The sequence below is a fragment of the Lupinus angustifolius genome, chromosome LG05 (genome assembly GCF_001865875.1).
Source record: "Lupinus angustifolius cultivar Tanjil chromosome LG05, LupAngTanjil_v1.0, whole genome shotgun sequence".
NCBI classification, from domain to species: Eukaryota; Viridiplantae; Streptophyta; class Magnoliopsida; order Fabales; family Fabaceae; genus Lupinus; species Lupinus angustifolius.
In genome coordinates, this window is record NC_032013.1 from 9,002,882 (window position 1) to 9,074,970 (window position 72,089).

Genomic DNA, 72,089 nt, shown 5'->3' on the forward strand with positions numbered 1-72,089 from the left:
AAAAATGGTCACAGTTCCTAAGTATTATGCTTTAATAGTGACATTATTAGGAAGTTTAACATAAATGGTTTTGATGGTCTTATAATTTGTGAAGTTTGATAAGTTGTTAGTAACATGATCTGTAGCTCCATTATCTAGGATCCAAGTTTGATTAGATAGAGCATTACCTAATGTGTAGCCAAGCTCTGCATCAGTGGGCTCATGGCTAATTTGGTTGATCATATGGTCATGGTTAATGCTTAATTGAGCATGTTCTGTGTGGCTTGTCCTTACTGAATTCTCTACATGCTCAACGTTATCTTGATTGTCCTTGTGTTCCTAATCCACTGATTGTAAGTTGTTGACTGCATTAGTTCCCTTTGCTTTGAACTTGAAATTTGGAGGGAAGCCATGTTTAAAATAGCAAGTCTCTGTGGTATGGCCTTCTTTACCACAAAACGTGTACAATTTGTTGTTAGGAGCACTATAGTTTCTTAAATTGTATCCTGCATTTGTTTGGAATCTCCTACCACCTCCTCTGTTATTGTAGTTAGCCTCAGTTCTCATGTTGTTTCTGTTGAATTGTGGCTTCCATGGTTGTGTAGATGTGACATTGTTTAATATAGCCTTGTGTTGCCCAGTCTTCACTCCTTCTTGCTGCCTTTCTTGTTGAATAAACAAGGAATACACCTTGTTGATGAGGGGAAGTGGTTCCCTCAAAAGAATCTGAGTCTTTATTGTGTTATATTCATCATTGAGCCCTTTTAGGACACATATCACATACTCAGAATCTCTATAACCTCTGATAATCTTCACAAAGTCACAAGTGCATTTATTGGTGCAAGTGCAAGTAGGCATGGGTCTCAAAGAGTCAAGTTCTTCCCAAATAATCTTGACATCAGTGAAATAAGTGGAAACATTTCCCTCCCTTTGTTTAATAAAGTGTAGTTCTTGAAGTAAATCTGAGGTCTTGAAGTAATCACCCTTTGAAAATCTTTCTTTGAGGTCTTGCCAGAGCTCTTGCGAGTTGTCTATGTACATTATGCTCTGTGCTATTTGTGGGCTTAAAGATCTTGTGATCCATGAGATAACCATGGTATTGCATCTCTCCCACGCATCAAATATATCATCTGTCTCTTGTGGAGTCCTTATCACCCCACTAACAAATTTGAATTTGTTCTTTGATGAGAGTGCTCTCCTCATTGCTCTACTCCAGCTATGATAGTTCGTGTCATTCAGTGGTGGTGAAACCAACACTACTCCTGGGCTCTCTCCAGGATGAAGGTAGTAAGGACTGCCAGGATTCTATGATGTATTAATGTCTTGTTGTGAATGTTGGGTTTGATTTGATTCTGCTTCCATTTTGTTAGTTGTAGCAGGGAATGGATGTGGTTACTTGAACTTTACAAAGATCAAGAATGATGGTGAAGCAGAGCTCTCAATTTGAGAGCCCTGATACCATATTATTTTTGTAAAAGAGGATAGAGGAACAAGAAGAATGTAAAAGGAATGTAAATCTTTATTGATTGACTATAATTGCACCATGATGTTCTTTATATACACGGTGCCTTGTTGACCAAGCAATGAAAACTAACTTAACAAACTTTCCTAACAAACTAGAAGGCACATGCTTTAATTAAATAAGCATGTGTTAAACGTGAATTAAGGAACTCTATTACATCCATCATTCATGACCTAAGAAAAGGAAAATGAACTTGCAAATAATGGCCTGGTCCATCGAGCCAAGGCTGTTCTGTTTTCAGCATCAAGCCAAACAAAACTGATGCATCTGCCCAATAATTCTAGTGCATCCTGTCCAAGCAAGACTGGTGCATCCTGCCCATCCTGTCCAGGCAAGACTAGTGCATCCTGCCAAGGTAGGACTGGTGCATCTGGCCAAGTTTGGTGCATCTGGCCAAGTTTGGTGCATAATCTGCAACAAATAAAACAACTAAAAGCAGTAAGTGTTCATATGAAAAATAGAGTAGTTTAGAGGAGTGAAATGATGTAATTTAATACTTATAAAATAAGTATCCTAGAAAAAGTTAAACAAAAGGCTAAGTTTCATTTCCCGGAGAATCTAGAGCGCATTAGGCGCTGACCATGGCTTTGGAATTTATTAACCAATGTAATATCATATTATTGTTACATTAATCAGCATGTAAACAAAGAAGAAGGGGGAATAAAGAAAAGAAGGATTAAGCATAGGATTGTGAGCATAATTGGAACATACAATACGCCATAAATGCGATGTTATAGTAATGTTTATTTAGTCATAGGGACATGAGAATAGTATAAGAACAAAGGGAGAGAATAAAGCAATAGCCTATCACCTAGTCCTAGACAATGTTACACCCATAAGTCACGTGAGGGAAGCCATGTTGACGCCGAGGAATATGGTATTGGCAAATTGGCATAATGGTGGGAATACATGTTTAGTTTATCAATTCAAGAGGTTAAAGAGAGGACATTTTATAATTCAAGAGGGTATTTCATAACTCTCTCCTCGCTCTCAACAAATATCACCCCTTCCCCAAAAATGGAACATTTGATAGTATGATACTAGTATATACACTTTTATAAATTTGAACTAGGATTCACATACATGTCTTGCGTCTCTATTTGATAAATTCAAAGGACAAATCTTATACTAGTTGATAGGTTAGGATTTTTGAAATTAAAATAAAAGTATAACCTTTATTTTTCTCTCTATGTTTTTTACATAATAATGTGAATAATGACTTGAAAAGATTCATTCCATATCTGTGTAATTGTTAAACAAGAATGTTATATGATTGTAGAGGTAAAAAATAAATGGAATATAACAATTGCATAGACAAACAACATTTCCATACCCCAATGACCATGTCATATAGTTTCTACAAACCTCACAAACAAACAATGAATATTAAATAAATGTAAAAAAGTGCGATAACTTATGTTGGTGATTGTTTGAATTTGGACGTTATTAAGTAATTGACGAGGTAAATAATAAAAGTAGTATTGAATGAAGTATATATATTCATATCGTATAATGCCCATAAGTGGGTAGATCGTTGATGTAAAAATAAACTAATAAAAGTTGGAGCTTGATGATTCCAAATATCCAGCGGAACATATTAATTGGAAAACATCAAATCAACGGGATGTTATTGATACAGTGATTTAAGGATTCGCTAGATCATGGTAATCAAAATATCAAAGGTAATTCCTGAGAGGTAGACATATACCCCAAAAAGATTAATTTCTTATTCAAAAAGTAAGAAGATACCCTTGATAATTTAAGAAAAAATAATCAAAAAAACCTCAAAACTTTGGCATTTGATACAAATTTACCCTTCCCAAATAATACTCATGTCTTTAACATTAAATGCAAATTTACCTTTACAATCTTTTTAAGTCTCAGTCAAGCCCCTTCTAATTTCAATCCTTTTATTTTCTTGCCATTTATTACATTTCAGTTCTTTTAATTTCAGACCTTTTTTTAAATTACCGGACAATCTTTTACTTTTTGTCCAAGTTCTTCATTTTCAAATCCACAAAAACATTTATTGAACAAAATTACTTTAGAAACTTGTCATAACCCATACAATTTCAAAATTTATGTGAAAAACTTGTTTCAAAATTAATCACCATTCGTGTAAGCTGGATTTCTAGTGATACTTGGAGATGGGATCTTGACGGATCAAGTGACTATGTGGTGAAAATATCTTACTTGGCTGAGATGAATGAACATCAATCTTCCTTAGGTATTGTGCTAAAAAATTGTTGGATTAATTGTTTGCCTTCAAATGTTTGTTGTTTTGTCTGGAAACTCTTAAGAGGTCGTCTCCCAACAAATGATGAACTTCTTAAGAGGAATATTATTGCGAGGGCGGAAGATATGGTTTGTATTTTTTGCAATAATCATATTGAAACTATTGACCACTTTTTTATATCTTGTGACTTTGTTGCAAGTGTTTGGAAAGGTTTTTACACTTGGCTTCAAGTTCCTATCACAATACCTTCAACAATTATGGATTTTTTCAAGCTTCATGATACTTTTAAAAGCGATACTTGTGTAAAGGTGTGGAGAATACTTTGGTTCGCATTGGTTTGGTCAGTGTGGATTATGAGAAATGAAGTTATCTTTCAGGAGAAGACTCCGACCTATGTGCATTTAATTGACTTGATTCAAACTAGATCGTGGATTTGGTTTATTTCTTTTATTTCTCATAAATCTTTGTCGTTTGCTAATTGGTGTATGGATCCTAATCTTTGTATAACGCTAAATGCGACTAAGTTGTGATTGTTTCCTTCTTGTATTGGGTGGGCACCCCTTGTGCTCCTTTAATACAATTTTTCTTTATAAAATAAAAGAACTTTTGTAATTTTTCACCGTCAACAACTTGTATGGCTTATTTACTATTTTTTTTAAGAATTTTATGATTAAAGTATAAAATTGTTTGATCAAGATATACAAAGTAAAAAGAAACAAGTTCAGGTATTAAAATACAAGTTAAGAAAGTTACATGATTAGAAATACTCACGTGTAGAAATAAGATATACATAGTGCTTGTTAGCTAATTGAATTTTGGAAGATTCATAATGTAGAGAGAAGTCTTCATAGCCGTATTCAAGTGTTTTTTCTTTTTATTTTATATCTTCCAAAATTTAGGTCACAAATAAACTCTTAAATTTATTTTGTGAATTGATTTTTAAAGGCAAATGAAAAGAAATGGAAAACTTAAGAAATTAAAGAATTAAGAACCATAAAATACACTTTAAGATACCTATTAAGTCTTTCCTTCCTTTTCCTTACAAAACTCAACACACATAGAATCATAACATTAGGGACATATTAAATATAAGACACATAATATTTCAATACGAAAAGGGAAAAAATATAAAGATATTTTTACCCTTATATATAAATGCAAAATTCATTAACCGTCTCTCTATTATTTAAGAGAATCATTTCCCTATGAATGTGTATCTCATAGCTATAGCTTTTTTTTTTGATGAATTCTCATAGCTATAGCTAACAGCACATACTGCTGATAAGGTTTAATGCCATATCTGCATGAAACAACATAGCAATGGGGGTTATGGTCATTTTAGAACAAGGATATTTTGGTTTGCTACTCAATCTTGGTTCATATATAATAAAATGGGAATATTCATTCCAATCAAAGAAATGCATTTTAAGAGATAAATCAGAGAATGGTAGCAAACAAAAAGGAGCAGAGGAATTTTAAAGGGTCGCAATCCATCAACGTAAACTACACTCTCAATTCCCTTTCAAATATTCCATTCAACAGGACCCATTTTGTTTTTTGCAAATCCCAACACTCCTGTTAACAAATACTCAAATTAAACCCTAATTTGATTATTAAAGAACCAACAAAAGGAAATGTTTTTTTTATCAAACTATTATATATTATTAATAACCCATTAGCTGATATATATCGGTTCCCAAAAAAAATCACTTATTTTTTATTTGATAAGTTGAAATAAAAGTATATTGCAAAAAAAAAAATATGATTAATGATATTAATTAAGATAAAATAATTTATGCAAGAGTATTTACACTATCAATACATCACTTAACATTCATATATTAATTATCAATGACATATAAATTATATAATAACCATCAATAGATATTAAATTCATTTAATTAAATGATAAAAACTTGTAGTATATATACATTGACATAAATACATAGGCGACCAAAATATCTCAAGACAAATGATAGTTTAGCAAAATCGTCTGCATATAAGAATTATTGTGAGTCTATCACACTTTATGTCATTTCATAAGCTAAAATTTGATAATTGATCTTAGCAAAATAAACCTAACCCTCAATTTGATTTCCAGATTTAAACTCTATACATTATCCTTGGATTAAGAATTGAGAGCTGCTCCAGAAAATCGAGACTTCTATCAAGTAATGGAGAGGATAATTCTTTTTTTCTTTAATTTTTAAAGATAAAATTGTAATCTTAATATAACTAATAAAGATATAAATATTATTTTATTTTATGTTTTCTTTGTTTTTTCACACCTTTAATGGAAAGGGATTTTACTCGAGAAAATCCATTGTTACTTACAATTACGGTTAAGTATTTTGTTAGTAATTTAATGAAGAAGAAAAATACGTACTATTATACAGATAAGGTAACAAAACTTTAGAACCCAAGGTTCTCATTCTCTCTCTCTCACCCTCTCTTTCTCAGTTTCTCTATGCATATATAGTATTTCTATGCACATATCCCTCAGTTTCCATATATAACTATTAACCCTTTTCACAAACTTATTGTTCAAACCACCATCCCCAAAAGAACTTTCATATTTTCTCTTTCTCTTCATTTTTTATATGTTTAATCTGATTAGTAACTTTTAGTTTCTGGATTCACTTCCTTTAAAAATTTCCCATATAGCTGTTCCTTGAACCCTAATGGGATCCTCCTAAAAGGGCTAGCTAGTTCTCTCAAAACCAATGCCAAAATCATAAGTCACTCATGATAATATAATCACTGCTAAAAGTCCTTATTTTTCATCTCTTTTTGAATTCATCATTTCATTCTCATCAATTCATAGCTATACCCTCACTTCTTCCTCCTAACTATTCTTATTACTATATTTGTTTCACTTCACCTCACCCTTTTTTGTTTCTCTTTCATATTTCTCTATTCCAAATGTTCACTAATTCTCACCAAGTTATGAGAACCTTAGCACCTTTGAAAGAACCAGACCTAACCTTAAACATAAGCCTACCCTTTATTTCAGATTCTCAACCCAAAGTGGGAAGCTATAATAAAACCCTTTACAATGATATGTGCTCAACTTCTGAGTCAGGTAGTAGTGGAAGTGATTTAAGCCATGAGAATAATAACAATAATAGCTTTTTCCAACTTGGTCATCATCATAGTGAACCCTCTCTGAGATTAGGCTTTGAAACCACATGTTTGAATTTAAAACCCCTTATTCCATTACAACAAGGAGTCTCAAGAAATTCCAACCACTATTTCCAACCACATTTTTATGGCAGAGATTTCAAACGAAATGTGAGAATTGTTCATGGTATGAAAAGGAATGTTAGAGCTCCTAGGATGAGATGGACCACCACCCTCCATGCCCATTTTGTTCATGCAGTTCAGCTACTTGGTGGCCATGAAAGTAATTTCATTGAACTATTTTAATTTCAGATTGTATATAATGCTATGATTCATTAAAAGTTATTCGTTTATATCATTTTCTTTTTATATTCCTTATACAACTTGACTTACAAAATTTCAAAGGAAAAGTTTGATGTCATCTCTCATGTTCAAATTTTGTTTTACAAGCATCATTTTCCTTATCCTATGTTTATCAAGTATCCTATTAATTAATTTGTGGGGGAAAAGGCATGGGTTACTAGGTTACATCATAATGGAGATCCTATGTGTTTTTATTGGTATAATAGACTAATTAAAATGTATCATTCAATTAAATAGAAAAGTCATAAAAACAACAGGTAATTTGTGTTCGGTTAGATAGCTAATTTTGGGTTGTCTTGTCATTGCAGGGGCAACTCCAAAATCTGTTTTAGAGTTGATGAATGTTAAGGATCTAACCCTAGCACATGTCAAGAGTCACTTGCAGGTGGGGTTACTATTCCCATTTCTCCATATTTGGAATAGTCTTTCACCTTAATGAGTGAAGTTCCATTTTCCCTTATATTTTCTAGCTAGACAAAAAGATAAAACAAGAAAAGAATAAGAAGCTAGAAAAAGAAAGTGAAGTGTATTCGTAGTCCTTTTTAAGTTGCCTCCACTAGTGGGGAAAGTAGAACAAGGAGTTGGGACGAAAGGGAATCTATTTTCTTTGTTGTCTCATATCTTATCTTATACATTGTTTCGTACCAATAAAAACATGTCATATCAATTAAAAAATTTAAACATTCATTATTATTAATATTTTTGCTTTATTATCATTGACTCGAGACAACATATAAGACAGGATCTGAAACAATAAATATCTATTACTATTTTTCTTCTTGAAGTGGGTAATCTTAGCCTTGTGGACTTTTCTTCTGATTTTAATTTATGTGGGATGTTCAAGCAGATGTATAGAACAGTGAAGAGCACTGTCAAAGGCACAGGTAATACAATTGTGTGTTCCTTCTCAAGGACCCCATTTTGTCTTTTATTATTATGGAAATTATGATAATTCTCGTTACTTTTACTCATATGCCTTCTTATGCTTATTTTTAATGGTTAATAACAAATTTCTTTAACAATAACAATAATAGATAATCAATTATTATAAAGGATATCAAGAAAAAGAGATCAGAGTTAATGATGTTATTAGTATAACAATTTTATACATACAAATTTATTAACTTTTATTGAAGAAAAAATGTGGGTCTAGGTAATTTCTCTTTCCTAGTTATTTTCCACTCAAATTATTTGTACACAATTATTGTAAAAATAACATTTTTCTTAAAATATTGTAACTCTTATCCTTATTATTCACTTTAACTTCCTTGAGATCTTTGGTGATTCGAGTGTAATAGAAACTTTATGATTTGCTCTATTAGTTGTTCCCCTTTCAAAACAAAAATTGGTTTTCATAGGATAGATCTAACTTCAAATCCTTATAACTATGAGAATGAATTATTTAGCTGGTGTCTGACAAAGAAAAAACAACGGTTCTCTACTGTTCAATGAAAAATGCAGGTCCTGGACAGATTACACATATGGGATTAAGCAGCACAAAGCAAGAGATTACCAATAATCTGCATAATGGAGTTTCAACTTGTGATGTGAGAACCAATTTACCACACCCTCTGGAAAAAATCCACAGGTAAATATTGCATTTATCTCTCTTTTATTGTCATATCTAAGTAAAACAATGTGAAAGAAAGTAATAATATTGAGTTATTGGTTTCATCAGAATTATTAAAGTTATGTTAATGTACTATCATGCACGTATATTCACAAAGCCTCGTGTTTGGTTTTAGATTTTGGCCAATGTTTCCTGTTTTTGGCTTTTTGCTGAACTTTTTTTATAGTGTCCGTACATTGATTTTGAGGAACAAATCTTAGGGCTCTTTATGGTTTATCATTAGTGAAAATATTACATTTGAAGATGTTCAAATGAATAAAAAATTAGTTTGTGGGTGGTCATTTTCTACGTGAGAACTCAATGATGCTTTTACTCATCCATTAGATATTAAATGCCTAATATCAACAAAAAGGTCTAGCTAGCATTTGGTGCAAATCTCAATGTGTCATCATGCAATTTTTGGTTATTGTAACTTTGTGTGATATAATCAAGGTATTCTCTCACCCTATGAAAAATAAACTGATATCTTTTGGGGTATATGATTATTCAAAGAATTAAATCTTTGATTTTTTGACTAGGAATACATTATAGTCTTACATTACTATATTAATGTTGTGTTGGTTATTGTAATTGATATAGTAAGCTCCAAAAGGTTATTTCATTTGATCTCTGGTTGGTGGGCTTTGGATAAATAGTCACAAAGACATAGATTGTATACATTGCAATATCAAATAAATTAAATAACCATTGACGAATCATAACTTTAAATCCAGAGTATAATATATTAATTATATTGTTGATTGGTTTAGCATATAAAATTTGTTTAGAGATGCATTATTTACTTGCAATTTTCCCTACACTGATTGTGGAACAGCAAATCGATCTCCTCTTTTCATTCTAGTAAAAAGGAATAAAAACAAGGGGTGTCCTCTTTCAACCATGCGATGAATAAATGGGAAATTCATGCAAGTAAATTCACTTCATTTTAATTGCTCTTCACCCCGGATCACCTTATCGGTTTGTTTGCAAATTAGACTTTGGAGGGAAATAAAAATTTAAGAGTAAAGCATTCATTTGCCCTCCAAAATATAACTCGCAAACAAACCCTAAATTAATGTTTAAAACCATGTTCAAGGTTTTCCCTAACCACAATTAGATTATCAACAACATTGGCTCCCCTCTCATGAGATGGATATTAGGTGCATTTATTTGGACTTTGGATTTGGAGTTTTTATCACTAGTATTTTTTTATCGGCAAATATTAGAATATTAGTTGTTGTGAGTGAGATTAAAATCTTCAACCTCCTTCACTTCACACATTCTTTTTAACCATCATACCACTTTATAACTTCTTTTTTTATTTTTTAAATTTCACTAACCTTTTTTTATCACCACTATTGAGTGCTAAAATTGGCTAACCATTTCATTTATTGCTTAATAATATGTTTGCCTTCTATGCTAATTTATTTCCATACTTTATTCACTCAGGACACAGTGGAAATCAACAATAGAGACAAATACAAACAATAGTAGACAAAACCTCGAAATGGGTTTGATATATTCTCATCTCATGGGAAATGAAACCATGGTAAGTTGGGACATAGAGGGTCACAAATTGGACCTAACATTTGGCTTATAGTTTTTGTTGCATGCATGTACTATATATAATTTTCTAAATGGTTAATGGCATTGGTGTGATAATATTTAAACAGATTCATGAGCAAAATTATGGAGCCTTGTCGAATTGCATGGAGGAGACATTGGATTGTAGCCCTTTGTCACGTTCTGAAGCGATTCTTGATTTAGAATTCAGCCTTGGAAGGTCCAATTGGGAAGCAGAAAAATGCTGAATCATCAAGAGAGTTAACTCTTATGAAGTGTTAAATAAATGCTAACAATTACTTTCCTAGCTTGTTATTAGAAGGGAAAATGGTTTGTGCACTAAAGAGGTAGGTTTTTCATCATTATAAAAATTATGTGTATGAATGACTGAGAATGTAAAAATCTTGATATAAGTGTACACCATTAAACTCTTTTTAAGATAGTAGTACTACCCCATGATATTGGAAAGAGATGAATTATTATTCCAAATGTGAATGATTTTGTTGGTACTATATAAAGTTCTTTGATACTCTCAAAAGGCATTTAATTTTTTTTGTTTGAATACTCATTGTGGTCTTTTTTTAATTTTTGAATGTATCATGATTGGTCAGAAAAACACTTAATTATTAATATTTTAATTTAAATATATTTTTTTCAATCAATCACATCAAGTAGTGCATGGAGTATTTGACATACTTTATAAAATAGAAGATGCCTTCCTACTAGTACTACCCCATGACATCGGAAAGAGATGGATTATTATTCCACATATGAATCATTTTTTTGGTACTATATGAAATTCTTTCATGCTCTCAAAGGCATTTAATTTTTGTTTGAATACTCATTTTAATCTTTATAAATTTTTGTGTGTATCATTTTGATCACTAAAAATGAAAAAAAAAATCAATTTAATACTCAAAATCATCAATGCGAGTCAAAATAATCCTAATTAGAAGTAATAAAAATGTTAAAATGATCATTTTGATATTTTTTGAACCATTTTTTATATTAGATTTTTTAGGAACTAAATTGCTATACACAAAAAATTTGAGGGATCAAAATAAGTCTTTCCTCTCAATTCATTTTTATTTTTTGAAAACCCAATTCCCTCCCTATCTTATTTACAAAATTGTCATATTAGTCTCATCTTGAACCCCACCCAATCTTCATCCACCTATCCATGATACCAGTGTCAGCACCCACCACCACTACTCTATTAACCATCTCTCAGGCTTCCTCGTTCCCAATCAACCCAAAAAAACTCAACATATTAGTTTTGTGGCATATACTCACCAATTAATAGGGGGTCATTGAATATTAAAACTCAAAGTGGAGCATGAAAGGTGGCCCCTATTTCAGTTTTGTCTGAAAAGAAAGATGGGAAAATGGGATAATGTTGTTTGCTTAAAAACATATGCTTGAGTCCAAAGAAGTTCAGGCATTGTCTTTGATGTTGTCATTTTGAGTGGAGGGTATAAAAGTTCAAAAGAAAGCAAAATGGCTCTTTCAGTCCATGGACCATGACTTATAGTTAAGCCAAAATAGGACCCATTTAGGAATGCTTTGTCTAGGTGGGTAAGTTTCGTGCCAGGCCATCATAACATCCTTTTTAAGTTTTCATCATATTTGGATCCAAGACACTTGTATATTGAAGCTAAAAAAAGGAATTATTTTTCACGAGGATCCACACCAGAATATACTGATATTTGATGTCTCATTTTCAACCTTGGTAGAATTTGTACATTAAGCTATCTTTTTATGTGTCTTGTGATGAAAACGTTGTTTGTTAGGCAAAGTATGTCATGTCACATCTCCCTAGATATTTCATTAAATAATTATATTTAGTTGTTCTTTATATATTAGTTAGGGTGGTAATATGGGCCAGCCCGACCTGGCTTGCCTTTGGCCCGTCATAATATGGGCTGGCCCGGTCCTTATAATTATAAGGGCTCAAAATGCCAGCCCGACCCATATTTAGTAGGGCTGGCAGGCCGGCGGGCTGACCCGTTTTTTTTTTCTTTTTAAAATTAAACAAGAATGTTATATGATTGTAGAGGTAAAAAATAAATGGAATATAACAATTGCATAGACAAACAACATTTCCATACCCCAATGACCATGTCATATAGTTTCTACAAACCTCACAAACAAACAATGAATATTAAATAAATGTAAAAAAGTGCGATAACTTATGTTGGTGATTGTTTGAATTTGGACGTTATTAAGTAATTGACGAGGTAAATAATAAAAGTAGTATTGAATGAAGTATATATATTCATATCGTATAATGCCCATAAGTGGGTAGATCGTTGATGTAAAAATAAACTAATAAAAGTTGGAGCTTGATGATTCCAAATATCCAGCGGAACATATTAATTGGAAAACATCAAATCAACGGGATGTTATTGATACAGTGATTTAAGGATTCGCTAGATCATGGTAATCAAAATATCAAAGGTAATTCCTGAGAGGTAGACATATACCCCAAAAAGATTAATTTCTTATTCAAAAAGTAAGAAGATACCCTTGATAATTTAAGAAAAAATAATCAAAAAAACCTCAAAACTTTGGCATTTGATACAAATTTACCCTTCCCAAATAATACTCATGTCTTTAACATTAAATGCAAATTTACCTTTACAATCTTTTTAAGTCTCAGTCAAGCCCCTTCTAATTTCAATCCTTTTATTTTCTTGCCATTTATTACATTTCAGTTCTTTTAATTTCAGACCTTTTTTTAAATTACCGGACAATCTTTTACTTTTTGTCCAAGTTCTTCATTTTCAAATCCACAAAAACATTTATTGAACAAAATTACTTTAGAAACTTGTCATAACCCATACAATTTCAAAATTTATGTGAAAAACTTGTTTCAAAATTAATCACCATTCGTGTAAGCTGGATTTCTAGTGATACTTGGAGATGGGATCTTGACGGATCAAGTGACTATGTGGTGAAAATATCTTACTTGGCTGAGATGAATGAACATCAATCTTCCTTAGGTATTGTGCTAAAAAATTGTTGGATTAATTGTTTGCCTTCAAATGTTTGTTGTTTTGTCTGGAAACTCTTAAGAGGTCGTCTCCCAACAAATGATGAACTTCTTAAGAGGAATATTATTGCGAGGGCGGAAGATATGGTTTGTATTTTTTGCAATAATCATATTGAAACTATTGACCACTTTTTTATATCTTGTGACTTTGTTGCAAGTGTTTGGAAAGGTTTTTACACTTGGCTTCAAGTTCCTATCACAATACCTTCAACAATTATGGATTTTTTCAAGCTTCATGATACTTTTAAAAGCGATACTTGTGTAAAGGTGTGGAGAATACTTTGGTTCGCATTGGTTTGGTCAGTGTGGATTATGAGAAATGAAGTTATCTTTCAGGAGAAGACTCCGACCTATGTGCATTTAATTGACTTGATTCAAACTAGATCGTGGATTTGGTTTATTTCTTTTATTTCTCATAAATCTTTGTCGTTTGCTAATTGGTGTATGGATCCTAATCTTTGTATAACGCTAAGTGCGACTAAGTTGTGATTGTTTCCTTCTTGTATTGGGTGGGCACCCCTTGTGCTCCTTTAATACAATTTTTCTTTATAAAATAAAAGAACTTTTGTAATTTTTCACCGTCAACAACTTGTATGGCTTATTTACTATTTTTTTTAAGAATTTTATGATTAAAGTATAAAATTGTTTGATCAAGATATACAAAGTAAAAAGAAACAAGTTCAGGTATTAAAATACAAGTTAAGAAAGTTACATGATTAGAAATACTCACGTGTAGAAATAAGATATACATAGTGCTTGTTAGCTAATTGAATTTTGGAAGATTCATAATGTAGAGAGAAGTCTTCATAGCCGTATTCAAGTGTTTTTTCTTTTTATTTTATATCTTCCAAAATTTAGGTCACAAATAAACTCTTAAATTTATTTTGTGAATTGATTTTTAAAGGCAAATGAAAAGAAATGGAAAACTTAAGAAATTAAAGAATTAAGAACCATAAAATACACTTTAAGATACCTATTAAGTCTTTCCTTCCTTTTCCTTACAAAACTCAACACACATAGAATCATAACATTAGGGACATATTAAATATAAGACACATAATATTTCAATACGAAAAGGGAAAAAATATAAAGATATTTTTACCCTTATATATAAATGCAAAATTCATTAACCGTCTCTCTATTATTTAAGAGAATCATTTCCCTATGAATGTGTATCTCATAGCTATAGCTTTTTTTTTTGATGAATTCTCATAGCTATAGCTAACAGCACATACTGCTGATAAGGTTTAATGCCATATCTGCATGAAACAACATAGCAATGGGGGTTATGGTCATTTTAGAACAAGGATATTTTGGTTTGCTACTCAATCTTGGTTCATATATAATAAAATGGGAATATTCATTCCAATCAAAGAAATGCATTTTAAGAGATAAATCAGAGAATGGTAGCAAACAAAAAGGAGCAGAGGAATTTTAAAGGGTCGCAATCCATCAACGTAAACTACACTCTCAATTCCCTTTCAAATATTCCATTCAACAGGACCCATTTTGTTTTTTGCAAATCCCAACACTCCTGTTAACAAATACTCAAATTAAACCCTAATTTGATTATTAAAGAACCAACAAAAGGAAATGTTTTTTTTATCAAACTATTATATATTATTAATAACCCATTAGCTGATATATATCGGTTCCCAAAAAAAATCACTTATTTTTTATTTGATAAGTTGAAATAAAAGTATATTGCAAAAAAAAAAATATGATTAATGATATTAATTAAGATAAAATAATTTATGCAAGAGTATTTACACTATCAATACATCACTTAACATTCATATATTAATTATCAATGACATATAAATTATATAATAACCATCAATAGATATTAAATTCATTTAATTAAATGATAAAAACTTGTAGTATATATACATTGACATAAATACATAGGCGACCAAAATATCTCAAGACAAATGATAGTTTAGCAAAATCGTCTGCATATAAGAATTATTGTGAGTCTATCACACTTTATGTCATTTCATAAGCTAAAATTTGATAATTGATCTTAGCAAAATAAACCTAACCCTCAATTTGATTTCCAGATTTAAACTCTATACATTATCCTTGGATTAAGAATTGAGAGCTGCTCCAGAAAATCGAGACTTCTATCAAGTAATGGAGAGGATAATTCTTTTTTTCTTTAATTTTTAAAGATAAAATTGTAATCTTAATATAACTAATAAAGATATAAATATTATTTTATTTTATGTTTTCTTTGTTTTTTCACACCTTTAATGGAAAGGGATTTTACTCGAGAAAATCCATTGTTACTTACAATTACGGTTAAGTATTTTGTTAGTAATTTAATGAAGAAGAAAAATACGTACTATTATACAGATAAGGTAACAAAACTTTAGAACCCAAGGTTCTCATTCTCTCTCTCTCACCCTCTCTTTCTCAGTTTCTCTATGCATATATAGTATTTCTATGCACATATCCCTCAGTTTCCATATATAACTATTAACCCTTTTCACAAACTTATTGTTCAAACCACCATCCCCAAAAGAACTTTCATATTTTCTCTTTCTCTTCATTTTTTATATGTTTAATCTGATTAGTAACTTTTAGTTTCTGGATTCACTTCCTTTAAAAATTTCCCATATAGCTGTTCCTTGAACCCTAATGGGATCCTCCTAAAAGGGCTAGCTAGTTCTCTCAAAACCAATGCCAAAATCATAAGTCACTCATGATAATATAATCACTGCTAAAAGTCCTTATTTTTCATCTCTTTTTGAATTCATCATTTCATTCTCATCAATTCATAGCTATACCCTCACTTCTTCCTCCTAACTATTCTTATTACTATATTTGTTTCACTTCACCTCACCCTTTTTTGTTTCTCTTTCATATTTCTCTATTCCAAATGTTCACTAATTCTCACCAAGTTATGAGAACCTTAGCACCTTTGAAAGAACCAGACCTAACCTTAAACATAAGCCTACCCTTTATTTCAGATTCTCAACCCAAAGTGGGAAGCTATAATAAAACCCTTTACAATGATATGTGCTCAACTTCTGAGTCAGGTAGTAGTGGAAGTGATTTAAGCCATGAGAATAATAACAATAATAGCTTTTTCCAACTTGGTCATCATCATAGTGAACCCTCTCTGAGATTAGGCTTTGAAACCACATGTTTGAATTTAAAACCCCTTATTCCATTACAACAAGGAGTCTCAAGAAATTCCAACCACTATTTCCAACCACATTTTTATGGCAGAGATTTCAAACGAAATGTGAGAATTGTTCATGGTATGAAAAGGAATGTTAGAGCTCCTAGGATGAGATGGACCACCACCCTCCATGCCCATTTTGTTCATGCAGTTCAGCTACTTGGTGGCCATGAAAGTAATTTCATTGAACTATTTTAATTTCAGATTGTATATAATGCTATGATTCATTAAAAGTTATTCGTTTATATCATTTTCTTTTTATATTCCTTATACAACTTGACTTACAAAATTTCAAAGGAAAAGTTTGATGTCATCTCTCATGTTCAAATTTTGTTTTACAAGCATCATTTTCCTTATCCTATGTTTATCAAGTATCCTATTAATTAATTTGTGGGGGAAAAGGCATGGGTTACTAGGTTACATCATAATGGAGATCCTATGTGTTTTTATTGGTATAATAGACTAATTAAAATGTATCATTCAATTAAATAGAAAAGTCATAAAAACAACAGGTAATTTGTGTTCGGTTAGATAGCTAATTTTGGGTTGTCTTGTCATTGCAGGGGCAACTCCAAAATCTGTTTTAGAGTTGATGAATGTTAAGGATCTAACCCTAGCACATGTCAAGAGTCACTTGCAGGTGGGGTTACTATTCCCATTTCTCCATATTTGGAATAGTCTTTCACCTTAATGAGTGAAGTTCCATTTTCCCTTATATTTTCTAGCTAGACAAAAAGATAAAACAAGAAAAGAATAAGAAGCTAGAAAAAGAAAGTGAAGTGTATTCGTAGTCCTTTTTAAGTTGCCTCCACTAGTGGGGAAAGTAGAACAAGGAGTTGGGACGAAAGGGAATCTATTTTCTTTGTTGTCTCATATCTTATCTTATACATTGTTTCGTACCAATAAAAACATGTCATATCAATTAAAAAATTTAAACATTCATTATTATTAATATTTTTGCTTTATTATCATTGACTCGAGACAACATATAAGACAGGATCTGAAACAATAAATATCTATTACTATTTTTCTTCTTGAAGTGGGTAATCTTAGCCTTGTGGACTTTTCTTCTGATTTTAATTTATGTGGGATGTTCAAGCAGATGTATAGAACAGTGAAGAGCACTGTCAAAGGCACAGGTAATACAATTGTGTGTTCCTTCTCAAGGACCCCATTTTGTCTTTTATTATTATGGAAATTATGATAATTCTCGTTACTTTTACTCATATGCCTTCTTATGCTTATTTTTAATGGTTAATAACAAATTTCTTTAACAATAACAATAATAGATAATCAATTATTATAAAGGATATCAAGAAAAAGAGATCAGAGTTAATGATGTTATTAGTATAACAATTTTATACATACAAATTTATTAACTTTTATTGAAGAAAAAATGTGGGTCTAGGTAATTTCTCTTTCCTAGTTATTTTCCACTCAAATTATTTGTACACAATTATTGTAAAAATAACATTTTTCTTAAAATATTGTAACTCTTATCCTTATTATTCACTTTAACTTCCTTGAGATCTTTGGTGATTCGAGTGTAATAGAAACTTTATGATTTGCTCTATTAGTTGTTCCCCTTTCAAAACAAAAATTGGTTTTCATAGGATAGATCTAACTTCAAATCCTTATAACTATGAGAATGAATTATTTAGCTGGTGTCTGACAAAGAAAAAACAACGGTTCTCTACTGTTCAATGAAAAATGCAGGTCCTGGACAGATTACACATATGGGATTAAGCAGCACAAAGCAAGAGATTACCAATAATCTGCATAATGGAGTTTCAACTTGTGATGTGAGAACCAATTTACCACACCCTCTGGAAAAAATCCACAGGTAAATATTGCATTTATCTCTCTTTTATTGTCATATCTAAGTAAAACAATGTGAAAGAAAGTAATAATATTGAGTTATTGGTTTCATCAGAATTATTAAAGTTATGTTAATGTACTATCATGCACGTATATTCACAAAGCCTCGTGTTTGGTTTTAGATTTTGGCCAATGTTTCCTGTTTTTGGCTTTTTGCTGAACTTTTTTTATAGTGTCCGTACATTGATTTTGAGGAACAAATCTTAGGGCTCTTTATGGTTTATCATTAGTGAAAATATTACATTTGAAGATGTTCAAATGAATAAAAAATTAGTTTGTGGGTGGTCATTTTCTACGTGAGAACTCAATGATGCTTTTACTCATCCATTAGATATTAAATGCCTAATATCAACAAAAAGGTCTAGCTAGCATTTGGTGCAAATCTCAATGTGTCATCATGCAATTTTTGGTTATTGTAACTTTGTGTGATATAATCAAGGTATTCTCTCACCCTATGAAAAATAAACTGATATCTTTTGGGGTATATGATTATTCAAAGAATTAAATCTTTGATTTTTTGACTAGGAATACATTATAGTCTTACATTACTATATTAATGTTGTGTTGGTTATTGTAATTGATATAGTAAGCTCCAAAAGGTTATTTCATTTGATCTCTGGTTGGTGGGCTTTGGATAAATAGTCACAAAGACATAGATTGTATACATTGCAATATCAAATAAATTAAATAACCATTGACGAATCATAACTTTAAATCCAGAGTATAATATATTAATTATATTGTTGATTGGTTTAGCATATAAAATTTGTTTAGAGATGCATTATTTACTTGCAATTTTCCCTACACTGATTGTGGAACAGCAAATCGATCTCCTCTTTTCATTCTAGTAAAAAGGAATAAAAACAAGGGGTAGTCCTCTTTCAACCATGCGATGAATAAATGGGAAATTCATGCAAGTAAATTCACTTCATTTTAATTGCTCTTCACCCCGGATCACCTTATCGGTTTGTTTGCAAATTAGACTTTGGAGGGAAATAAAAATTTAAGAGTAAAGCATTCATTTGCCCTCCAAAATATAACTCGCAAACAAACCCTAAATTAATGTTTAAAACCATGTTCAAGGTTTTCCCTAACCACAATTAGATTATCAACAACATTGGCTCCCCTCTCATGAGATGGATATTAGGTGCATTTATTTGGACTTTGGATTTGGAGTTTTTATCACTAGTATTTTTTTATCGGCAAATATTAGAATATTAGTTGTTGTGAGTGAGATTAAAATCTTCAACCTCCTTCACTTCACACATTCTTTTTAACCATCATACCACTTTATAACTTCTTTTTTTATTTTTTAAATTTCACTAACCTTTTTTTATCACCACTATTGAGTGCTAAAATTGGCTAACCATTTCATTTATTGCTTAATAATATGTTTGCCTTCTATGCTAATTTATTTCCATACTTTATTCACTCAGGACACAGTGGAAATCAACAATAGAGACAAATACAAACAATAGTAGACAAAACCTCGAAATGGGTTTGATATATTCTCATCTCATGGGAAATGAAACCATGGTAAGTTGGGACATAGAGGGTCACAAATTGGACCTAACATTTGGCTTATAGTTTTTGTTGCATGCATGTACTATATATAATTTTCTAAATGGTTAATGGCATTGGTGTGATAATATTTAAACAGATTCATGAGCAAAATTATGGAGCCTTGTCGAATTGCATGGAGGAGACATTGGATTGTAGCCCTTTGTCACGTTCTGAAGCGATTCTTGATTTAGAATTCAGCCTTGGAAGGTCCAATTGGGAAGCAGAAAAATGCTGAATCATCAAGAGAGTTAACTCTTATGAAGTGTTAAATAAATGCTAACAATTACTTTCCTAGCTTGTTATTAGAAGGGAAAATGGTTTGTGCACTAAAGAGGTAGGTTTTTCATCATTATAAAAATTATGTGTATGAATGACTGAGAATGTAAAAATCTTGATATAAGTGTACACCATTAAACTCTTTTTAAGATAGTAGTACTACCCCATGATATTGGAAAGAGATGAATTATTATTCCAAATGTGAATGATTTTGTTGGTACTATATAAAGTTCTTTGATACTCTCAAAAGGCATTTAATTTTTTTTGTTTGAATACTCATTGTGGTCTTTTTTTAATTTTTGAATGTATCATGATTGGTCAGAAAAACACTTAATTATTAATATTTTAATTTAAATATATTTTTTTCAATCAATCACATCAAGTAGTGCATGGAGTATTTGACATACTTTATAAAATAGAAGATGCCTTCCTACTAGTACTACCCCATGACATCGGAAAGAGATGGATTATTATTCCACATATGAATCATTTTTTTGGTACTATATGAAATTCTTTCATGCTCTCAAAGGCATTTAATTTTTGTTTGAATACTCATTTTAATCTTTATAAATTTTTGTGTGTATCATTTTGATCACTAAAAATGAAAAAAAAAATCAATTTAATACTCAAAATCATCAATGCGAGTCAAAATAATCCTAATTAGAAGTAATAAAAATGTTAAAATGATCATTTTGATATTTTTTGAACCATTTTTTATATTAGATTTTTTAGGAACTAAATTGCTATACACAAAAAATTTGAGGGATCAAAATAAGTCTTTCCTCTCAATTCATTTTTATTTTTTGAAAACCCAATTCCCTCCCTATCTTATTTACAAAATTGTCATATTAGTCTCATCTTGAACCCCACCCAATCTTCATCCACCTATCCATGATACCAGTGTCAGCACCCACCACCACTACTCTATTAACCATCTCTCAGGCTTCCTCGTTCCCAATCAACCCAAAAAAACTCAACATATTAGTTTTGTGGCATATACTCACCAATTAATAGGGGGTCATTGAATATTAAAACTCAAAGTGGAGCATGAAAGGTGGCCCCTATTTCAGTTTTGTCTGAAAAGAAAGATGGGAAAATGGGATAATGTTGTTTGCTTAAAAACATATGCTTGAGTCCAAAGAAGTTCAGGCATTGTCTTTGATGTTGTCATTTTGAGTGGAGGGTATAAAAGTTCAAAAGAAAGCAAAATGGCTCTTTCAGTCCATGGACCATGACTTATAGTTAAGCCAAAATAGGACCCATTTAGGAATGCTTTGTCTAGGTGGGTAAGTTTCGTGCCAGGCCATCATAACATCCTTTTTAAGTTTTCATCATATTTGGATCCAAGACACTTGTATATTGAAGCTAAAAAAAGGAATTATTTTTCACGAGGATCCACACCAGAATATACTGATATTTGATGTCTCATTTTCAACCTTGGTAGAATTTGTACATTAAGCTATCTTTTTATGTGTCTTGTGATGAAAACGTTGTTTGTTAGGCAAAGTATGTCATGTCACATCTCCCTAGATATTTCATTAAATAATTATATTTAGTTGTTCTTTATATATTAGTTAGGGTGGTAATATGGGCCAGCCCGACCTGGCTTGCCTTTGGCCCGTCATAATATGGGCTGGCCCGGTCCTTATAATTATAAGGGCTCAAAATGCCAGCCCGACCCATATTTAGTAGGGCTGGCAGGCCGGCGGGCTGACCCGTTTTTTTTTTCTTTTTAAAATTAGACAAAAATAAATAATTCAAACAATTCATAAATGTCTTTTAAAACAAAAAATCACAAACAAAAGACACAATCTCATAATAACATATTGCATTAGTACAAAACTTGTAAATTCTAAACAATAAACCACCATAGTCTTAAACTTTTAGATTCCTAGTTCACAATAAAGCTTATAATTTCTAAGTTTTAAAAAGTATATAAGAATCAAAACTATTATATTATAAATCAATCACAATAAAGTATATATATTACTCAATTTAATTTGAATTTGACTACATTAAAAATATAAATTGAAACATAATCGAATTCAATTAATTTTCCAAAAGGAATCAAAATCAGTAGTTTTGTTTGAGTTTCCAATTTTCCATTTCAATTAGTTAAAGGTTTAAATTTGATTCAAACACCCCTAACTGTTAGTGAAACTCCACCTTTATCTGATAATAAGTACAATAATTGGATAAGAGTGAAGATAATAGATAACTACATAAAGAGATATTAAATGTTCACTTTACAAAGAGAAAGAAGAATTATATGTTTAAGCATCCAAACATAAGTTAAAATTGTAAAAGTTTAATCTTAACTGCAATGAGCAACATGATAGACAAATGAACTAATCTTAATGTTGGCCCGTCGGGCCAGCCCGGCCCGACCCTCCATGGCCCGTCTAAAAAACGGGCTTCCAAAATGGGTTGAATACAGGCTTTTGGGCTAAAACCCTCAACCCGACCCGCTAAAAACACCTATCCAAACGGGCTGGCCCGTCGGGCCAAGCCCATTTTGCCATCCCTAATATTAGTAATGCATTGCTTAAGTGAATCTAATAATTCTACACAAGTGTATTAAATAAAAACCCTATAAATATTTTTATGGACGAGAGCATATCTGTTATCCTGAAAAGTATATTACTTCATATAATATTTGGTTTGATTGATTGAAAAGATTATAATTAAATTAAAAGTTGATAGTTAAGTGTTTTTCTGATCATTTACAACAAATAGTATATAAAATGACACAATTTGTGAAAGAGGATATGGTGAATTTGATGTTTAACTAATTATTGTTACTCTTAGTCATATAGAGTTTATTGGATTTAATCCATAATCCATGTAAATCTTGCAAGTCAAAATGTATTTTGCCAAAAATACATTTTACATTTCACGCCGGAGAATAAGATATCTTAAGAAGAATGTATTGTGACTTATTGTCACTACCCCACCTTCGTAGGCGCGACGAGAAATATGCAAATAAATACAATAGAATCGTCATCAATGGTTTTTGGAGCGAAAAGATGAAAAAACCAAAATTTGAAAACATGGTTGATTTGCTCAAAGATAGAAATCGAGTTCGGGAGTCGGTTACGGATGAGGAATGTGTTAGGCGCATCATGCCGTCCGTTATAAAAATGGTACCTAGATCAATTATGTGGATATTCGTTCAAAACATGAATTTTACTCTCACGTTATTACACAAAAAGAAAGACAACAAAAAAAGATTTATATTTTTGTGTGCCTGACAGGGGAATATTTGCTCATACGTATCTCTATCTGCAATAGAAATCAATGCTACTTAGTTCTTTTAGAAAATAGTTGATTATTCAACATATTTTTATTTTTATTTTTATTTTATTCATATAAAAAATAAAAAGGCAAGGTGGCGCGACAATGTACTAGTCATATAGTGTAGCCACATCACCTTGCTTAAACGACATAAAGTAGCGCGACAAAACACTAAGCCTATAGTGGAACCACTTCACGTCACTTTTAAAATTATTTGAAAATTTTATTTTTACAAGATAAAGATAACATGACAAGATACAAGGCCTATAGTGAGACCTTATCTCGTTTTAGACAACATGAAGTAGCACGACAAGACACTTGGCCTATAGTGAAACTACTTCATATTATTTTAAAAATATTTTTCTTTATTGCATTTACACGTTACCTTTAAACTTATTTGAAAATTTATTTTACAAGATAAGGTAACACGACAAGGTACTAGGCTTATAGTGAGGTTACCTTACTCATTTTAGACGACATGAAGTGACGCGACAAGGCACCCGGCCTATAATGACACCACTTCACATTGCTTTTTAAAAAAAAATACTTTTATTGCATTTATACATACATACATATATATATATATATATATATATTATTAACTAATTAGACAAAATAATAAATAGAAATAAACAAAACCAACGAACATTAATCAGGAAATAAAATAATTAAAATAATAAAAAATAAAACAAAATTTATTTAAATTTAAAGAATAAGAAATGAGTAAATAATAAAAGATTTAAGGGGGTTTAGGGTTACAAATTAATTTAGGGGTTATGTTTTAAAATCAATTTGGGGAGGTTTAACGTAAAATCAACTTGGGATTTAGGTTAAAACTAGATTGAGAATTAGGATTTTGGGGTAAAAATTAAATGGGGTTTAGGTTTAGGGTTTGAAATTGATTTGGGGTTTTAGAGTATAAATTGATTTAGGGTTTAAGCTAATATTGATTTGGGGGTTTAGGCTAAAATTGATTTGGGGTTTAGGTTAAAATTAATTTGGGGTTAGGTTATGGTTAAAAAGTTGGGGTTGGGGTGAATTAAATTGGGGGTTTAGGATTCACAACAAAATGAGATATTCAATAATGAAATTAGTTTTCAAACACAAGTACTTAACAGTACACATATTATAATAACAAAAACATAAAACAAATGAGAATAAAAGTACATCGTTAGTGTTTATGTAAAATGAAGAAGATGATATCATTATTTTAGTCTCTCATTTTTCTCCTTATCAACTATTTTTTTCTTTCAAAGAGTGCCTCATTCTCCCACTTTTTTAAATTTGCCTTTCCAGTTGATAACTAAGATTCCCTCCTTGGGTATAAGATTGCATCCTCCCTCTATTATTTTTTAAAATCTGAATTGTTTATAAAGGAGATAGGATTAGAGTTACATTCTTAACCTAATGGCCCAACCAACCTCAGTTGTCAGTCTTAAATTAATCTTTATTTACTCAAAACTTTATTATATTTTTTTGAAAAAATTAAATTGTCACAATAAAATTGAGTGTTTACACTTATGAATAATTATTTGCTTATATTATAAATTACACAACTCTTTTGTTTTATATATTAAACAGCATGTACAATGACTAGGATGGAATAACCGAAATTAAGTGCCGCTAGTTTCAAAATTGAAAAGGGCTACTATGGCATTTACAGTTACGTTGGATTATTACAGAAATGAGACAAAAGACTATTACAAATTATATAACCTTTTTATGACTTACAATATGAGATGCATGTTCTCAAGGGACCCCTCACAATTTGTTTGTGAGATAGATCTCGAAGAGAAATGAATTGAAACGAACGGTTTGAAAATCATCAATTATATATGATGCCTTTATTTTCTTTTCATTCATTTCAAAAACTCAACTCCAAATTGGATGTTTAATGTTTATATTCATGTAAAAGTAGTAACATTCAATGAGAGCAAAATATGTCGCAAAATTAAATGCTATGGTATGATAAATTATCTACACTTACTAGCATTTCAAAAGAAAAGATATTCATTCATCTATGCATTCAATGTGGTAGCAAAATGCTTATTTGGAATGATTAAAAACTACAATAAAGGATATAGTTCCATTGAATAATAAATAACATGAAGTACATACAGCAGTATAGAAGAAACATTATACCTCAAATAAGATGGGGAAAAATATATATATATACACATAGAAAAACATTTACATGGAAGCTAAAAGGTCTCTCATCTCAGCTACAGAAGGGATATTCTCAGTAGGGTAAATCTTAGCCACAAGTTGAGCAAAATTTTCGTACTTGTCAAGAAACTCTTTCTGCAATAATTTTGATGAAACAATGAAAATTAGTTCACTTGCATGCATTTTCTACTAAGTTTTACAATTTTTTATTCAGAATTAAAAGATTGTGTGTGCAGGCATTAGTACTTTTTTATTACCAAAAAACACTATTCCCTTCAGATCATATTTTAATTTAGAGTTCTAAACCACTTACAAATGAAAATTTTCAGTCCCAGCTATGGCTATGCTTGATGTATAACATTTAGGATAGAACTTGGTTACAATTAGTGCAAGTAGTGTTGTTTTCAACAAAAATATGTGTACCAAACAATTGTTACACGTGTCTTCATTGAAGAGCTCAAATGTTTGTAATGTTTTTAGAGTAAATACCCAGTTTGATCATTCAAAAATTGCATATCAATTTGATCCTTAAAGAAATTGAAAAATACAAAATGGACTCAAATATCAAATGTAAGTCAAATTGGTATTTTCAGCATTTTTATGACCACCAACAAAGACTATTTTGACTCACATCTTTGAGTGCTAAGTTAGACTTTTACTTTTTTCAGGGATCAAATTGGTACACGCTTAAAATTTTAAGGGTCAAAGTGGGTATTCACTGATGTTTTTATTGAAAAACAACACCACAATACATAAAAAAATTGTACCAAAGAAATTATATAACTCTTGCAGATTTCAATGAGTTGAATTTTGACCTAGCACTGTGTCAAACACTTTTTAAACTTATGTGATCCTATATTAAGAGTTTGACCTCTCAAGTTCTATTGGATGATACAGAGAAACAATTTCACTCACTATAAAAAATCCAATTCAATTGCATTTTACAAACATCTCAGTTTGGCCTTGGAAATGTTTACTAAAGTTTTGGTTCTTTCTTAGTGTGCAAAAGAGAGTATCTTTGTTGGCAAATTGGGATTAAGTACGGCTTACCTTGCATTTGTCCCATAAGGAGGGCAACAGTTCCTCTGAAGTCAAATTCTTCTGTAGTTTCTTATACATAGCAGCAATGGACTTGTCAACCTAAGTAGGAGTCCAAAGATATGATTCAAAGGGTAAGCATATATAACAATGAGAATGCTCTTTAAAGAATATAAGAATCAACCTTACCCCAGATAAACTGGATTTTAACATCTTCCGAAGATCCATTTTTGACAGACCAAGCTGGAAAGGAATCTGAAATTGATGCAAGACATCATAGAATTTTGTGATACTTCAAGTCAAATGTTCAGAATCAATGTAAAGTGTGACTATTTTTTATATCTTTTAGGTGTTTTGGTCATTTAAAGTTTAAAACTTCAAATCATGTAAACTTGCTTAGAGAATCTACTACACCTTTACTTTTCCATATTTTATGCCCATGATTCCCAAAAAGGACAAGTTCAGTTGATATCGGGTGCATTTGTGCTTTTTTATAACAAAACAAGTAAAGTACTTTTTAATGGAAAAAAAACATTTCTCAAATACTTTTAACTGTTTGGATAATATTCTTAAAATAAGTAGAATCTAAAAATAATCACTTTTTCTGTTTTTTAGAAGGAAGGATGAGCTATTTCCTAAGAAAAAAGTACTTTCTTGATATCTTAATTTTTACTCATCCACATGCACCATAATGTTGACGACCAAAGAAGAAAGGGTTAACACCTAATTAGATCCCAAATTGATGGGTTAGTGTGAGCTTATCCATGTGATTATGCACCCTTCAAAATATTAATAATTATATTCATATTTATATTATTAAATTTTATTATTAATATTATAAATTAAAAATAGAAATTCTATTCTAAATTAAAAAATTACAGAAAAAAACTTCTTAATAGCCGCCCTGTGAAATTCACATTAAAAAATGAAATAGTCGCTCTCCCTTAAGATCAGGAAGAACCCTTTTGGTAAACTCTCGTTTGCTTAATAAATAAGTTTCTACTCAAACATGAAAGGATGGAAAAAATACAATGCATTAGAATACAAGACGGGTAACAAAAGTTATAACATTTGGGTGCATCTATGATCTATGGAGGATTAGCTGGACAGAATTATACAAACTAACCTCTTCAGAAGCAACAGTGAACATCAAGTCTTCAATCCTTCTAGCAAACTGGAAAAGACGTTCAAATTGCTTTCCAAGGAAAAAAAGGTATATTGAGTTAGGTCCTACAGGCTAATTCAAGTGCAGCTGAGAACAGCATAGAAAATAGAAAATCAGTTACCCACATAATAGATAATCATGCTAATATGCCGTGTACAAGCTTGTTCATAGGCTTCACTGGCTTGATGATAAAACTTCGCTAAAGTGGGTACAACGTTGGCAAGGTCATACAAACTGAGTAAAATGCACCAAATAACAAGTAGAAAATGTAAGCTGTCATTATTTTTTAAATGAACTTCATAAACAGTGAAAAATTTAAACAGATTCCCCTTGATGGGGGTAAAGGGAAAACTTGCCTATTCTGAAAGGCAGCATAGTTTTCTAGTAGAAACATATCTGCATACTTCGGATCTGTTTGAGCAATTTTTTCCAAAGTTGCAAACATTATGCCAACCTGTCAAGCAAATTCCCACAACAAATAATAAATATCAATAATGGTTACACTGTAATATATATATATAAAGGACTTATGTCCACCAATGTGGAGTGCAGAGAAAAAGGTAATCGGTAAACATTTGAGATCCCTCATAATAACTATCAACAGAGTGTAGAAGAATTAAAACTATTAATACTTCATTTACCAAGAATAAGCAATATACACAGGCAGCCAAAAATAATAAAGATCCTTAGAATCACCTAATTGAAAGATGAACAAGGTTTACTGATTAAACAAACACTTCATTTTACAGAAAACTCACTGAGTGATAAGGCTCAATCCGGGGAGTTTGGTTGAAGTAAAATAACCAAACTTACCTATTATACCCTTGGGTAGTTAGGTAGTTAACTTTCTATAAATAGGAAGTTGTTAAGTGGAAGTTAGTTAGTTTTTTGGAGGGAAAATCACTGATTGTGGAATCAGTAACTAAGGGAGGGTCGTGGGATCCTTTACTCTCTGTTTTCTTCTATTCTTCACTCTATCATCAATAAAATTCTTGAATTAGAACCCTAGCAGAATCCAATTGATTCTGGTTAGGGGCATTTCCTTTACAATTTTATCTTTTCTTCTTTCTTAAGATACCAGTGTTTATCACTGGTATCAGAGCACCGCTTCTGGTGCCTGAGGGGAGTGAGGACCAATGTCGTTTCCGCCACAATTGCTAATGGTTTCTACAAGAAGTTTGTCACGAGAAGACGAGGATTGGGAAGGGATGAAAAAAGACAGGGATGAGCTTCGTATGCGTGTGGAGCTCAATGAGGCACATATGAAGAAAACTGAAGATTTGCTAGAAGCCATAGCTTCGAAATTAGGGATTACAAGTGAGAACCAGGTTCCAGAAAGGAGTAGTGAGAATGACGAAGAGGTAGAGAGCCATAAGCTACCCCTGAGCCACAATAAATGGAGGAAAATGGAGATTCCAATTTTTAGTGGTGATGATGCACATGGTTGGGTCCAGAAATTGGAGAGGTACTTTGCAATGAGAGCTATCACAGAAGAAGAGAGGATGCAGGCAACCATGGTTGCCCTAGATGGGAGAGCTCTTAGCTGGTTCCAGTGGTGGGAACGATGTAACCCCTCACCTACTTAGAGTAGTTTCAAAATTGCAGTGGTAAGGCGATTCCAACCCTCTATGATACAAAATCCTTTCGAACTTTTGTTATCTTTTAAACAAGAAGGTAGTGTGGAGGCATATGTAGAAGAATTTGAGAAGTATGCAGGGGCTTTACAGGATATTAATCAGGATTTTGTAAAGGGAATTTTCTTAAATGGGTTGAGGGAGGAAGTTAGGGTAGAAGTGAAGTTGTATGAATTGGGTACCCTAACTGAGATGATACAAAAGGCTATACTCATTGTACAAAAAAATATTGTAGTGAATAAGAGGCCTAGTGGGGGTTATGTGAGGTCTGGTACTTCATTCAAGAACTCTACTTATAACAGAGTGGTATCAGTGGATCCCTCAACTATGAGTAGTACCAGAAGAGAAGGGTCCTCAACAGGGAGTAGTGGGATTGGTAGTTCTAGGGGTGTTCAGGAGATTGATCAATCCAGAAGCAGAGGGGAGTATAGGAGGCTCACAAGTGTTGAGATGAGGGAGAAGAGGGAAAAAGGTCTCTGCTTCAGGTGTGATGAACCTTTTTCTAGAGATCACATATGCCATAAGAAACAACTCAGGATGCTCATCTTGGGTGAAGGGGAGGAATCTGAGGGGTAAATGGAGATGGGGCAGGAGCTTGATGTCTTTAATTCTTTACAATTCTCCCTTTATTCCATAGGGGGGTTCACCTCTACAAAGTCTTGGAAGATCAGAGGGACTCTAGGGGGTAGATCAGTGGTGGTAATGATTGACTGTGGAGCTTCACATAACTTCATAGCCAAGGAAGTGGTGGAAAGTATGGGGTTAGATGTGCAAGAGACTAAGGCTTACTTTATAGAAGTGGGGGATGGACACAGAGTGAGGTGTCAGGGGAGGTGTTCACAACTCAAATTGAGTCTACAGGGGCTTGAGGTGGTGCAGGATTTCTACCTGTTTGGGTTGAAGGGGGTGGATTTGGTGCTTGGCATTGAATGGCTAGCAGGGTTGGGAAGAGTCAGTGCAGACTTTGGGAAGATGGTGTTGAACATCAACAGAGCAGGATCTACTTTCACCCTGACAGGGGATCCTACCTTAACCAGGACAGAAGTATCCTTGGGAGCCTTCATGCAGGTTCTTATGGAAGAAGGGGAAGGCCTACTGATTCAGTGTGACACTCACCATCAGGTTCAGGATGAGGAGATGGTGCCTAGAGAATTGAAGCAGGTACTCCTCCGGTTTCAGAATGTCTTCAAAGATCCTCAAGGGCTTCCTCCCTCAAGGAGACATGGTCATGCCATTCACCTAAATGAGGGCACTGAGATACCTAATATTCGACCTTATAGGTGTCCACACTACCAGAAGACTGAAATTGAAAGGTTGGTAGCAGAAATGATGGGTGCAGGGGTAATCAGGCCCAGTATAAGTCCATATTCTAGCCATGTTATCTTAGTAAAAAAGAAGGATGGGGGTTGGAGGTTTTGTGTTGACTATAGGGCACTTAACAAGATTACTGTGCCCAATAAGTTCCCCATTCCCTTGATTGAAGAGCTGCTTGATGAACTAGGGGAGGCAAAGGTGTTTTCCAAACTGGACCTCAAGGCAGGGTACCACCAGATAAGAATGAAGGAAGCAGATGTAGAGAAGACTGCTTTTAGGACTCATGAAGGGCACTATGAGTTCTTGGTTATGCCCTTTGGGTTAACCAATGCCCCCTCTACTTTTCAGTCCATGATGAATGATATTTTGAGGCCTTATTTGAGGAGGTTTGCCCTGGTATTCTTTGATGATATCCTAGTCTACAGCCCAGATTTGAAGGCCCATAGCCATCACCTACAACTAGTGTTGACATTATTGGCAGAACATCATTTGAAGGCAAACCAGAAAAAGTGTAGCTTTGGGCAGACTAGAATTGAGTACCTAGGCATATTATCTCTGAGCAGGGGGTGTCTGCTGACTTATCTAAGGTAGAGGATATGGTGACTTGGCCTCAACCTACCAACCTCAAGGCCTTGAGAGGGTTCCTAGGGCTCACTAGTTACTATATGAAATTTGTCCAGAATTATGGTAGGATTGCTAAGCCACTAACTGAGTTGCTTAAGAAGGACTCATTCAAGTGGAATTCTAAAGCCACTGCTGCTTTTGAAGAGTTGAAGACAACTATGACTTCCCTACCTTGGCTAGTTGTTCCTGACTTTGATAAGGTGTTTATCATAGAAACAGATGCCTCCAACAAGGGGTTAGGGGCAGTCTTAATGCAGGAAGGAAGACCCCTAGCTTTTTGGAGTCAGGGTCTATCCTTAAGGGCTCAACAAAAATCTGTGTATGAGAGGGAGCTAATGGCCTTGGTACAAGCAATTCAGAAATGGAGGCACTATTTAGTAGGAAGACATTTCATCATAAAAACAGATCAGAAGGGCCTCAAGTTCCTGACTGAACAAAGGTTGTTTTATGATGAGCAATTCAAATGGGCAGCTAAATTGGTAGGGCTAGATTTTGAGATCCAATATAAACCAGGATGTGAGAATTCTGTGGCTGATGCCCTCTCTAGGAAGCTTATGTACTCTGCCATCTCCATTATCATTAGTGAGGAGGTAGACCTCTGGAATACAGAGTTGCAACAAGATTCAAGGTGGAAGAAGGTCATCCAAGAGTTGATCATCACTCCTACTGCACACCTTGACTTTGAGTTAAGGAAGGGAATCCTCTATTATAAGGGGAGGTTGGTCTTGTCAAGAAACTCCAACAGAATTCCTATCATAATGGCAGAATGTCATGATACTCCCATGGGTGGTCACTCTGGCCATTTCAGAACATACAAGAAGATTGCCAACTTCTTATATTGGGAGGGAATGAAGGCAAATATTAAGAGGTTTGTAGAGGATTGTGAGGTGTGTCAAAGAAGCAAGTACTCTACATTAGCTCCTGCAGGGCTCTTACAACCTATTCTTATACCTCAAGAAGTATGGAGGGATATCTCTATGGACTTCATAGGGGGCTACCTAAGATCAAAGGCAAGGATACTATTTTTGTAGTGGTTGACAGTTTATCCAAGTATGCTCATATGTTTGCTCTAGGTCATCCCTACTCAGCAAAGGATGTTGCTACCCTGTTTCTAAAAGAGGTGGTTAAGCTCCATGGTTTCCCTACTACTATCATTTCTAACAGAGATTCTGTGTTTCTCAGCCAATTCTGGAAGGAGATGTTCAAGGTTGCTGACACACAACTCAAGTTCAGTACCTCCTATCACCCTCAGAGTGATGGGCAGACTGAAGTGGTTAATGGGTGTTTGGAAACCTACCTCAGATGTTTTGTTGGCCCTAGACCTAAGCAGTGGTTAGAATGGCTATCATGGACAGAATTCAGGTTTAACTCCAATTATAATGGTTCAGCTGGGATGACACCTTTTAAAGCATTGTATGGCAGAGAGGCACCAACTTTACTGAAGGCATGGGCTATTCCCTCTAAGGTTGATGAGGTCAACAGGTTGATTATGCAGAGAGATGGGGTATTGGCAGAGCTAAAGGATAACTTGTTGAAGGCTCAGAACTTGATGAAGCAGCAGGCAGATAAGCATATAGAAGAGATGTGGTGTTTGAGTTGGGGGATTAGGTCTATCTCAAATTACAACCCTACAAGCTCAAATCTTTGGCCAAACGTCCTTATGCCAAGCTAGCCCCAAGATATTATGGTCCCTACCAAGTGATTGAGAAGGTGGGGGCAGTTGCTTATAAGTTGGCTTTACCCCCACAGGCCAGAATACATCCAGTATTCCGTATATCTTTGCTGAAGCAGGCCCTAAAGCCTCAACAACAACCTCAATCCCTACCTCCAATATTGAATGAAGAATTGGAATTAGAGGTAGTACCAGAGATCATTCTGGATCAGAGAATAGGGGCCCAAGGGAGGAGGGAGGTGCTAGTCCAATGGAAGGACCTTCCAGACCATGACTGCTCTTGGGAAGATACAGCTACCCTTCAAGCAAGATTTCCAGATTTTCAACTTGAGGACAAGTTGATTCTTTTAGGGGAGGGGATTGATAAGGCTCAATCCAGGCCAAGGGTTACAAATGTATACAAAAGGGGGGAAAGGGGAGTTTGGTTGAAGTAAAATAACCAAACTTACCTATTATACCCTTGGGTAGTTAGGTAGTTAACTTTCTATAAATAGGAAGTTGTTAAGGGGAAGTTAGTTAGTTTTTTGGAGGGAAAATCACTGATTGTGGAATCAGTAACTAAGGGAGGGTCGTGGGATCCTTTACTCTCTGTTTTCTTCTATTCTTCACTCTATCATCAATAAAATTCTTGAATTAGAACCCTAGCAGAATCCAATTGATTCTGGTTAGGGGCATTTCCTTTACAATTTTATCTTTTCTTCTTTCTTAAGATACCAGTGTTTATCAGTGAGAAATCTAAGTAAAGAACCTTTCTGCCCTATAAGATGGCATAGATACATGCTACACTGTATTTTCAAGAAAAAGATTACTCCTAAAATGATATATCACTGAATTATACTTGGTATCTATGAAAAATCTACTTAGAGAAAAAACTATACAATGAGTTATCCTCCTAATACAAAAAGAAACAAGGAACCCCCCTGCAAAAACATGAGTATACGCCTAAGTAGATGCAAGGACAATCGTCCTATCTTGAAGAATATTCGGGGGTAGAAACCACTGCCTGAACATTCTTACCATTCTCTCTAATTCAATCTACCACATGCCTGCAGAAAGGGCACAATTCCACAAAACAACCATGAACCATCTTTCTTCTCGCCCAACCCAAGCATGTGTAGAGAGAAAAAAATCAACAGTGATAGGGAATGAGAGAGTGGAGCTTTCAACTTATGTAAGACATCACACATTATCAGGAGACAGAGCCCCTTTGGCCCAGCTTATGTAAACCCTTCCACTTATTTTAATATTATCATCCTTGGAAAGTATGTGCTTGAGAGGAATCCTTAAGTAGAAATTTCTCAGCCAAATTGTATAAGAAATTATGAACTGGACACTTTTAAAGGAATCACTTACAAATTTAGTGTATGCTTGGTCAACCAAATCCCTAGATTGTCCCTGGATGTACTGCTCCATCCGAGTTGCAAGGGTTGCAAATCTGAAAAATGATTGCGTTTAACATCAACCATGAAGATAGACTTGAAGTTGAGATAAATCAAAGTGGGAAGTTTATTTGATAGAAAAAACCAAAGTAGAAAGTAAACAACAGAAGCTATAATTTCTACTCCACCAGCTTATATTTCAATTCATGAATAATGATCTTCAAGCAGCTAAAAACTCGATAACATGCTTAAGTTTAAATGTTTATGAAATTTGGAGCATAATATAAACAAGATAATTGGCTATAATTCACTCATCAGATAAAAATCACTTTTTAAAAGGAGTTATTTGCAAGTGCATCAACATTTACACTGGTGCCCTCTTCACCCCACTACTCTTGTGTTCATGCATATGTATACAATGATGACAACTTAAATTGTTGTAGTAAATTATCTAGGACCAACTTAAATTGGTCTAGTGGTGTAAGGCCCCACTAGATCCCCAGAAAGACCAAAAGGTCAAGAGTTCGATTCCTGGGAGCGAGACTTGTTGAGAGGGGCAACCACAAACCCCGAAAGGGATTAGTTCCTTTTACCCATAAGGTGAGGGGATACCCTTGGTAGTACCAAATTTTTTTATCTAAGACTACATGAGGTGTAGAGGTTATTAAGGTCTCATATAATGTATGTGTGTTTGAAAATCTTCAACATGAAGAAATTCAATCACATCCAGTCATAAATTTCAAATTCAATCAATCAAGTGGCATACAACTTCACTATCATTCTAAAAAAGAACTCACTATTTCTTTGGAGAAGAGGGAAAGGTAAACAACAAGAATCCACTTCACCTGGGAATGTAGGACAGGACACCCATTTGGCGAACATTGCGCTCATTTCTTTCAATTTGATGGCAAGCTTCATCAACAAACTGCAAAAAGATTACGAATTAAATGAATTGATTAGTGTCTCAATCTTAAAAGTGCATTTAGCAAATTGGTATTCTTCACAATGCTGACACTTACACGGCTGAACTGCCTAGATATCCTAGCCTCCAGGTCACCAAGCAAACGGCGTACAAATCCTGCTGCGTCAGCTTTCTGACCAGACAGATAGCGTTCTGTTATTCCATGCATTGATATGCAGCGTAAAGGATCAATCTTGTACGCCCAATCCACAACAGCATAAAAGTCTTCCTGGAATCATATAAAGCAGTTTGCAGTTGTAATATCTATGAAGATAATATACTAAATCACAGCCAGAAACTCATTCATAATTAACCAAATCATGAGGGGCAATATTTCGCTCAGTCCTGAAGATAAAATCAAATAGATTATATTAAGCTTATAAACAAATCAAATAAACTTGTGAACAGGGTAAGTGCATTCTAGTAGCTACTTCTTTTACTTAGCCCTGCTAAGGGATCGAGACTCAAGCCAAACAGGGATTCAACATGTTATCTTGGATTTGGATCATCTTGCGTAACATGACAGTAATGTCGGAGAGAAAAGGACACATAACAATAAACTCAAATCAAAACCAAAATACTATCTGTCTCTCTCCAACATTCTCATAACATAACATTGAGAGGACCCAAATTTCTTCATCCCACAAATATCTAAAGCAAAAAAAGTAGACTCAGTAATATAGGGCATGTTTTATGCATACTTGAATTCCGTCAAGCAAGTCCTGAAGTGATTCATTTAAAGCTGCAAGCTCTGCAGAAGTTTTACCTACAAAAATGAAAAGTCAAATTCCCGAAAAATGATTGCAACAAGGGAACCCAACTATAGTTGAAAGTACAGAAAGTCTATTTGCATAAAGTCGGCTATGTGTACCAGATTTGCTATCATTCTCATCAATGTCCATAATTCCCAAATCATCATCATTGTCATCATCATCGTATCCGATTTTGTTACCATTAACAATACCTCCAGGAGGAACAAGTGTAGGAACTTCAAAGCACATGAAGTGTGCAAAAAAAGAACTCTGCCATTTAAGCCATAAATTATAAATTTGAAAAATTAAAGACAAACTAGTTTTCAAAACTAATGAATCTCATAACTTCCACCTCATCCACCAGAAGTGGGATAAAAATTGTGAGCATCTTTGCATAAGCATCAGAGACTGTAGAAGTGTCAGTAGCATTTGCATTCTGGCCAGAACCTGTGGAACCTTCAAGCCAAACAGTTGGATTTCTGGATGCTTTAGTACTAGCACGAAGTTCATTTGCAAACTCACGGGCCTGTAAAGGATGAAACTTTAGATTCCATATGCCTACTGACACATTAAGAACAAGTAGAAGAATCATCTTATGAAAGACCAAATTGCGATCAAAACTTACTGATCTCCAGTTAAGGAAGACCAGAAGAGTGATTGTAAAGCAGGACATTAAAGTTGGAGGATCTCCTATTCAAGTGTCTTCAAAAAACTACTCCAGGTTATGTAAAATTGCATCCTTGCTCCCATTAGTTAACAATGATAGAGGTAAAAATCTTATTCTCAGCTGATAGCTCTTTCCAAAGATAGTCAGTGAGAAAATCTTTGACATTTTTCTTTGTAATACAATACAGGATTATTTCTTGGCATGAAGAAAACAAAAAATACACAAATATAACTTCAATTTCCCTTGCTCAATCCTGGTTACTACAAGTCTCTTATTTGACACAGAGCCAAGAGTCCAGAAAAATCCAACTTCTTCTGATACTCGCACACAAGGTAAGAATGCAATCCTAGTGTTTAACAAATCCTGGGTGGAAACAGGCTTGAGAGGGTTAAAAGATTATATGTACGCAGAGGCTAAAAGAAAATGCCAATTAGACAACACACAAGCTAAAAGAGAATCACACAACTTAATCCCCATGCTTGCATCCACAAACTGCTCATCTAAACTTCTGCCTGGTCAGACAAATCTTAAACTATTCACGTGCTACAACGTGAAACATTCCAACTAGCACAACTTTGGAAACTTTGATAGCCTGAAATGAGTTACCGTTTTATGTTTTTTCAATCAGAAGATGGTCAAGAAAGAAAATTTTGAAAAAAGGAATTCTATTCTCTCAGGAAAATTTAAAACCATCCTTGCCCTTGATTATATGTAATCACATTAATTAATAGTTTTTCACATGCTGAATGGTTGCTTTTCAGTTCATACCAAGATAAAAGAGCAAGTCATATCAAGACTTTAACTCCAGACAATTAAGAAACAAATGAAAGCAATATGATCCTTGACAGCAGTAATCACAGACCTCTCTACGAAGAAGCAAGTTTAGAGAACTGCAATAAGCTTTTCTCAATGGACCCAAGCAATTCTTGTCAAGACTCTGCATGTGGACAAGAAGAGAATTTATGGAGAGAACAAAGAAAACCACACAACAAGTATATGTATGCAAAACAAAAATTTGAGCAAGAAATTGTAAGCTGTACATAACCTTTAAATGCTGCAGAAGGCGCGCATATGTTCTGCACTTGTACCGCAGGTCAGCATGATCAGGCCTCTTCAACTGTCCCCGCTGTTTAGAGCAAGCAGGCAAAGTGATACCAAAAAATTCCAACCAAGGCCTTAACTTAAGGGGAACAATTGTACAAAAATGTAGGGAAAATACCTGAGAAAAGTAACTTTTATCACTTATCATGAAGTCCACCAAACTAGCAAAGTAATTTCTCAAGAATTCAGAAGCTCTCCTGACAAAGGTAGATTTTAGTTTTTCAAGTTCTGCACGCTTCTCTTTAACCTGTAGGAGAAAGCAGGAACCACCATAAAAAAAGAACACTTCCAAGTCTTGTACATATTTGACATATTGACAAAAGCCAGAGTACTCTCTCTTTGCTTTGTGATCCCAAATTCATGGTACCTCATACAGATTCTATCAAACCAATCAAAATGGTACAAACTAATGAATATAATAATACCTGTCATCTTAGAAAAAAATTTCTTAATGATTTTGTAATAAATGAAACAGGCATTCCATGTGCAACATGTAATTTTGTGCTCTTACTGGCTAAATCATTATCAACTTGCTAACAGATGATTTTTAATGAGAGAAAAGTAAAGAAGGGAACATACAGCTCTCATGTTTGCATATGCAGGGTCTAGATTAGGTGCTTCAATACCACGCAGGGCATTAGTCAACCACTCACATGCTTCTACATTTTGAAGCATTCGAGCTTCATCAAATGAACTCCCAGTCAAAGATGCCGCAAACTGAATATGACAAAAGATCATTAAGATAAGTACAGGTTAAGTTTATTGAGCTCAAACTAGGATAAATCCACCTATTGAAGGCATACCTCAGAAGGGACACGCAATCGCTCGACAAGCTTATCTAGCTCCTCGATCAGAGACTTGTTATTAACTGATTGCATTACCAACTTGTTATTACGGGTTTCTATCTGGACATCAGAGAAGTATAGAAATTAAATAAAGGGATCAATATTTTTAAGACATAACCTAGAGAAGCAAGCCAACCAAAACTGAAATATCCCACATAAAGCACATTGCAACTTTCATAGCACCCAGCTTTCCAAAGGTAACAACCAAATATAAATCTGTATAATTATAAACTCTGGAGGAAGATTTTAAAGAGGAAAAAAGAAACCTCTATTTTCTTATAATGTTGAGAAAATGAAAGCAGGGAATTTAGGAATGAGAGAAAACTATATATACAATAAGTGGAAAAAATAGCCCACGAGTCCATGGCAAATGCAAGAAAAAGAAAACAAGAAGTTTAGTAGTCATGCTGACATGGAACTTTTTACTTCTTACTATACTCTCACCATATTCTTTGACGCTACCCAAAGGTGCAATGAATTAACAGACCCGCCCAACATTGAACAAAGTTACTTAGTATTCTGTTCCAGATTAAACTGGAAGCTGGTCAGCAAAAAAAATGTTGGGTAACTGTTTCCTAGCTATCAAAAATATCAGGAAGGGGATGTTTTATTTCCATACTTTGGATTGGCTCTTACTACATACCTTCATTATTAGCCATTGCTCTTGGTAATCACTTGGGATGTTTATGCCAAGATACAATGAATATGAGCTATAAATATAATAGAAAAAACAAAACGAGTAATGCCAAAATGACTAACATCTTCGCTTTATAGGGGGGGGGGGGACAGAGGTTGGACTATTAAAATTAAAAATGTGCTAGACAAATGCATAAATTGGATTGCCATGACAAGGAAACGAAGAAAAATTTACAAATGAACCATGATTCCAGCAAAACTACAATTAAAACCACAAAGTAAAATGTGCCTAGGAAAATTATATTCCCATCTTGAAGGGTACAAGTCCTTACTGACTCAATATCCTCTCTCATGTGCCGGAGTTTCACATTAAATATGCCTAACCACTCATCCATGTCTTCCACACAAATTGTTGCTGATTCAAGCCCTTGCATCACCTGCAAGGCACAAATTAGTATGAGCCACTTGATAAAAAAAACATTGAAATAATTATAAATAACTAATCACAAGCATGGAGGTTTGTGAAATGGAGTTGGATTTTCTGATCCCTGTTGTTACCACAGCAGCTCTAAGTTTGAGGTGACAATACATAAGATACTGTTACAACTCAAAACATTAGCACAATTTGGATTTTGAAGCTTCAAGCAACCACAAAGTCAGGGAAAGTTGATCTCATACAAAAGTAGAGAGTCCAGGGTGTTAAAACCATAGTCACCTGATACGTGGTTCTCTTTGGTATGGGTGCGGGTACGTAGTATGAGGTATGTTACTCTGTCAAATACCGGTACGCTAAGGGTATATTCATTAGGGTTTCTATAACCATCTGCATAATCATTTCTAGTGCTGCTTCTTATTTGAATCAACATCATAGGAGAAATCAAAGTCAAAAAAATTTCTTACTTGTTCTAACTCAATCATGTAAGTGAGTGTACATTACCAATAATTCTTCTTTTCTTTTACTTAAGGTGTAAGTAAAAATCTGGTTCATTCCTTAAAAGGAACCAGTTCGAAAAAGAACCACGAATGGATACAAGAGAACCAATTCGCGGTTCGCTACCAAAACGAGAGAATTGTGTTTCAATGGTTTAAACAACTAAAAAATAATAGCTTAGACAACCTAAACGCTTAGTTCAGTCTGTCATTCGAGTCACACACCAGTAGAAAATTATTCAAATCACACACAAAAAGAAAATTAAGCTGTGATAAACACTGGTATCAAAAGAATTAGAGAAAGAAAGAATATGCAAAAGGAAATGCCCCTAACCAGAATCAATTTGATTCTGCTAGGGTTCTAGTAGAGAACTTTATTGAATTAGGAAGAAGAATAGAAGAATTAGGCATACAATGGATCCCACGATCCTCCCCTGTTCCTGATTCCACAATCAGTGAACTTTTCCCTCTCAAAAACTACTTAACTGCTTTTAACAGCTTCCTATTTATAGAAGCTAACTACCTAACTACCCAAGGGCATATTAGGTAAGTTTGGTTTATTTTATTTCAACCAAACTCCCCTTTTTCCCCTTTTATACACATTTGTCACCCTTGGCCTGGATTGAGCCTTATCAATACCCTCCCCTAAAAGAATCAACTTGTCCTCAAGTTGAAAATCTGGAAATCTTGCTTGAAGGATAGCAGTGTCTTCCCATGAGCAGTCCTGTTCTGGAAGATCTTTCCACTGGACTAGCACTTCCATCTTCCCTTGGGCCCCCAATCTCTGATCCAGAATGCTGTCTGGGATTACCTCTAATTCCAATTCTTCATTCAACATGGGGGGTAGGGGTTGAGGCTGTTGCTGAGGTTTCAAAGCTTGTTTAAGTAGGGATATGTGAAACACTGGATGGATCTTAGCCTGTGTGGGTAAAGCCAATTTATAGGCAACTGTCCCTACCTTCTCAATCACTTGGTAGGGACCATAGTATCGTGGAGCTAACTTGGCATAAGGACGCTTAGCCAAAGATTTGAGCTTGTAGGGCTGCAGCTTGAGATAGACCCAATCCCCCAACTCAAAAACCACATTTCTTCTATGCTTGTCTGCCTGCTGTTTCATTCTATTCTGGGCTTTCAACAAGTTATTCTTTAGTTCTGTCAACACCCCATCTCTGTGAATAACCAACCTGTTGACCTCTTCTACCTTAGATGGGATGGCCCCTGCCTTTAACAAAGTTGGTGCTTCCCTGCCATATAGTGCTCTAAAAGGTGTCATCCCTGCTGATCCATTATAGTTGGAATTAAACCAAAATTCTGCCCAAGACAACCATTCTACCCACTGTTTGGGTCTAGGTCCAACAAAACATCTGAGGTAAGTTTCCAAACACCTATTAACCACCTCAGTTTGCCCATCACTCTGTGGATGATAGGAGGTACTGAACCTGAGTTGTGTACCAGCAACCTTGAATATCTCCTTCCAGAATTGGCTAAGAAAAACAGAGTCTCTGTCTGAAATGATAGTAGTAGGGAAACCATGGAGCTTGACTACTTCCTTTAAGAATAGGGTGGCAACATCCCTGGCTGAGTAGGGGTGACCCAAGGCAAACATGTGGGCATACTTTGTCAATCTGTCAACCACTACAAAGATGGTGTCTTTACCCTTGACCCTAGGTAATCCACCTATGAAATCCATGGAGATATCACTCCAAACTTCTTGAGGTATAGGAATAGGTTGCAAGAGCCCAGCAGGAGCTAAGGTAGAGTATTTACTCCTCTGACACACCTCACACTCTTCTACAAACCTTTTGATGTCTGCCTTCATACCCTCCCAGAATAAGAAGTTGGCAATCTTCTTGTAAGTTCTGAAATGGCCAGAGTGCCCTCCCATGGGAGTATCATGGCATTCTGCCATAACAATAGGAATTCTGTTTGAATTTCTGGACAAAACTAACCTGCCCTTGTAGTAGAGGATCCCTTTTCTCAACTCAAAATCAGGATGTGAAGCAGGGGTGATGACCAGTTCCTGGATAATCTTCTTCCACTTTGCATCTTGTTGTAACTCAGTATTCCAGCCTTCTATTTCTTCACTGCTGATAATAGAGATGGCAGAGTACATCAGCTTCCTAGATAGGGCATCAGCCACAGAATTATCACACCCTGGCTTGTACTGGATCTCAAAATCTAAACCCACCAATTTAGCTGCCCATCTGAATTGCTCATCAGTAAATAACCTCTGCTCAGTTAGGAATTTGAGGCTTTGTTGGTCAGTTTTGATGATAAAGTGTCTTCCAACCAGGTAATGCCTCCACTTCTGAATAGCCTGAACCAATGCCATCAATTCCCTCTCATAGACAGACTTTTGTTGAGCCTTTAAGGATAGACCTTTGCTCCAAAAAGCTAAGGGCCTGCCTTCCTGCATCAAAACTGCCCCTAACCCCTTGCTGGAGGCATCTGTTTCTATGACAAACACCTTATTAAAGTCAGGCACAGCCAACCAAGGTAGGGAAATCATAGCCTTCTTCAACTCTTCAAAGGCAGTAGTGGCTTTAGAAGTCCACTGGAAAGAGTCCTTCTTGAGCAACTCAGTCAATGGCTTAGCAATTCTCCCATAGTTCTGCACAAACTTCCTATAGTAACCAGTAAGGCCTAAGAACCCTCTTAGTCCCTTGAGGTTAGTAGGTTGAGGCCAGGTTACCATATCTTCTACCTTGGACAAATCAGCAGACACCCCTTGTGCAGAAATAATATGTCCTAGGTACTCAATTCTAGATTGGCCAAAGCTACACTTCTTCTGATTTGCTTTTAGTTCATGCTCTGCCAGAAGAGCCAATACCAACTGTAGGTGATGACCATGTGATTCCAAATCTGAACTGTAGACCAGAATGTCATCAAAAAACACCAGGGCAAACTTCCTCAAGTAAGGTTTCAAAATTTCATTCATCATGGACTGAAAAGTAGAAGGAGCATTGGTTAGCCCAAAGGGCATAACCAAGAACTCATAGTGCCCCTCATGAGTTCTAAAAGCAGTTTTTTCTATATCAGTCTCCTTCATCCTTATTTGATGGTATCCTGCCTTGAGATCTAGTTTGGAAAATACCTTGGCACCTCCTAATTCATCAAGCAATTCTTCAATCAGAGGGATAGGAAATTTATTAGGTACAGTAATCCTGTTGAGGGCCCTATAGTCAATACAAAACCTCCAACCCCCATCCTTCTTCTTCACCAAGATAACAGGACTAGAAAATGGGCTTATACTGGGCCTAATTACCCCTGCAGCCATCATTTCAGCTACCAACCTTTCAATTTCAGCTTTTTGGTAGTGTGGACACCTATAAGGTCGAATATTAGGCACCTCAGTGCCCTCTTTTAGGTGAATGGCATGATCATGCCTTCTTGTAGGGGGAAGCCCTTGGGGATCCTGGAAGACATCTTGGAACTGTAGGAGTACCTGCTGCAACTCACTAGACACTCCCTCCTTATCCAGAGCCTGAAGGTGGGTGTCACATTGAATCATTAGACCCTCCCCTTCTTCCTTGAGAACCTGCATGAAGGCCCCCAATGATAGTTCTGTCCTGGTTAATGTAGGATCCCCTGTCAAGGTGAAAATGGACCCTGCCCTGCTGATATTCAACACCATCCTTCCAAAGTCAGCACTGATTCTCCCCAAACTTGCTAGCCACTCAATGCCTAGCACCAAATCCACCCCTTTTAACCCAAACAAGTAGAAGTCCTGCAAGACCTCTAGCCCTTGTAGATCCAGTTTGAGTTGTGAGCATTTTCCTTGGCACTTCACCCTATGCCCATCCCCTACCTCTACTGAGTAAGCCTTAGTTTCCTGCACCTGTAGCCTTAAATTTTCAACTACCTCCTTGGCTATAAAGTTGTGGGATGCCCCACAATCAATCATCACCACCACTGCTTTACCCTTTAAGGTCCCCTTAATCTTCCAAGACTTTGTAGAAGTGAACCCCCCAATGGAATAAAGAGATAACTGCAAAGAGTTAAAGGCTTCAAGCTCTGACCCTTCTTCCACCTCTCCCTCAGATTCCTCTCCTTCACCCAGGATGAGCATTCTGAGTTGCTTCTTCTGACATATGTGATCCCTAGAAAAAGGTTCGTCACACCTGAAACAGAGGCCTTTTTCTCTCTTCTCCTTCATCTCCCCACTAGTAAGCCTCCTATACTCTCCCCTGCTTCTGGTTGGATCAACTTCCTGGACACCCCTGTAACTGCTAACCCCACTACTCCCTGTTGAGGACCCTTCCCTTCTAGTACTGCTCATGTTAGAAGGCTCTACTGATACCACCTTATTATAAGCAGAGTTCCTGAAAGAAGTTCCAGACCTCATAAACCCCCCTGCAGGCCTCTTATTCACAACTGTATTTTTTTGTTCAATAAGAATGGCTTTTTGTATCATCTCAGTTAGGGTACCTAGCTCATACAACTTCACTTCTACCCTAATTTCTTCCCTCAACCCATTTAGAAAAACCCCCTTTACAAAATCTTGATTAATATCCATTAAAGCCCCCGCATACTTCTCAAATTCTTCTACATACAACTCCACACTACCTTCCTGCTTTAAAGATAACAACAACTCAAAAGGGTTTTGTATCATTGAGGGTTGGAATCGCCTTACCACTGCAATTTTGAAACAGCTCCACGTAGGTGAGGGGTTACACCTTTCCCACCACTGGAACCAACTAAGAGCTCTCCCCTCCAAGGCCACCATAGTTGCCTGCATCCTTTCAGCTTCTGTGATGGCTCTCATTGTGAAATACCTCTCCAATTTCTGGACCCAGCCATGCGCATCATCCCCATTGAAAATGGGGATCTCCAATTTCCTCCACTTATCGTGGCCCAAGGGCAGTTTATGGCTCTCTGCCTCCTCATCGTTCTCACTGCTTCTTTCTGGATTCTGGTTGTCACTCATAATTCCCAATTTCGAAGCTATAGCTTCAAGTAGATCTTCAGTCTTCTTCATGCGTGCCTCATTGAACTCCACACGCATACGCAGCTCCTCTCTGTCTTTTTTCATCCCCTCCCAATCCTCGTCTTCTCGTGGCATGCTTCTGGTGGATACCATTGGCAATTGCAGCGGATTCGTTTGGTGGTTCACACTCCCCTCAGGCACCAGAAACGGTGCTCTGATACCAGTGATAAACACTGGTATCAAAAGAATTAGAGAAAGAAAGAATATGCAAAAGGAAATGCCCCTAACCAGAGTCAATTTGATTCTGCTAGGGTTCTAGTAGAGAACTTTATTGAATTAGGAAGAAGAATAGAAGAATTAGGCATACAATGGATCCCACGATCCTCCCCTGTTCCTGATTCCACAATCAGTGAACTTTTCCCTCTCAAAAACTACTTAACTGCTTTTAACAGCTTCCTATTTATAGAAGCTAACTACCTAACTACCCAAGGGCATATTAGGTAAGTTTGGTTTATTTTATTTCAACCAAACTCCCCTTTTTCCCCTTTTATACACATTTGTCACCCTTGGCCTGGATTGAGCCTTATCAAGCTGACATTGAAGACGTGAGTCAAGGGGGCAGTTAACAAAATCATACAGAAAACGAGAAGGCAATATCAGCCCAAGAAAAGCTCAAAGAATAGCAATACCTCATCCATCAAAGGTTCACTTTCTAAAATGGCATGCACATTTGCTGCTTCTAGAGCCTGAAGCTCTCTCTTCAACCTTTCCGAGAATGCCTCTGCTTCACCAACACCCATGACATAACTGCACATTCCAAAAACTTAGCAGTGCATATTTGCATGTGAAAAAAGATGTTGCTTAACAAAACTGACTTGTGCATGTGTCCAACTGACATAATTATTTTCATTAGAAGCTTTTCAAATACATTATAACCATTGTGTTAGTAAATAACCAAAAATCTATTAGGTGAAACCTGTGAAAGCACATGAATGGTTTTACATTCATACACCCCTCAATCAAGGGGAACACATCTTCTATCCCACAGAGTGTACCACTTCATGTGCCACTTAATGTGATTGGTCAGAAAAATAATTAATTATTTAACTTTTAACTTCAATGTATTTTTTTCAACAAATCACAGCAAGTGACACATAGAGTGAAACACTTTGTAGTACAGCATATGTGCTCCCTCAATCAAGAGTACAAACTTAACTTTTATTTAGAAGAATGGAGTCAACAAGGATTCAACTCCATGTCACTTGGGTGTGGAGGATTTGATACAATTCAAATGACCAACTATAAGATATTAGATGAAGGCACGTGAATGGTATTATTTTCAAAATTGTTCAAGACTTTCTACTAATTTATGAACTTCGCATCAATATTTGATGAAAGTTTATAGTTTTTGCTTATTTTAAAAAAAATAAGCTTAATATTGCAGTACAAGTATGTTTGACAAACTACCTAGATTATAAACTCAACTTATTTTTGTGGGAAAAAGTCAAAAATTGAAGCTCCTCTACCATGAGTTATTTATTTTAAAGCTGACTTATTTTTCTATTGAAATGTCAATTCCAATTTTACCCTTAATTTCAAAGTTATCTCCCTTCTCATTTACTCTTCCACGAAACTACATATTAAAAATATGTCATGTTGTGTCATATTTTTAAATATTAATATTGGTTTTTATATTGTCTTTTATTTTATTTTTTTAGACTTCATCATGAAGGAATAAAAATTAAAAAATTATATATATATATATATAAGTTAAATATTTTAAAAAATATGTAAAAAATAACCAAAATAGTCAAACATAAACAAATAACCTCAAACTCTTTCTGTAACTTACTCAGTAAAAAAATAATTTTTTTACCTTGCTCAAATAAAACAAATTAACTTATATTCAGTTTTCAGCTAAGATACTCAAACATAAATATAATTCCACAGCTTATAAACTAAAAGTAAAAACATAGCCCAAATTTTGAGGGAAGGCCAATATACTCCCTCTGGATTAAGAACTCAAACCAGCAATTTATTCTAACAGAACCATTACTTCAACTATATTCTGACTCATCATAAATGTTTAACATCACTACCATTAAAGAAAAAGAAGAATAGCACCTACGTTCCCAAAAGGGCCTCCATGTCCTCTTCCTCTGCCTGGGAGACAAGTTCCTTTTCAACGTTGACTTTCAATTCGTTCTCAGGCACAGCAGATGCAACAGGACCACCATCTTGCACATTCCTTTGAGTAGAAACTGAGGGTCTATTTTCCTATTTCACATTTTTTTTTAAATCATTAAATAGAAAAGACAAAGTCTACAATAATTAACTGCAATTAATCACTGTGATAAGAAGTTCAGACTTCAGACAGAGAAAATCAAACTTTTATAGACTCTTATGTTTGTTTAGGTGACCGGTGAGCAGGGGAAGGAAAAATTAACCTTGTCTGAGAGACTTTTAAGGAGAAAACACAAGGGGTGTACTTCCTCTACCTCTTGAATTGGCAGGCAAGAAGGAGAAACAACTTATTTAAATTAAATAGGGAGATCCCATCTGCTAAACTTTAACTCCCAAACAAGGGGAAATAGCTCCCCCTACATCATCTCCCTTCTCTCCCCTCTACTCAAAATCTTACATAGACTTAGAGTCTAACATCCTCAGCTTGAAATCATAGACTTAATAAGCACAGATAAGTTAGGTCACACAACATAGAAAGTAATAAATACCAAGTAAGTTATTTATTAAAGAATGACAGCTACTTGAATTTAAAAGAAGCACTGATATTAAGAGAATAGAAGACCATCATATGCACCTTAGCCCAAAGAGCCATCTCCACAACATCTATACCAACAACCTTAGGAAGGCGACCCAACACATCTTTGCAGGTGTTTAAGATGCAAAGAAGGAGGCGATTCCTACAAGAAAATTTATAGACATAATGAGAAAGCTTTGCTCTAGAACTCGACCACTAAAATATTTGTGTTTACATTAACATTTCTCTCAATGATATAACCTGTCATCAATATTGCGCATTGTCCACAAAGGAGGAGCCACGCTCTGACTTCTAAGGTTATCAAATCCCTACAATTGCATTCGTCAGTTAAAGAAACTAATAATTAGTCAGAAGGCATCAAAAAACGGACAACATGGAACAATTGCTTCTCATATTGCTACGATGCCAGAAACTGAGAACAATCTGTTTAGAATTAGAACACAAAGACCTCTTCCAATATTGAACTTTACCAATGTAAACGTGCATCCACTGGGATCATTAGTTATAACTTCCACTTTTGATAGGTGCTTCAGCTTGTATAGTTTCGCAGGCTGCAAGTACAAGAAATTTTATTTGCAATAGTCAGATGTGATAGAACCACCAACCAAGTTAAATTCACAGATAAGAAAAAAGAAGTCTGTATTAACGTTTTTATAGAAAAGGAAAAACTATATTGACATTTACATTGAAGTACAAACAATCCAGTTTCAATTTATTTGTTTCTTCTGTACATAGCTAGATATCTTCCTAATGAATCATCTAGGCACTAGGAGGCAGGAAATAAAACCATATTCTTCAACTAGTATGAATGAGATGGATAAGAGTAGCAAGGAAGGGATCTTTGCAAAATATACTCAAAGATATAAAAATCATTTTTTGTGCCAGAATAGCTTACATTTAGGTTGAGTGGTTGTTTGAATTGTTTCCCATAGTATTACAGTAAGATACTAACTCTTCCATTGTGTCAAGATTCTCCAAAGTGAAATACTCGCCCCGTACCCAACAACTTTAATATATTATACTCTAAATGATTGGGGGTTCAGGGTTAGCATGAGGATGCATCATGCATGTTAGGCATAACCTACTAACCTACACCTAATAGTAATACAGCAAAGGACATAGCTATGTAAGGAAGAACAGGAATTATATGTTGCATAATTTATTTTTGTAACTCTTGTGGTTAACCTATGGCAAGGGTCTATGCTAACTTCATTAAAGATAAGTTGGATGAGCATCAAATACCTCAAGAACTCCTCCGGTAGAATATTTTAAAACTCGAAGAAAAGCTGTTGTGCTCTGACCTTTCGATTTTGCTACAGGAAACAGCAGGTTGTCAACAACAACAATACAAAAGAAGAATTTAACAAATCGTGATAGGAATAACATGTTGATGACACTACATATAATCACTTACTTTCCCTTAAAAATAAATTGAATTTGACAACCAAACAGTCGAAGATCCAACAAGATATCTCACAAGCATACCAATGCAATATGGATAACAAAAGATGAATAGGCTTCCAAAGGGTGGTTAACTTCAGAAGACATAGTTTGCTTCAATTAAATTATCTCGTTTGTTCAGCAAAGAAAATCATATTGTATTATAACTTATTTTGTGTTCAAAACTGCTTATAATCAAAAGTGTACAACAAAGACAAAAATAAAGGTCATTTTCCCCTAAAAATTAGTTAAAACCAAACATACATTATGTCAAAACCACTTGTGACTACCTTATGAGCTAAGCTCGTGCAACATAAAATCCGAAATGCTCTTATATACATTAATGCTCCTATATTATTCATCCAAGAAAGGCTTATGCTTGGATCTGCTAGATTTTGTATTCTTAATATGTTAGACTACATAATCAAAAACCAACTATATTAGAGAATAAGAACTGAGAGTAGTAGCTTAGGGATATATGTAATAGTAGTTGCAGTGACAGTTGTCACTGACAGCTATTTTTTGTTATTAGTCAGTTAGTTAGAGGAGGTAATGTGCTCAGCATGTTACCTCCTATTGTAGCTTCTTTTGCAAGCATTCTAAGTCTGTATATATTTGGAAAGGCTCAACTATTGTAACTAACTAATTCATTCTTCAATTCAATAAAAAGTGAGATCAGTTCTCTCTCTCTCTCTCTTCTTCTCTGATTTCTAATAGTCTAGGTTTTACGTTTTACATGGTATCAATCGCCACCATGGCCAATGGTCTCACAGTAGGCAATCAACCTTAGCAATACCTTTGCTCTTAAAAAACTGGGTATTTTAGACTATTTTCTTGGCATAGAGGTGAAACACCTGACAGATGGCTCTCTTCTTCTCTCTCAGCCTACATATGTAGAGATCTTCTTAAAAAGGCCAACATGAACTCTAACCTAGTCTAACACCAATGGCTAGTAGCTGCAAATTAACCAAGAATGGTTATAAACCCTTTGATAACCCATCTTTATATAGATAGTAGTGGGTAAAACACAATATACTACAATTACCAAACCTGATTTAGCCTATAGTGCGAACAAGGTGTGTCAATTTATAAGCCAACCCTTGGAGCAACATTAGGTAGCAATTAAGAGAATTCTTAGATATTTACAAGGATCCACTACCATTGGAATTCATCTTAAACTTGTATCTCCAACTCTTCCTGTCTCACTAACAGCATTGTGTCATGCTGATTGGGCCACTGATCTAGATGACAGGAATTCCATCTCAGGGGCCTGACTATTTGTTGGACCCAATATTATAACTTGGTGGTCCAAGAAACAACAAACAATTTCTAGATCCAACACTGAGGCTGAAAATAGAAGGCTTGCATTAGCCTCAGAAGAGATGATTTGGGTCGAATCATTACTTTCAGAACTCAAGTTCCCACATCAAGCTCCTCTCATTTTATGTGACAACATAAGTATTGTTGCAATGGCTCATACTCTAGTTCTACACAAAAGGAGAAAACACATTGAATTGGACTTTTTCTTTGTCAGAGACAAAATCCAAACAGAAGTCTCACAAGTGATGTTCTCACAATGCCTTTAGCTACCTCAAGATTCTTATCTCTCAGAAAACAACTCAAAGTAGTCAATTTAGCATCAGTAAACAACTACCCTCAGTTTCAGGGGGGATAAGAATAAGAACCAAGAGTAGTAGCTTAGGGATATATGTAATAGTAGTTGCAGTGACAGTTGCCATTGGCAATTACTTTCTGTTATTAGTGAGTTAGTTAGAGGAGGAAATGTGCTTAGCAAGTTACCTCCTATTGTAGCTTCCTTTGTAAGTTTTCCAAGTCTATATATATTTGGAAAGGCTTAACTATTGTAACTAACTGATTCATTCTTCCACAAAAATTAATTAAAACCAGACATACATTATATTAAAACCACTTATGCTTATCTAACTAGCAGTACCAATGCATCACAAAACCCTTATTTGTTTGCGAGTTGGTTTTCAGATGAAAATGGAGGAAATAGAAATGTTTGTGAACTATGAAATACACTTGTAAGAGAACCCCAAGCCTTCTATTTCGCTTCCTTTCCCTCAAAAAACCAACTCGCAAAACAAACCCTGAGGCTATGTATGTAATGATGGAAATAGATGGAATGGAACAAAAATGCTAATAAGTTCCCTCCAAATTGAGATATGGGATAGAATTAGATAGAACCAGTTTATTATTCATTTCATTTCACTCTATATAGTACAGTAACTTTGTTTCATTTCACTCATCATTAAATATCCAAACATAGCCAAAGTCCTCTTCAACACATTAATGCTAACACTAAACCAAAACTAGTATAGTTACCAAAGTTACTTCACAAAATTCAAACCTAAAAGTGTTGTTATAAGAAACCAGCATATTCAAACCAAAGTAATTAACACTTCAAATCTCTTCAAAGCTCAAACACTCATCAAATCTCACATATCAAACCAAAATAACAGCAGAAAACACACAAAAAAACAGTTAAATTAGAAGTTTCAGAAAACGTAAAGAGAGTGAAAAATAGTAACTGGAGAGAGCAAGAACCCTAGGCTTGGCCATATGGCGAGTAAGCTTGGAGGATTTTCCAATGATGCCGTGAGTCTTAGCAACGCGAATTGAAATGATGATGTTCTGATTTGGATCTTCGATTGCAGATTCGGAAGCTCGACGAAGGTCAAGATCGTCAGCACTGGATTTCGCCATGGATTCTGATCTCAGAGCTTCTTTCTTCTTCGATTTTGAATTGGGAGAGAGATGAGATGTGAAGTTGGACTACGTGGACTTTTCTTTTACTTGTTGCGACTCATTTTAATTTCTACCTTTTAATTTCTACCTTTTAATTTCTTTCATTTTTCATCAAAATACTAAATTGGTTATTTTAAATGCATTTTTTCTTAAATTATTCTTAATCTAAAGATTTATATATTATTTATCTGATTTGTATTTTTTTAAAAGTAAATAATAACTAAACATAAATAGAGAATGATATATTCATAATAATATATACATTTTTCTTATATAATATTATCCACTTGTTCTATTCATACATATGGATATACCAAAATATTAAATCTATTTCAAGTTATGAATGAGGACATTAAAGATGTTTTATTAGATGAGAATGCACCAAAACTTTTCCTTTGCTCAAAAACTAAGACTCCAAATACATTCATAATCTACATTTAGGCCTCCTTTGGTTGAGGTAATTTTTTCTTGTGGAGTGAAAGAGGGTAGAGAGAGAAAAAGTGGTGGATTTTATGGCAAATTTTGTTCTTTTAGTAGATGAAAAGAAAGTAAGTTGAAAGAGTAAAAATTTGTAAATGATAAATTATCTCACCAATTTTATACTATCATATATAATGGTGGAAACAGGTCAAACTGCCTATCAGGGGCCTATTACCTGACCTATAATAGGCTAGGCCAGGCCAGACTTTTTTCACGAACAGGTCAGGCTCAGACTTTCTAAAAAGCCTATTTAACTTAACAGACCAGACTTTAGGCCACCTAAAAGGCTTATAAAGCCTAACAGGCCGGCCTATTTAGCTATATTATATAAGAATGTTGAAATTATACTATTTTAATATAAACAATATTTTTATATGTGTAATATTAATATAAAAATGTATATAAAAATATAATTTAATTATTAGAATTAGATGGGCTTAACTAAAAATAAGTCTATAAGCCCATTAAAATGTAGACATGGTAACCTATTTCATAAGCATATAGTAGGCCTTTAAACAGGCTAACAGGCCAGGCCAGGCTTTTAAACAGACCAGGCCTAGGCTTTGAAATTTTTTTAAACAGGCTAATAGGCCAGGCCCAGACTCCTATGTGCTATATAGGCTGAGCCTGTTTAAGGCAAAGTTTGGCCTGATCTGGCCTGTTTCCACCCTTAATCATATACATGTGCAAAATACATTATTGTGGAATTATAATCATTTAATAGTCATACAACCCTTTTATGTGACACTTTTGTTTAATATTTTTTGACTATTTTAAAAGTATAATTAATATTTGCTTTCAAAAATTTAAATTAATACTAATTTATTTACACATTTTAAAACTAAACACATTTTTATAAAGTTGTGAGTCACACATGAACCTATAAATATTATTATTTGTGTGTTATTATCATTGTTAAAGTTCACGCTTAAATATTAATCATTTTATTTAATTAAACATTTCAATTGTAACTCAATATTATGTTTAGACACTTTAATTAGATTTATATATCTAATCATTTATATAAAATTTTATATTTAATATTAACATTATATTTCTTAAAAACTTTAGCTAAATTTAATTTTAATTTAGAATGAAAAATATTATTAATGTAAATAAGGGTATAATGGTATATTTCATAGGGGAGGAGATAAAATCATGCTCTCTCTTCTTTTTCTCTTCTACCAAATAACTCATAATTCCACTCTTTTTCTCACATCTTTCTTTCTTCTTAACTTATTCTCATGAACCAAACTACCAAAGGAAGGCTTGCAATCTTCTCACATCATTAAGCAAGGTCATGACTGTTGGTTCAAGTGATATATGTTTAATTTATCTTAAGCAAGATCTCATATTTGAGTCTTATACATGGAAAAAACACGCGCTATGAGTAGCCCCACATACCTATAGATGTTCTCAGTCAGATACGATTGTCTCCAGTGCAAGGATACGTGTGGAAAACAAAATAAACCAATGTTTATAAAAACCATTTCGTACTGGTTGGTTCAACCAGAAAACCGGTGAACCGGACCCCTAACCAGTACGGTACAGGTGTTGAACCGGTCAAATATCAAAATCGGTCAAAAACCGGTCAAAACCGATGAATCGGCCGGTATTTTACTAAACCGGCTGGTTTATACACATATTTTTTTTTTGAAAAAAAACTTAAAAACCCATTACAAGGTGACCCATCTTTCCAACCATTCTTCAACACTTCAACACACATGCTTCCAAAACATACAAAGATTACACTTTTTGGTTCCTAACATTCATGTGTAATCTCAGTGAAATGTGTGTAATCTTGGAGTATTGTCTGAAAATAGGATTTGGTGGAAAAATATAATATTAATATGAGACAACTTTGACTCATTGGTGTAAATATTAAAACTCCAAATTTTTTTGTTTTGTAGAGTGAGTTGTGAACTTGTGTCATTTATTTATATCTTGTTAAGTGATACTTTTGGGTTAATATATATTTTGTAATTTAAATTTTGAATTTGTTAAAGACTTATTGTTTGTTTATGTGAATTTTGAGTAGATTATAAATATGAATTATAAATTTGAGTATCTGCCTATTTGGAATTTTTTTGTTATAAGTTTTTATATATATAAATATAAGTATGTATGTCCAGTTTAACCGGCATGCGGTTTAATTTCTGATCTACCGGTTCCTACCATTCTTCAACACTTCAACACATATGCTTCCAAAACATACATAGATTACACTTTTTAGTTCCTAACATTCTTGTGTAATCTCAATGACATATGTGTAATATTGGAGTAGTGTCTGAAAATAGAATCTCGTGAAAAAATATAATATTAATATGAGACAACTTTGACTCCTTGGTGTTAAATATTAAAACTCCAAAAAATTTTGTTTTGTAGAGTGAGTTGTGAACTTGTGTCATTTATTTATATTTTGCAGTTGTTAAGTGATACTTTTGGATTAATATATATTTTGTAATTTAAATTTTAAATTTGTTAAAGACTTAAAGTTGTTTGTTTATGTGAATTTTGAGTACGTTATAAATATGGATTATAAATTTGAGTTATCTATCTATTTGGAATTTTTTTGTTATAAGTTTTTATATATAAATATAAGTAGGTATGCCCGGTTTAACCGGCATGCGGTTTAATTACTGATCCACCGGTTGAACCATCGTACCACTATACCAGTACCCTGATCGATTTGATAACCGATACGGTTTTAATAACACTGAAATAAACAACATTACTTTAGCATTTTTTTACTGAAATATTTATGCACTATCAATATAAAAATTTATACATTATCAGTCCTACTCATTAATATTATTTTTAAATTATTTAAAGAGTCTAATGGTGAATAGTACAGTCACATTATAAAAAACTCTTATTTTCTTCTCAACTTTTTCTCACCCATTTAAATCGTAATGAAATATTTATAAAAAATGGAAGGGAAAATGGAATAAAAGCTATTGAAACAAATCTGTTGGTAGTTGTTTTATGGTTTTTTTATACTCAAAGATCACAAAATTCTTGTCCCCAAATTGAAAGTTTATTATATTTCACCCCTTCCCAAATTAGCAATTGTATTTAACAGCAATGACATAGAATTTCCACCATTTATCGATATTGAGGACACATTTTGATTACATCTGAGAATTTGTCGTAATATTTGATTCAAGATATGACAAGTTGGTATACAGTTCCTATGACTTGGGGTTGTTAAAATTTTAAATGCAATCATGGTCCAATATAAATAGGGACAATTAATCTCTTTCACATCAACCTTAGAGGTTTAGGCATTCAAGTGATTGTGAATCTTTAAAGTCATTTTAAGTACCAACCACTTCGGGAGTACTTTGCATAATTTCTTAACTTGAGAGATATTTTCCATACACAACCTTAATTTTAGAATTAGATGAGTTGAAACCTATATTCGTTGTTTTCTTGTTTGACGTAGTTTTATTTAAATTTACTCATCAATATTGTGCCGGATAAAGGGTAAATCTTAGTACATAATTTAATAAAAACATGCCTTGAAATAGATATTGCATTTGGTTACACAAAATTCTTTTCAATTGTTTTGCTAGTTATTTCTGTCTCACTTTGTATCTTTTCTGTGGCAACAATGAATAGCCAAGCTTGACAAAACTGCATTATAGGTTTGTGTTCTCGGGCCTATTGTTTCATTGTAATCCTTCCAATAATTTATTAGTAGAGCAGCTGCCACTGTAGTAATTGCTACATTTCGGAAAGGGGAGGAGTTTTTAATTTCCAGTATGAAACTTGGTATACAAAGCAATCTAACAACTCATGTGAATACAAAGTGTGTCTATAGAAGTTAAGAAACAATGCATAAACTATAGCTTGGATGGGCTAATGAATGGGGTTGGTTTTTTTCAATCAACCAATTCAACTAAATCGGCATCAAAGGGTTAGCCTTGAGATGTGGCCATTGTTATTTGACAAGATCCTTGCGGGTACAGACAGGGAACACACAGAACTTCATCAAACCATAAGCTTAGAAGAACTCTAAACCGAGATGCAGATCATCAAAACATGCCAGGACCCAACAAAAATGTTGTTCCACAATTGAACTTGAAAAGTAAAAGAAATGTGATTATTGTGCCTAAACTCATATTTAATACTAAAACAGAAAGCTCCGGTACTTCCATAATTCAGCAATTTAACCAAATAGAGAAATCCATAAAGGGCATAATTAAGAATAAAAATCTAATACCAAATAGGATGTATATCAAACTCGCTACCACTGCTTCCGCCTCCAATAAGTATTTTCCTTGAAAATACCCAAGTGTAAATCGTAGTATTGTCTATTTGAGAAAAATAAACAGAAAAACAGAAACAAGAAAGACAAATAGAAGAGTTCAAACTCCAGGTGGAGATCAACTAATTATCCACTTGAACCATGGAATCAAAATACTCCAGAAATAGAGATCCAATATCTATTTTGTAGTAACACATCCTTTTAGATTCCTTTCTTATGCCTAAAAGTAAGAAAATTGTTTCCACGGTAAAAATGCAAGTGTCTGCAAATGCGAAAACGTTCAACACCAACACCTAAACCTTCATGGTCGAGGGAGACTTAAAATAGCTACCATTTTAATAAAGTTTTTCAGGCACTCAAATCCCTACACAACTCAATGAAATACACCAAGAGCACATTTAAAACAACTATCCATAAAACAAAGCTTCTTAAAAATGAATATAAATGGACATTAAGATTAAAATAACATCTCAGTAATCTTAATGCAAGCACTTCAAAAAATTTGTGTCAGCTAACAAAGAAAAAATGTGGCCCAGTTCACGAGACTCACCTAGTAAATAGTTTGAAGATAGTAGATTGTACACAGCCTTATCCCTACACGTTGAGAGGTTTTTCCAGGTGCAGATTGCATTAAGGTGCTCACTATAGGAGGAAGTATTCCAGTGACGGAGAAAAGTCCAGTTAGGAAAATGAAAAAATGGTAGAGTATATACAAAACTTTGACTAAAACAGCAATAAAAGGGAGACAAAACTGTCCAAACCAAAAAACACAGGTGATCAGAACAAAGACCAAGTGCCCATCTCCATAAGAGCTCGATCTCTACTGCCTTAAAACTAAGGCTTCCTGATACACAACAGAGGAACAGGCATAGCGATACATTGTAAAGATAACCAAATCCACAAAACAAGCACAGATAAAAAGAGAAGAACATTCACATCAACACCAACAAAACCTAAGTCAGACCACAATGCCATCAACACCAACAAAACCTAAGTCAGACCACAATGCCATCAACACTGCCAATAAAAAAATACCCCCCAGGGTATTCACGCTCTTACAGAGATAAAAATATTTCTTGGAGATAAATGAATCATTACCACTCTGCAACCACATTTATTGATGCAGAGAATCAAAACTGAAATAGTATTTTATAACTGCAGCTTTTTCAGAAGCTGAGGCACTAATTTAACACTTTTCGTTGTAAAGGCACATAATCATTGCTATCTTGCCTGAAACACCCAAGCGGAAATCATGGAAACCAGAAAAATTCCACACACAATTGAAATGAATTTAGCAACAAAAAAACAAATCCAAGAGTTCAGAACCCAGATGGAGGTCACCAAATTAGAGACTTGACTATATGCATGACAGTATGTGAAATAATTGGAGACAATCAAAAAACAGCTTCAACAATCTCAATTTATAGTCAAAATCAAAGCCAAAAACGTAGAACATATCATGGAAGAAATTAAATCAGTAATCCTGAGCACTTAAATTGAGGAACATCATTGCTCCAGATTCTTTCCTTTCAAACTCACTCCAAAATGTGCAAGCAAATACACATAAGCAGTTAAACGCCCAAATCTTTTATCGTCAAATGAAAACAACACTAATTTTCGATTCAGCAAGTCCTCCAGATCAACTAGCAATTTCAAGAAGGCCTATCAAATTAGGAAGCAAGACCCTGGACAACTCGGTTACGGCAGAAGATTGTGAGAAGCATTTAGAACATCTTTAAATTTATGGAGAACACTAGAAACTATATACAAGTGCGACGTCAACCACAAATTCAGAATAAGTGAGAACACTTCTGAAACTGCACAAGAGAATCTTCACAACTCAATTGGTATACTTCAAATTCCCAGAAAAAAAGTTGAACATCACATCAAACAAGCAAAATCAACTCCCAAATTGGGCACTGCTGAAATCTCCAATTCTCATTGGAGCAGAAGCCCCAGTAAGCAAATGAACAGAAGCTCAATTACAAAGGAAGGTCGTCATGTGCAACGAGATGAAATACCTTCCAAACTTAAGGAACAGATTAAGCAATTAGGGGTAGAAAAAACGTACAAGGTCATGCCAAAATCTCAGCAAAAATCAAGCTCAAAACAACTCCAAACCAAGACACAGATAATCGCAAGAAGATCCACGGGCCCAAACAAGCTATGCTTCCTCCATTCTTATGGCAATTAAACCAAACAAGGCTTTCTTTTGTCACTCAACGCATGGTCCCTGATACAAAAGCAGGGAAAAACCTGACACAGGGCAATATGGCCACACTGTCCAACTAGCCAAATACAACTTAAAAAGTAGGCAGATCAAAAAGATATTGGTTATAACAAAATCTGATACCAAATAGGAATACTCCCAACCACACTCCCAGCCAAGAACCTCTCTGCAAATCCAAGCAAAGATCAAGTTAATGGATAAAGCAAACGCTCAGAGTCCACAGACAGGACATTATATAAAACCATTGGAACATGCTGCAGAACACTCATCTCCAGACTCCAAAAGTGCAGCAAACATATAAACGCAACTCCTAGACCTGCCCTCCGTGATGAAATGGAGAACAATATTAAAAAATATTATAAAGCAAGAGTTACAATTGATGCGAGAAAAACAAACAAAAATGAACTACTGTAGCAAATAATCCTCAACCCTTAACAAACATCGGCATATAAATTGCATAACGTTTCCTGACTCTGACTTAATTGGTTACACTAGAAAAATAGAAAATGTGTTATCAGAACTAAATTTCAAAAACCAACCTTCACAACTCTAGCGACCAATAAAATCTTAAGACAGAATAGAGAACATATATACATATATAATCAGTAATCCTGAATTCCCTCTATTCAAAAAATGCGGAACATCGCTTGAGAACCGAACTTCAAAGTCCAAACTCCAGACTCCAGATTCAACCTTCCTGTGGATTCAACTTTCAAGGCTTGCTCCTATTCCAGAGGGAGGTGGTGACGTGAAGCAGTAGGAGAGACACTTCTTATGGCAGCATAATACTATAACCTCACCATGCGTGATGAAAAGAAACTCAAATCTGAAGAAAACATATCAACTATTAGAGTAATTAGCCTGTTATTAATTCAGTTTAATATAAAGCTGTGTGTGTTGTATCTTTCGGTTCTGTTAGTATTGATAGTTGTTGTTAGTGGCAGTTACAACTGTCAAAGTAACTGCCTCATCAACTTAGCTCTTCTTTAAATAGTAGCTAAATCTCTTTCTTTCATTGTAATCAGAAATACAGAAACAATTCTAATAAGAAATTCAATTCTCTCTTCTTTCTTTTCTTTCATTTTCCATTCTTTACATCAACCAACATCAGAGTAACAATATAAGCTTTTACAAGAACTCTCCAAACCAAGCTCTGGATCATCAAAAATAGGGGGCCACAACCAAGCTATTACTCCCCCATTGATATGGAAAAGTAAGTCAAACGTGATTCTTGTGCCCTGACTCATGATTCCTAAACAAAAATGTTCTTAGATTTGTTCTAAATCCTGAATTTCCACCACAATTCCTTCATGAATCAGATCGTCATGAACATCATGTTAATCCTGCGTTCTTGAGCTGGGAGGAACAAGACCAGAATGTGTTTTCGTGGCTCTTGAATTCTATCTCAGATTCAATAAGACCTCGTGTGGTAGGATGCACCACTTCTTTTCAACTCTGGCAGGAATTGCACTCTTTTTGTAATGCTCACACTAAAGCAAGAAGTCGCCAACTTAGGGCACAACTTCGTAGTGTTTCACAAGGTTCCAATTGCATCTCTGATTATTTTTCAAAAATCAAGATGTTAACTGATTCCTTTGCTTCAATTGGAACGCCAATTACCTTGGAGGAACATGTTGATTTTGTTCTAGACGGTCTCAATGAAGAATTTCATCCACTCATTACTACTATTGAAGGACAGACGCATCCTCCTTCTGTCAATGAGTTAGAGCAATTTCTTCTCACTTTTGAATCAAGGTTAGTGAAAAATAAACACAAAACTGTGTCTGATGCGTTTTCTGCTAATATTGCTACCACTGAATCTTCTCCTACTCAATCCCCTGCTTCTGTCACCAACACTCCTCTTCTTCCTCATCCACCTTATCGTGCTCGTTTTCCTTCAATGCCTCTATTTCGTGGTTCATCTAATCAAACTTATGGTGGATCTCGTGGAGGGGGACGCTTTGGCAGACGAGGTCGTGGTAATAGGTCATCTGGCAGAACTTCAGTATACTTCTGTGAGTATTGCAATAGACATGGTCATGATGTGACCTGGTGTTATTTTGCTCCATATGATACCTCCTACACAATGCCTTCTGCTTATGATCACAACTACAATACTCAACAATTTTCAGACTCTTATGCTTCATTTGGTCATCCTCCAGTGCTACAGAATCCTGCTTATGGAGTGCCTCATCATTATACAAGGCCAAGAACATCTCTCTATTCCTATAATCAACCAAGACCTTCATACAATTCACATTCCTCAAGTCACTATTTGACAAATCCTAAAGGCACTGTTAGACTTGATACTCATCAGCCACCTTATGCAATGAATGTGACCAACACTGTTCAAGATTTCAACAAAACATCTATGTGGTATCCAGATTCAGGTGCTACAAATCATCTAACTGCTGATTCATCCTTGTTAGCTGATCCTACAGAGCAGTTTGCCTCTGATCACATCTATATGGGTAATGGTCATAAAGCTCCTATTCACCAACACTCCTCTTCTTCCACATCCCCCTTATCGTGCTCGTTTTCCTTCAATGCCTCTATTTCGTGGTTCATCTAATCAAACTTATGGTGGATCTCGTGGAGGGGGACGCTTTGGCAGACGAGGTCGTGGTAATAGGTCATCTGGCAGAACTTCAGTATACTTCTGTGAGTATTGCAATAGACATGGTCATGATGTGACCTGGTGTTATTTTGCTCCATATGATACCTCCTACACAATGCCCTCTGCTTATGACCACAACTACAATGCTCACTTTAAGTCCCCTTTTGACTCTAATATATCTATGTCATTGTATAATCTGCTTCTTGTTCCATCATTATACAAGGCCAAGAACATCTCTCTATTCCTATAATCAACCAAGACCTTCATACAATTCACATTCCTCAAGTCACTATTTGACAAATCCTAAAGGCACTGTTAGACTTGATACTCATCAGCCACCTTATGCAATGAATGTGACCAACACTGTTCAAGATTTCAACAAAACATCTATGTGGTATCCAGATTCAGGTGCTACAAATCATCTAACTGCTGATTCATCCTTGTTAGCTGATCCTACAGAGCAGTTTGCCTCTGATCACATCTATATGGGTAATGGTCATAAAGCTCCTATTACTTGCAGTGGCAATGCTCACTTTAAGTCTCCTTTTGACTCTAATATATCTATGTCATTGTATAATCTGCTTCTTGTTCCCACTATTACAAAAAATCTTCTTAGTGTGTCTCAATTTGCCAAGGACAATCATTGCTTTTTTGAATTCCATCCTAACCATTGTCTTGTTAAATCACAGGCTACTAAACAGGTTCTCCTTAAAGGCTCTCTCACTGCAAAGGGACTCTATGCCTTCTCAAGTCTTGTTAAACCTTCTTCAATTCACTGTAATTTCAGTTCTGCATCCCCTTTATGTGCAAATAATTCTAGCTTACCTAGTTCTAAGTCTGTCTCCTTACAAACTCTGGCATTATAGACTAGGACATGCCCATGAGGCTGCTGTAAAGAATGTATTGCAACAATGTAACATTTTACATTCTAATAAAACATCTCTTGATTTCTGTGTTGCTTGTTGTTGTGCTAAGGCTCATAAATTACACTCTCCAAACTCTACTACTGTGTATGCCAAGCCTTTTGATCTTTTATACTTGGATTTATGGGGTCCTGCTCCTGTCCACTCAGAAACAGGGTTTAGATATTACCTATCCATAGTTGATGCTCACACCAGGCACACTTGGATTTATCTACTAAAGAAAAAGTTAGACACCCTTCTCATCTTTCAACACTTTCATAAGTATGTTCATACTCAGTTTCAGTCTCAAATTAAAGTCATCCAAAGTGATTGGGGGGGTGAGTTTAGACCATTTAGTCAATATCTAACCTCACTAGGAATTATTCACAGAGTTTCATGCCCTCATAGTCATCATCAACAAGGGACTGTTGAGAGAAAACATAGGCATATAGTGGAAACTGGTTTAGCCTTGCTCACTCATGCTTCATTACCTATGTCATATTGGGAATATGCCTTTACCACAACAGTTTTTCTCATCAACAGATTACCTTCCCCATCCCTAAACCAATCTTCACCTCACTATCTTCTGTTTGGTGTGCAACCTGACTATTCTTACCTTAAAGTGTTTGGGTGTGCTTGCTTTCCTTTGTTAAGACCTTACAACAACAACAAGCTACAGATAAGATCATCTGAATGTATTTTTCTGGGCTACTCTACCCATCACAAAGGATACAAATGTCTTTCTCATGATGGCAAATTATACATTTCTAAAGATGTTGTGTTCAATGAGTTTGTTTTTCCTAAAGAGTCTAAAGAGTCTGTCATGTCTCATTCAGAGTCTATGTCTTCTCCTATACCTCATCCTCCTCAAATAACCCACTTTTATCCCCACTCTGCTCCTGGTACAACAGATTCAGGTGCTACCTTTTCTATTCCCACATCCTCTTCTAATCCTACTCCTCATCAACAACAACAAACACAAACTGAGTCCTCTGCTTCTTTATGTCCCTCTTCTTCATCAACACCTCCCTCTTCACCTAATAATCAGCCAATAACAATACACCATGAGTCCTCAACAACACATCCTGAGTCACCAACAACCACAAACACTGAGTCTACTTCACTTCTTCCTCTTCCTCTTGTATCTCAGTCTATTCATCCTATGCAAACCCGTTCTAAGTCTGGAATTGACAAGTCTTTTGTTCCTAGAGTTCCTAGGGCCTTGCTTGTTCAAAGTGAGCCAACTTCTGTTAAAACTGCTCTTAGTGATCCTCTGTGGGTTCAAGCTATGCAAGAAGAATACAATGCTCTAATAAAGTTAGGCACTTGGTCTATTGTTGATTTGCCTAGAGACAAACAAGCTATTGGTTGTAAATGGGTGTTTAGGATTAAGGAAAATCCTGATGGGACAGTAAATAGGTATAAAGCAAGGCTTGTGGCTAAAGGTTTTCATCAAAAACAGGGCATTGACTACACAGAGACCTTTTCTCCTGTTGTAAAACCTATTACTATCAGAATCCTTCTCACACTAGCAGTTACTTTTCATTGGCCTATTGAACAACTGGATATTAATAATGCTTTTCTAAATGGCATTCTGCGTGAGGAAGTCTATATGATTCAACCTGCTAGCTTCCATAATGGTAATAAGGCTCAAGTGTGCAAGCTTCACAAGGCTTTGTATGGCTTAAAACAGGCCCCAAGACAGTGGTTTGAGAAGCTCAAAAGTACTCTGGTTCAGTTTGGTTTCTTGAACAGTAGGTGTGACAATTCCTTATTCATTCATACCTCAACTACATACAGGCTCTATGTACTTGTGTATGTAGATGATATTATTATCACAAGATCTTCTGCTTCCCAGGTTAATCAACTCATTGTAAAACTAAGCAATGCCTTTGTATGCCTTTGCTTTAAAGAGACTAGGCTCACTGGAATATTTTCTTGGCATAGAAGTTAAACCTATGACTAATGGTTCACTGTTTCTCTCTCAAACAAAGTATGTCAAGGATCTTCTTAAAAAGGCTAATATGGATTCTGCCAAGTCTCTACCTACTCCTATGTCTTCTTCTTGCAAATTGACAAAGACAGGTTCTTCACCTTTTGACAATCCCACACTTTACAGATCCATAGTGGGAGCACTTCAGTATGCCACAATTACAAGACCAGATCTTGCATTCAGTGTCAATAAAGTGTGTCAATATATGTCAAATCCTTTGGAGCATCACTGGACTGCTGTTAAAAGAATTCTCAGGTACTTACAAGGTTCTCTCACCCTTGGCATACAACTCAGACCAGCTAGTCCTCACTGTTCTCTATCCATCACAGCATTTTGTGATGCTGATTGGGCATCAGATCCAGATGATAGAAAATCAGTCTCAGGTGCTTGCCTATTTGTTGGACCTAACATTGTTACTTGGTGGTCAAAAAAGCAACAAACTGTCTCTAGGTCAAGTACTGAGGCTGAATATAGAAGCCTAGCTCTAGCCTCTCAAAAGCTCATTTGGATTGAGTCTCTCCTCTCAGAGCTGAAGTTTGCTCATCAATGTCCCCTTGTTCTCTGTGATAATCTCAGTATTGTTGCCATGGCACACAATCCTATTCTTCATCACAGGACAAAACACATTGAGTTGGATCTATTCTTTGTAAGAGATAGAGTCCAATCCAATCTGTTGCAAATAAAGCACATACCATCTGAAGATCAGACAGCAGATGCTCTAACTAAACCTCTTTCTAATTCAAGGTTTCTGGCTCTAAGGAAACTGCTTCAAGTGGTTGATAGATTTTCAACACACCCACAGCTTCAGGGGGGAATATTAGAGTAATTAGTCTGTTATTAATTCAGTTTAAGCTTCTTGTATAAAGCTGTGTGTGTTGTATCTTTCGGTTCTGTTAGTATTGTTAGTTGTTGTCAGTGGCAGTTACAACTGTCAAAGTAACTGCCTCATCAACTTAGCTCTTCTTTAAATAGTAGCTAAATCTCTTTCTTTCATTGTAATCAGAAATACAGAAACAATTCTAATAAGAAATTCAATTCTCTCTTCTTTCTTTTCTTTCATTTTCCATTCTTTACATCAACCAACATCAGAGTAACAATATAAGCTTTTACAAGAACTCTCCAAACCAAGCTCTGGATCATCAAAAATAGGGGGCCACAACCAAGCTATTACTCCCCCATTGATATGGAAAAGTAAGTCAAACGTGATTCTTGTGCCCTGACTCATGATTCCTAAACAAAAAATAGTACAAGTCCAAAATAGACAAATCCAGAAGTTCATAATTAAGGATGTAAGATAACAAACACCATACTTGATATGTCCCACCACAACTCCCACATACAAGTTATCTCTGTGTAACGAAAGCACAAGAATTCAAAATCCAGGAAGGTTTACCAAATTCATAGTTCGCGTAGCAAAAGAAACATTCTAAAGCTCCTCGGAAAACTTGAAGCTAGAAAACTTCGCATTCCAAACCAAGTCGCAGATCATGCACAACCAAGCTATCCCATGTTCCACCTTGAAAAGTTGAAGCAACAAAGACAACCAAATCAAAAAGGAAAAACACAGATACCCTAAAGCTAACAGGGCTACAATTATCTCCTAAGGAAAAAGGTTCTTTTAAAGGCTACAACAAAACCTAAGGCTTTTGAAGGATCTTCTAACCAAGGTCCACAACCTACAGTTATCTTCCCTGTAACACCCAAGCGCAAAACATAAATATGTTGGTAAATATTAAACGCTTGACCTATTCAAACAAGACAAATCAAAACTTCTCTCAAAGTAGGGCTCACCAAATTATGGACGACGCACAATGCTACAGCACCTTCACATGAAACACTACGCACAAGATAACATTTAAGGGAAAGATCATTACACAATACTACAGGAAACAAATTTAAAATTTATCTTGTTCATTAAAAAAAGAAGCAACAACTTATCAATGAATTATTCAGAGAGCATTTTTTAAGCTTAGATCTTCAATTGGAAACAACTAAGGACAGGAAATTCATTACAGGCTACTCTAGACTTCTTTGATCACATTAATTCAAGCAGTACAAATCCAGAACACTCTTTCAGATTCAGCCCTCGAGGGTTACACCAGCAGGTAGAATTTCCAGGCCCAAAAATACGGCACATGAATAACGCAATAAGTTCAACACCTAGATTGTCATGATCAATGGCAGAACAATATTCAAAGAATTGAACAAAGAATCAGAAACTTTTATCAACTTATTGATTATTGATGCAATAATCAGCAAGTGTAGCTCACAGGATTCGAACATTTGACATTTGTCCTAGTACGATATCTGGGGATCCAATGGGTCCTTAGACCACTACACAAATGCCTCATCGACAACCGCTATAGAATTAAAATTCAAGAAAACCAAGCTTTTTATGTTAAAAAACATATTCACAGAATACTATAAAAATATTTTCAAGTGCAGAACTATTAAAAAAATCAAACCTGGACGTACGGGAACAATATCATCATAAATAGTTGACTGCAAACTCCTAAAAATTACCGATGTAACACCCTTAGAAGTATTATATGACAAATCATGCATAAGGTGTTGGTTCACATATTGTTCAATTAAAGATTCAATTTGCCTAAAGGTTTAGGTGCTCAATACACGAAGTTGTGACACTACAAGCCTGTGACAAAGAAGATTATGACATGGAGAGGAAAAACTTATAGATAAGAAAACATCAATATAGCATAGAAGAATTCTCCAAACCAAATACGCATATCATCACAACCATCACACAGTCCCAAAGCATCAAAGGTACTACATAGACTCCTCATAAGAGAGAAACTACTGCATCCCAAAACTCGTATGCATCCTGATACATAAACACAGTAATGAGCATATCCACAGATATCCAAATCCAGAAGAAGCACATACGAGGGGGACAAACAAGAATAAAGTTTTTTAATGGTAACATAACCTAAGAAGCAACAGAATTCCATCGATACCCCCAATCACTGCTTCCACAGTACAGAACATTATCATTTCCAAGTAAAGCAAGCTAAATGCATGGGAAACGCACGGAATCTGAAAGAACTTATAAACGAAAGACAAATCCAAGAGTTCAAAATCCAGATACAGGTCACCAAGTTCAGAATGTGACTGAAAATGCATACACTAAATGTGAAATGACCTTCAAAATTCAACTCCGCGTCATAAAAAGGAGATACGGAATTTAAGAAACTAAATGATTAAATAATGAATCAAACCCCTTAGCTTAAAAGATTGACAAAAATTGGTTAGGATCCAACTTCAACCTCCACAAAATAAGGAGTCTCGACTTGATTGTAAATCTGAGGCATATGTAGTCACCTGAAGCAGGATGATGGACCCCAACTTCCGACAAACTGTGGAAGACCATATCAGTTTTAGCTAAAAATATTAGAACTTTCAAAAAACCAACACACAGATACTCCAAAAAAGAACCAAAAGCCCAAGCAAGGTCTCATTCCTCCCTTGATATCGCTTTAACATGACCATATTCCATATAAATGGACAATTAGATCAAAGTAACATCCAAATAATCCTAATGCAAGCACTTATAAATATTTGTGTCAGCTAACAAAGAAAAAGGTGGTCCGGCACACGAGGATCCCACCTGGTAGAGTTTGATGAAAGTAGATGTACACAACCTTACCCCATACACAGAGAGGCTGTTTCCATGTGTTGATTTAAATTTCCTGCAGATTAAGGTGCTCACTATAGGAGCGGGTATCCCTGTGACAAAGAAAAATCCAGTTAGGAAAACAAAAAACTTAGTAGATCATACAAAAGTTAGACAAAAACATCGATAAAAGGGTGACAGAATTCTCCAAACCAAAAACACAGATCATCAGAACTAAAGACCAAGTGCCCATAGCAACTGCCATACAGTCTCCATTTGAGTTAGATCTCTAGTGCCTTAAAAGTGAGGCTTCCTATACACAACAGAGAAACAGACATAGCCATACGTTGTAAACATAACCAAATCCACAGAACGAGCAGGGAAAAAATGAGAAGAATATTCACATTAACACCAACAAAACCTAAGTCAGACCACAATGGCATCAACACTACGGCACTACCAACTGCTGCTCCCACACACCAGCACATAAATATTGCAATTTAGCCTGAAACACCCAAGCGGAAATCATGGAAACCAGAAAATTTCCACACTATCAAAATAAATTTATCAACGAAAAACAAATCCTAGAGTTCAGAATCCTGATAGAGGTCACCAAATTATGCAACAGACTTGATAATATGCACGACATTGCTGTGAAGAAATAATTGGAGGCACTCAAAGAACAGCTTCTACAATCTCAATTTATAGACATCACGATCTAAGCCAAAATAATTATAGAATAATTTATGAAATAAATTAAATCAGTAACCCTGAGCACTTAGCCACACTAATAATCCTCAACAAAAAAATGAGGAACTTTGTCCCAGATCCTTCCTTCCAAACTCACTCCTTTCTTACAATCTTCCGATTCAGCAAAAACCTTATCATTTAGATAGTGTTTCAGATCATTAGCAATTTGAACAAGGCCTATAAATTGGGAAAGCGAGACTGTGGACAACGCGGTTATGGCAGAACATTGTAAGAAGCTTGTCGAGCAACTTCAGATTTATGGAGAACGCTACAACACATGCAAGTGCGATGTCAACCACAAATTCGGAATAAGTGAGATCACTTCTGAAACTGCACAAGAGAAACATCACAACTAAATTCATATACTACAATTCATCACTAGAAAAAAAGGTTGAATAGCCCATCAAACAAATAAAATCAACTCCCGAATTTGGCACCACTGTTTTCTCCAATTCTAATTGGACCAGAAGCCCCAGTAACCAGATTAACAGAAGATCAATTCCAAAGGAAGGTCGCCATGTGCAACAAGATGAAATACCTTCAAACTTCAAGGAATAGAGTAAGGAATTAGGGGGAGAATCATGCCAAATTTTCAACAAAAATAAAGCTCAATAACTCCAAACCAAGACATAGATGATCGCAAAAAGATCCTGGGCCAAAACAAGATATATTTCTTCCATTCACATGGCAATTGAACCAGATATAAAAACCGGAAGGAAAAAACCCGACAGTGCAATGTGGCAGCACTGTCCAACTAGCCAAATACAAAACGAGCACTTAAATATTAGGCAGAGCGATATGGTATTGAAGCTAACAAAATCTGATACCGAACAGCCCAACCACACTCCTAGACAAGAAACTCTCTGCAAACCCAAGCAAAAATCATTAATGGATAAAGCGAACGCTCAGAGTCAACAGACCAGAAAAGACATAGGCAGGTCCAAGAATTTAGAATCCAGCTTGAATTAGCACATGATACAAGACACGAGAACATTACATAAAACCATCGGAACTCTCTGCAGAACACTCATCTTCAGACTCCAGAGTGCTGCAAACAAATAAACACAACTCGTAGACCTCCATGATGAAACGGAGAACAGTATTTCTACAAAGACCAAACTCCAGACTCCATATTCAACCTTCCTGTGGATTCAAGACTTGCTCCTGTTCCAGATGAAGGTGGCGACTTCAAGCAGTAGGAGAGGACCTTTTTCGGCAGAATAGTACTACAGCCTCATAAAGTGTGATGAATAAAAAACTACAATTATCTGAAGAAAACGTACTGGCAACATGAAAGTTTAAAAACATCAGTACAAGCTTAGAATTCTACAAACCAAGCCACGGATCATAAAAGTTAAGGGGGACCGAACCAAGCTATTATTCCTCCATTGATATGGAAAAGTAGGTCAAATATGATTCTTGTGCCCAGGTCATATGGTATGTAAAACAAAAAACAGTACAACTCCAAAATAGCCAAATCCAGAACATTCATAATTAAGGATGTAAGATCTAAAATACCATATTGGATACGTCCAACCACAGGTCCCACATACAACTTGTCTCTGTGTAAAGGAAACACAACAATTCAAAATCCAGGAAGGTTTACCAAATTCATAATTCGTATAGCAAAAGAACATTCCAAAGCTCCTCAGGAAACATGAAGCTAGAAAATTTCACATTCCAACTCAAGTTGCAGATTATGCACAACAAAGCTATCCCATGTTCCCCGTTGAAAAGTCGAAGCAACCAAGACAGCCAAATCAAGAAGGAAAAAACACAGATAAATAAATACAGAAGCAAGGGCAAATCAAGGACTACAATTCTCTCCCATGTAATACCCAAGGGCAAATCATAAATATGTAAATAGAAAAAATATTAGATGCCTGACATATTCAAACAAGACAAAAGAAAACTTCCCTTAAAGTAGGGCTCACCAAATTACGCAAGAGGCCCAAAGCTACAGATCCTTCACATTTAACAATATGCACAAGAATCCATGTAACACAAAGATCATTGCACAACACCACAGAAATACAGATTTAAATTTATACAGTATAATGTAAATTAAAAAAGAACCAACAACTTATCAATGAGGTATTCAAATAGCATCTTAAAGATTAGATCTTCGATTGGAAACAGCTAAGGACAACAAGTTCATTCCAGGCTCTAGATTTCTTCGATCACATAAATTCAAGCAGTTTAAACACCTAGATATATTCATGAGAAAGTGAAAATTATTAGGATATGGTTACAAAATTCCTGAAAACAAAAACAAGAACTCATGTTACAAAAATAAAATAATCCTGAACCTATCACCAGCTATAAATTCCAGAACATACATTCAGAGATTTGTTCCTCGAGGGTTACACACTTACACCTAAAAGGTAGAATTTCCAGGCCCAAAAACTGCTGTGCATATAAATGAAGCAATAAATTCAACACCTAGATTGTCATGATCGGCAGAATAATATTCGAAGAATTGAACAATATTCGAAGAATTGAACAATATTCAAAGAATTGAACAAAGATTCACAACGTTTTATCAACTTATTGATTAATGATGCAGAAGTCCAGCCACAAGGCAACATGCATATCAACTCTATTGCCAATATAGAATCAAAATTCACAAAAACCAAGTTTTTTATATTAACATATTCAAAGGATAGTATAAAAATATTTTTGAAGTGCATAACTATTCGAAAAATCAGACCTGGTCGTGAAGGAACTATATCTTCATAAAGTGTACATGTAAAAAATTGACTGCAAACTCCTAAA

At 34.8% G+C, this 72,089-nt stretch overlaps 4 protein-coding genes across 10 annotated transcripts; 3 read left to right on the forward strand and 1 right to left on the reverse strand.

The window, feature by feature from the left end:
• On the forward strand, nt 6,166–10,909 carry LOC109347656 (probable transcription factor KAN4). Of its 2 annotated transcripts, XM_019587611.1 has the most exons (6): nt 6,169–7,140; nt 7,529–7,605; nt 8,068–8,104; nt 8,682–8,808; nt 10,279–10,378; nt 10,503–10,909. In XM_019587611.1, exons 1-6 carry the CDS (start codon nt 6,660–6,662, stop codon nt 10,638–10,640), a joined length of 960 nt encoding a protein of 319 aa, XP_019443156.1. In that variant the 5' UTR covers nt 6,169–6,659; the 3' UTR covers nt 10,641–10,909. The 2 variants fall into 2 exon arrangements, with proteins under 2 accessions (XP_019443158.1, XP_019443156.1); XM_019587613.1 differs by lacking the exon at nt 10,279–10,378 and having other exon boundaries at nt 6,166–7,140; nt 10,503–10,628.
• LOC109347657 (probable transcription factor KAN4) lies at nt 15,832–20,576 on the forward strand. Of its 2 annotated transcripts, XM_019587614.1 has the most exons (6): nt 15,835–16,806; nt 17,195–17,271; nt 17,734–17,770; nt 18,348–18,474; nt 19,946–20,045; nt 20,170–20,576. In XM_019587614.1, the coding sequence occupies exons 1-6, from the start codon at nt 16,326–16,328 to the stop codon at nt 20,305–20,307; spliced, it is 960 nt and encodes a 319-aa protein (XP_019443159.1). In that variant the 5' UTR covers nt 15,835–16,325; the 3' UTR covers nt 20,308–20,576. The 2 variants fall into 2 exon arrangements, with proteins under 2 accessions (XP_019443160.1, XP_019443159.1); XM_019587615.1 differs by lacking the exon at nt 19,946–20,045 and having other exon boundaries at nt 15,832–16,806; nt 20,170–20,295.
• On the reverse strand, nt 25,664–52,493 carry LOC109347658 (exocyst complex component SEC3A). 5 transcript variants are annotated; one of them, XM_019587618.1, is made up of 25 exons: nt 52,225–52,493; nt 49,475–49,545; nt 48,703–48,783; nt 48,473–48,540; nt 48,272–48,374; nt 47,582–47,730; nt 46,143–46,260; nt 39,929–40,033; nt 38,919–39,020; nt 38,695–38,832; nt 38,234–38,362; nt 38,060–38,140; nt 37,877–37,951; nt 36,700–36,873; nt 36,467–36,617; nt 36,297–36,346; nt 35,654–35,824; nt 35,480–35,559; nt 34,609–34,690; nt 28,368–28,465; nt 28,137–28,245; nt 27,973–28,041; nt 27,036–27,101; nt 26,859–26,948; nt 25,664–25,943 (listed from the first exon to the last, which is right to left on the reverse strand). In XM_019587618.1, exons 1-25 carry the CDS (start codon nt 52,397–52,399, stop codon nt 25,833–25,835), a joined length of 2,646 nt encoding a protein of 881 aa, XP_019443163.1. In that variant the 5' UTR covers nt 52,400–52,493; the 3' UTR covers nt 25,664–25,832. The 5 variants fall into 5 exon arrangements, with proteins under 5 accessions (XP_019443163.1, XP_019443161.1, XP_019443162.1 ...); XM_019587616.1 differs by having other exon boundaries at nt 36,297–36,361; XM_019587617.1 differs by having other exon boundaries at nt 28,368–28,461; nt 34,605–34,690; nt 36,297–36,361.
• Nucleotides 64,899–65,759, forward strand: LOC109346966 (uncharacterized mitochondrial protein AtMg00810-like). The gene has a single exon (XM_019586705.1). It carries the CDS (start codon nt 64,899–64,901, stop codon nt 65,757–65,759), a length of 861 nt encoding a protein of 286 aa, XP_019442250.1.

Coding starts and splice junctions, on each gene's coding strand:
- LOC109346966 (XM_019586705.1), top strand. CDS start 64,899: ATGACTAATGGTTCACTGTTTCTCTCTCAAACAAAGTATGTCAAGGAT.
- LOC109347656 (XM_019587611.1), top strand. CDS start 6,660: ATGTTCACTAATTCTCACCAAGTTATGAGAACCTTAGCACCTTTGAAA. Junction 7,606..8,067: donor ATGTCAAGAGTCACTTGCAG/GTGGGGTTACTA, acceptor ATGTTCAAGCAG/ATGTATAGAACAGTGAAGAG. Junction 8,809..10,278: donor CCTCTGGAAAAAATCCACAG/GTAAATATTGCA, acceptor TTATTCACTCAG/GACACAGTGGAAATCAACAA.
- LOC109347658 (XM_019587616.1), bottom strand. CDS start 52,399: ATGGCGAAATCCAGTGCTGACGATCTTGACCTTCGTCGAGCTTCCGAA. Junction 49,546..52,224: donor TAGGGTTCTTGCTCTCTCCA/GTTACTATTTTT, acceptor TGTTTCCTGTAG/CAAAATCGAAAGGTCAGAGC. Junction 38,363..38,694: donor CATATGCAAACATGAGAGCT/GTATGTTCCCTT, acceptor TTTCTCCTACAG/GTTAAAGAGAAGCGTGCAGA.
- LOC109347657 (XM_019587614.1), top strand. CDS start 16,326: ATGTTCACTAATTCTCACCAAGTTATGAGAACCTTAGCACCTTTGAAA. Junction 16,807..17,194: donor GCTACTTGGTGGCCATGAAA/GTAATTTCATTG, acceptor TTGTCATTGCAG/GGGCAACTCCAAAATCTGTT. Junction 17,272..17,733: donor ATGTCAAGAGTCACTTGCAG/GTGGGGTTACTA, acceptor ATGTTCAAGCAG/ATGTATAGAACAGTGAAGAG.